Source organism: Aricia agestis, chromosome 6 (assembly GCF_905147365.1).
Source record: "Aricia agestis chromosome 6, ilAriAges1.1, whole genome shotgun sequence".
Lineage (NCBI taxonomy): Eukaryota > Metazoa > Arthropoda > Insecta > Lepidoptera > Lycaenidae > Aricia > Aricia agestis.
The window spans coordinates 20,785,211-20,840,937 of NC_056411.1; the positions used below are offsets into that span (position 1 = coordinate 20,785,211).

At 38.2% G+C, this 55,727-nt stretch overlaps 1 protein-coding gene across 1 annotated transcript; it reads right to left on the bottom strand.

Moving 5' to 3' along the window:
* Positions 1–414: 414 nt before the first annotated feature.
* Positions 415–12,332, bottom strand: LOC121727960 (odorant receptor 49b-like). Its single transcript, XM_042116044.1, has 9 exons — positions 12,200–12,332; positions 11,900–12,104; positions 11,683–11,805; positions 9,566–9,623; positions 9,468–9,532; positions 9,296–9,395; positions 9,103–9,207; positions 3,698–3,853; positions 415–465 (listed from the first exon to the last, which is right to left on the bottom strand). Exons 1-9 carry the CDS (start codon positions 12,315–12,317, stop codon positions 415–417), a joined length of 981 nt encoding a protein of 326 aa, XP_041971978.1. The 5' UTR covers positions 12,318–12,332.
* Positions 12,333–55,727: the final 43,395 nt, after the last annotated feature.

Below are 55,727 nucleotides of genomic sequence, written 5' to 3' on the forward strand. Positions count from 1 at the left end.
GATATGATTTAAATGAATATTTTTGAAGATATTACAGATTTAAAAATTGCGGGACACGTAGCTTTTGGCGGGGCGGTACCGACCAATGCGGGCCACGGCACAGAATAATAATTGTATATTACTCATATTAGTAGTACCAGCCACGGGTAGTAATGAATACGAGTATAATTAAAAACTACTGAATCGATTTTAATCATTTCTTCTGTGTTTGACATAGGCCATAATATATTTTATACCCGTGCGAAGCCGGGGCGGGTCGCTAGTAAATTGTATAATTAGACGCGGCAAGATCCTCGCCGCTTTTGATGAGAGTAGCGAGCAGAAGGTGCATAGTGCTCTGCAGCCACCTGCAGGCCAGCTGCTGCTGCGCAGCGTGCTGGAGGTGGTCGCGCTGAACGATGTGCAGTATTCGCTTCACTTCGTCTGGCGCAGGACAGCGAAGAAAGTGTACGACGACTTGATTATCTGCGAGCAGTCAGTCAATCTCATTATTTATTAATTTAATACAAATTCTCAAAATCAAACTTTTTTTTTTATTCAGAATAAATTTTTGCAAATCTTCCCTGAAAGTCTACATACTGTTACGGACATATAGTGCCATCTAGCGTCAAACCAGCGAAACTGATCAGGGGAACACAGACAACATAAATCCCCTACTCAATACTAGATGGCGTGAGGTGCGCAAGTACATACTCGAACCTTCTAGAAAAGTTAAACAGTTGTTTACGTGTTTACCTGTTTATTTGTTTACGTGTTTCCTTGTTTACGTTTATTGTGTACATTCGGGAAGGAATGTTCTCGAGCAGTCTAGGGCTCGCTTCAACCCACATAAATAGTTGCAGGAGGACGGGCCGTAAATCATTTCGATACGAGCTATCATCAAGGCGACTTCGGAGTGACAACAAGTGATCAATAGCGAGTGAACCAGTGAAACCTGCGACTTGGCTACGACCAAGGACAGTGATAGTGCTTAGTGATTGGACGTAGTGATTAGTGTTTGGACTTAGTGCTAAGTGTTGTGACCTAGTGTGTGCTTGTGTGACCTAGACTTAGTGAATAAAGTCTTCAAGAGAGTCAGCAGGTCTTTCTCTCCAAATCCTTCGAACCCTAGCACGTAACAACTGGTGTCAGAAGTGGGATTTGGAGATGCCATTGACTCCGAGAGAGGACTTTAAGGGGAGTGTCAGGACAAGGGCGCAGCGAGCTGCTGCCATTGACTCCGAGAGAGGAGTTCAAGGGGAGTGTGAGGACAAGGGCGCAGTGTTATTGACTCTGAGAGAGGACTTCGAGGGAAGTGTCAGGACAAGGGTGCAACGGGCTGCGGAGGTCACACCCACTGGGGACCAAACTCCACCCACTGCGGGCCAGGTCGGGGTGTCTAGTACTACCGGAGTGGTGCAGGTGGCGCAGGGACCAAGAGTAAAAGTACCGCCATACGACGGCACTATTTCTTGGAAAGCTTATCGTCGGCAATTTCAGACTGTTGCTACCGCCAACGAATGGACGAAAGAACAATGCCTGACCGCTCTCACTGTTGCGCTCAGAGGTCAAGCTTTGTCGGTCCTGGAAGGGAAATGGGTTTCAAGACCTGATGGAGGCACTTGAATCTAGATACGGGGAGCGACATCTGGAGCACGTGTTCCGTACCCAACTGCGTGACAGAGTCCAACGTTCAGGAGAAGGACTTCAACAATGGGTGTTGGAAATTTATACGTGGGAGAGCCATGCTTCGGCACGAATGGGCCGGCTCGGCCGGATAAATACCACGTTCTCACAGAAAACCGGCGTGAAACAGCGCTTGCGCTGTGTTTCGCCGAGTGAGTGAGTTTACAGGAGGCCCAATCCCCTAACCCCTACCCTATTCCCTTCCCTACCCTCAACTATTCCATTCCCTTCCCTTCCCTTCCCTACCCTCCCCTATTACCCTATTCCCTCTTAAAAGGCCGGCAACGCACTTGCAGCTCTTCTGATGCTGCGAGTGTCCATGGGCGACGGAAGTTGCTTTCCATCAGGTGACCCGTTTGCTCGTTTTCCCCCTTATTTCATAAAAAAATGAAAAACTCGTCAGGAAGGCATATCCGGGAGCCGCCACCAAGATGGTCGACACAAATATTGTTCAAGGATTTGTCGACGGAATCAAAGACCTGGAGGTCAGGGCTGCAGTAAGACTTGGTCACCATACCTCGCTAAAGGAAGCATTAGCGCATGCTTTGGAAGTCGAGGCTGTTCGCCATGACATACGACAGACCCATAAGATCCACAAGGTATCTGAGGAAGTCAAGGAAGTTAAGGCTCCTACGAGTACGAGGAAAAGATTTGAAGCCATGTGCTATAAGTGTAGTGAGAGGGGCCATCTTCAGCTAAACTGCCCGCAGAAGAAGACCCAGATGGCAAGGATGAAAAGGATCGAGGAACAAATGGAGGAATTGAAGAAGCAAGCGGTTTCGTGCCCTACTCGGGATCATGGGAAACGAATAGAATCCAGAAATAAGGGGCGAGTACTGGATGACGCGGAGAAAGCCCCGGTAACTGTTACCTCCCAGGCACGGAGCGGATCAAAGAGAACAAGTTATTTGGGGCACTTGGAGTATGATGCTATGAGAAAGGCTCAAGAAAGAGATGACGACCTTCGGCACATCATCACATGGAAGAAACGGGGTAACGTAAAACCAATCTGGAGTGAGGTTGCACCCACTGGCGCTGTCACTAAGGCGTACTGGGAGCAATGGGACAGTCTGATACTTCAGGACGGAATACTCTACCGGAAATGGCAGAAGGCTAACGGCAGAGAGTTCTATTTTCAGATAACTGTCCCAAGGGCGAGAGTACCAGATGTCCTCCGCGAGATACATGAGGGCGTATCAGGGAGTCAAGAGGATGCTAATAAAAGTGCGGGAACGATTCTTCTGATTGCATTGGCGAGAAGATGTGCAGGATTGGTGCCGCAAATGTACTATTTGATTGCTGTATGCTGATGTGAAGGGACTGCAGACCAGGAGTCGTAGGAACAGCGTGGCGCGTTACCATGGCAGTAACAATGATGCTCGGGACGAGCATCTCTAAGAGGGGACTATTGTTACGGACATATAGTGCCATCTAGCGTCAAACCAGCGAAACTGATCAGGTTGTTTACGTGTTTACCTGTTTATTTGTTTACGTGTTTACTTGTTTACGTTTATTGTGTACATTCGGGAAGGAATGTTCTCGAGCAGTCTAGGGCTCGCCTCAACCCACATAAATAATCGCAGGAGGACGCGCCGTAAATCAGTTCGATACGAGCTATCATCAAGGCGACTTCGGAGTGACAACAAGTGATCAATAGCGAGTGAACCAGTGAAACCTGCGACTTGGCTACGACCTAGGAGAGTGATAGTGCTTAGCGATTGGACCTAGTGATTAGTGTTTGGACTTAGTGCTAAGTGTTGTGACCTAGTGTGTGCTTGTGTGACCCAGACTTAGTGAATAAAGTCTTCAAGAGAGTCAGCAGGTCTCTCTCTCCAAATCCTTCGAACCCTAGCACGTAACAATACCAAATCTCGCTACTTTAACATACTTTAGGTTGATGCAGATTAATCGGCTCCCAGCAATTTAAATGTTCGAAATAATTTCGTATATTATGAATTATGACTTATGAGGTGCCGGGAGTCGGGATCCTCCAATCTCTATGATATATACAAAATGATGTTTTGTATCGTACCTTGACGTAGGTCTCGAGAGAGAGCGGCACGAGGCCGGCGGCGGCGGGGCTGAGGTCACGGCCGGCGCGCAGCAGCAGCAGCAGCAGCATGCGCCGCGCGCGCGCCGACAGCCCCACCCAGCGCATCGAGTACGCCGCGCTCGCCACCAGCCCACTCTGCACACACACACACATCACTCACGCTACTACACCTTTAAATTTATATTAGCAGAAACAGACAACGTCTCGATTTTTATTTTGCAAAAAAATAAACATACATTATTATCTCATTATTAGCGACAAAAATGCTACGAGTTTTTATTTATGTATGTGTGTGTTGTAATGTTTATTTGTAGGAAATAATTATAAAAGAGTGCCTTTTGTGGGAACTGGGATCACAGACTGACAGGGGGCCACGGAAGATCAGGCGGCTTGCCGCAGTCGATATCTGAGTGGCTTGCCGAACAATATGCGGTGTGTGCATTGCGAAGCTATAACCGACTAATTACCTTTTAGTTTAATTTGAAGTAGGTAAATATTAGTAGTGCGTCATCTCAATTTGCTTGTTATTCTTTTGTGTTGTTATTGTTACGGACACACAGAGCCATTTAGCGTCAAACCAGCGCAACTTATGGAAGAAACGCAGGCAGCGTCCACTATTGGATACTATTGGATACTAGATGGCGTTAGGCTTCTCGAAGTATTCCACACTTGTTTACGCCACTTGTGTACATTCGGGAAGGAATGTTCGCGTAGAGTCTAGGGCTCGCCTCGAGTCTCGACCCATTTATAATAGTCGCAGGAGGATGGGCCGATAATTCAGTTCGATACGAGCTATCATCAAGGCGACGTCGAAGTGAAAACAAGTGATCAAAAAGTGATTCTAGTGGAACCTACGACTTGGCTACGACCTATGATAGTGATAGTGCTTAGTATTTTTGGATATAGTGCTTTGTGTAACTTTGTGAATAATCAAGAGAGGCAGCAGGTCTTTCTCTCCAAATCCATCGATCTCTAGCACGTAACATTATAAACTCTGATTAAACTTTTTAATCGGGACTTAACGCGACTTATTTAAGTAGTAATGCTACTACGAGTACATACTTTTTACTTATACGGAACAATCACATTGAACTGAGTAGGGTGGTGAGTGAACTGTACACAGTGCATTTGGAATGCAGTAGGGTGTCTACTGAAGATTTTGATAAATGTGATCGTATAACGTTCCATCAAGCGTTGCGAACATACGAGTTATGTAAAGTGAGCCACGACCGCAAATCCAAATGGCCAAAGGAATGAATTACGCATTAACACCTCAGCGAATTCCTTACGAGGAAATAGTGTGTAGCGTGGAGCAGGCTATTTCACGTAATAAAGTTCCAACCGCGGATGCAGAAGTTATAAGGCAGGATATAGCGGTGATATTACGTAAGTCGAAACTGCCAAAGAGTAACATAACTACAGAAGAGCGGCTAGCACTTAAACGGTTAAGAAACAACAATGACATCTTAGTGCTAAGGGCTGATAAAGGAAACGCTACTGTAGTTATGAGTACCGAAGAATATGTGCAGAAAATAAGGAGTTTGCTGTCTAACACAAATGTATACAAACCAGTGTCATACAATCCAACGGCCAGAGTTACTCGGCGCATTCGAACTTTGATCCACGAAAACAAAGATGTCTTCACGGAGGACGAGTACAATTTTCTACGAGTACAACCCAAAGCTGTGCAACCCCCTAAGCTATATGGTCTGCCTAAAATTCACAAAAGGAACATTCCTCTGAGGCCCATTGTGAGTCAAATTGACTCTTCGACATACAACTTGGCTAAACATGTTGCTGGAGTGCTGCGACCATTAGTCTAAATGTAATAAATTAAATCTAAATGTAATAAATTATTTTTCATCTACAAAAACAAATGTTTCCTATAATTGTAAATGAATAAAAATGAAAAGATGCTAAATGCTAACTAATTAATAAAAATTATAAATATTAACTGTGAAATAGGAGTATAAAATTATTGTTACGAAAACATTTGAAAAATGTCATAATATGAATGAAACGGAACTTATGTCAATAGAGATTGACTCTGTTGAATCGAAATCAAATCGATAAAAAAGGGCGGCCATCTTAAATCGCCGGCACCACTGAAATGTCAGTACGAAATCGATAATTTCGATTGCAATTCCTTTACGAAGTGATTCGATATTTTTAAACTATCGATTAATTTTTGTTAGGTAACTTCCCTACTATTGTCAATTATAATGTGTCACGCATATCATCATAAAACGCACAAACTATAGATGGTGACCGCATCTATGCGTCAAAATCGTTTATTGCAATTTATTGTTAATTTTAATCATTCTTTGTCCTTTTCAGGATTCAAATTATATTTCATCAAAATCTGTTCAGCAATTATAAATGCACCAATAAACTATCTTAGAAAGTTGCGTTTACAAAATTACATATTTTAATCTAAATATTGATATGTCCTAAGACAGTTTTTAGAGTTGTGACTTGTGAGTTATGATATAGACAAAAATACTGTATATTTTTTAATATATTACGTCTATGAGTTATAAACGACTACGTGACGTCACAATACTTTATAAATACCGCAAAACCGGTATCAATAGTAACAACTACAAAAATGATAATATATCTGTTAAAAACCTAAAAATAAATAAAAAAAACCGGCCAAGTGCGAGTCGGACTCGCGCACCGAGGGTTCCGACAGCTTAAAGGTATTATAGACCTGAGTATTTGGTATGAATTTCAATTTAATACCTCTACGCGTTTATGAGGAAATGGGTAGTAAGTTTAAAATTATTAAAAAAATATATATTATGTGATGTAACTAAAAATTTATGGTTTTCGTAATTTTTCCTTTATCTATGCTATAAGACGTTGCTTCGTACCAAATTTCAAGATTCTGAGTTCACGGGAAGCACCCTGTAGGTTTTGATTCCCTTGCAAGTGTCGAAAATTTGCGGCATAAACGGCTGTATCTTTTGATTGCGTTGGCTTAGAAGTTTGATTTTTTCACAGCTTCAAGGGACAGTAGACCTGAGTAATTGATAGAAATTTCAGCTTCATACCTCCACGCGTTCCTGAGAAAAAGGGTCTTGACAGACGGACGCACGGACAGACGGACAACAAAGTGATCCTATAAGGGTTCCGTTTTTTCCTTTTGAGGTACGGAACCCTAAAAATGTTTTATTTCTGAGTAAATTTGAATAATTTTTTTTCAGAATGTCTACCTGATCACTGATGCCTACCACCGGTTCGGGAACTACCCCGGCGAGAAGAACCGGCGTAAGAAACTCGCACGGGTCCCACTTTCATCAAAGAATGACATTGTCATAGGACAGCTCATAGGGCCGTGGTTACAAAATCTTATATATTTAAACGAGAAATTCTTGTATAATATATATATACCTATATAATTGGAATCTCGGAATCAGCTCCAACGATTTTCATGAAATTTAGTATATTGGGGGTCTCGGGGGCGATATAGCTAGGAATCATTTTAGTATAATATAATCCAAGCAATATGCAATATGGGTGTTTGAAATTCTATTTGCCACAAGGTGCCACAATATATTATAATATAGCCTTAGAGCCTATCATTTCAAATTGCTTCACGATAATTATGCTTATTTGACACGATAGACCTTAAGGCTACCTTAAGACCCTTAAGACTAGGTGGCAAATGGAACTTCACACACCCTCATTGTAATTATGATACTTGGACAGCTGCTGCTGTCTCTTCAATGACACTACAAGATAAAGACATTATATTCTAATTTAACGCCAAAACATTATTGTTCGCCGATGTCTAGCCATAGCCGATGTCACAATGGCCCCAAAATATCTCAAATGTGGGGCCTCCAATGGTTTGTCTAAAAATTAGTCACTATTATAAACCTTTAAGACTTAACTCTATGTATTTACTAAAAAGATAAGGTACTATGACTGTTAAATTTATCGTAACATAATATAATCTAGATAATTTCAAGTGTGTTTGTGTATATTTATAAAAACGTACGTTTTCATCTAACTTCACAAGAAGGAGTAGTATATTTTTAGTATTTATGTCATAATTTTATTAAGAAGACCAAATTGTACATTTCACTTTGGTATATATTGGTATTATTTGGTAATAAATTAGTATTATTTATTTATTTATTTCGTATGTTGCATTGTTAATGTTAAATATCAAATGTTTTTAAAGAAAAAATATTATAATGTAAGTGATTTTCAGTGAGCGTTCAAATATTCACGAATACAAGCAACTTTATTAATATCAAATAAAATTTCTAATAAGAAAAAAGCCATTCATACAATTTCAAAAATACATCTATCTCTCTCACTGCCTCGAAACAAATCGACTGCTTAAATTTTGTTATTATTTGCTGAGTAGTCATTCTAAATGGTAAATTTTTCATTCTACACTACTACATAGTATAATGAATATGGTGTCGAGAGGATTGAGAAGACAGAAGGAGAAAACGAGGTATCCAGAGGTGAACCGTCAAGCAGCATTTTTACCATACGTCAAAGGCGTAACGGACAAAATTGGAACAGAGCTGAGGAAATACTCCATTAAGACTGTGTATACTCCGTTACGTAAAATATCACAAGTACTTCGGTCACCAAAGGATTCCTTACCTTTCCAAACTCCTGGGGTTTATAAAATAGATTGTAGCTGTGGTAGTTCGTACATTGGCTAAACGAAACGGACTATTGGCGAAAGAGTGAAAGAGCACATAGCCGCAGTGAAAAATCGCCAGACAAATAAATCTGCGGTAGCAGAACATCTGCTTGATATGGGGACTAATCACTGGATGGAACTACACGACCCTAAAATCCTCTCTACGGATCGTCATTACCACACGAGAGTAATACGTGAAGCCATTGAAATTAAAAAGTACAAAACTTTCAATCGTGAGGACGGATTTAAATTGTCGCCCGTGGAATCCAGTGATTAATAAGTGCAAACCGCGTGTGTCACCTGTGTCTATAAGTGTAAACCCGGATACAGTTAGTGTTGTGTGTCGCAGTGAACCTACTGACTTTCAGTGTATTGGAACACAAATATTGGACAACTTGAGGGTAGTCGTAGAACAGACCGCCCGGTGCAGACGAAGACGTCGCGCTCCTGCAGTCCCCTCGTGACCACGGCCGTTGCAACACGGCCGAAACGTCGAGAAAAAGTATGTACTCGTAGTAGCATTACTACTTAAATAAGTCGCGTTAAGTCCCGATTAAAAAGTTTAATTATAATGCAACGCGAAAGTTTAAAATGTTATTATAAACTCTGGCTGTGTTTTGTCCCTTGTATGTTTAATAAAATGTTTTAATTAAGTATTGTTTATTTATTATTATTATTTTAAAACTATAAAATTATTATGGGTATATCCTACTTCGACTTTAAGCTCATTGCCGTAGTAGCAGTAGAGGAACAGCTCGGTGAGGATGCAGGCGATGAACAGCAGCATGGACGCGAACTCCGCACTCGCCACCGAGAGCTGCGCACACGCATAGTTAGGCACACGCTAGTCACTATGCTAATAATTGTTACTCTATGTTTCTCTAAGTAGACGCCACGCCACTCACGCTGGCCATCTTGTACGCCGCCATGCACAGGATGCCGCCGCCCACTCCCACCTGTATGAAGATCGCCAGGCCGAAGATGTCCTGGAACGACGTAGCTATCCTGTTCGAAACATAAGCACGAGTCAGTCCATTAACTATAGTCAGTCAGCCTGTAGTTAGTGGAGTAACTCACTCGGTGACGGCCTGGTAGTGGCGAAAGCAGCGCACGAACTCGCGAAGCAGCGTCGCCTCGTGCTGCTCGCCCGTCGCCTCGTGCTGCTCGCCCGTCGCCTCGTGCTGCTCGCCCGCCGCCGACCGCGCGCGCTCCGGCAGCGTCCGCAAGTCCTCTCTACCACAAAACGATCATTAAAACGGACAAATTAACACATTATCAGAAATCAGTATCGTGTCACCGAAGTTTCAACTGCACGGTCGGCGTTGTACTACATAGGCATCTATACTTATCTATACTATAATATTATAATATTACTAGCTGTTACCCGCGACTTCGACCGCGTGGACTTTTATAGTTGTTTCCGTACATCTATTAAATCGTTTACGCGCAAATCAGAAAAGTAAATTGTGTAGGAACCGCACATTTTTCCGGGACAAAAAACATTCCTTGTCCCAGATTCAAATTAGTATCTCCAATCTCCATGCCAAATTTCATCAAAATAGATTAAATAGTTTAGGCGAGAATCATAAAAGTTTATTGTGCGGGAACCGTATATTTTCCGGGATAAAAAGTGTCCCTTGTCCTTTCCCGAGATTGAAAGTATTGCCCTCAGTATTGCCATATCAAATTTCATCAAAATAGATTGAGTAGTTTAGGCGAGAATCATAAAAGTTTATTGTGCGGGAACCGTACATTTTCCGGGACCAAATTAGTATTCCGTGTCCTTTCCCGAGACTCAAAGGACTCAAAGTATTTTATATCAAATTTCAGCAAAATGGGTCCAGCTGTTTACGGGTGATGTTGTGACCACGCGAAATATAACGTTCCGCGCGGCTTCGCCCGCGTAAATTAGAAATTTCACAGACAAATTAGTCCACAAAAATAGCCTTTGATCCTTCACGTGGTCTACTTCTTATCTGTGCCAAATACCAGAAAAATTGCTCCAGTAGTTCCTGAGATTAGCGCGTTCAAATAATTACCCCGTTTTTTCAATACTTTCCTCTATTTCTTCGCTCCTATTAGTCTTAGCGCGATTAAATATAGCCTATAGCCTTCCTCAATAAATAGGCTATCTAACACTGAAATAATTTTTCAAATCAGACCAGTAGTTCCTGAGATTAGCGCGTTCAAATAAACCCTTTCAAATAATTTCCTCCCGATTTATCCACACTTTCCTCTATTTCTTCGCTCCTATTAGTATTAGCGTAATAAAATATAGCCTATAGCCTTTTTAGATAAATGGGCTATCTAACACTGAAATAATTTTTGAAATCGGACCAGTAGTTCCTGAGAGTAGCGCGTTCAAACAAACAAACAAACAAAAAAACTCTTCCCAATTATAAATTTATAAGTATAGATAATAATAATACTTACCGCGCGGAAATTATAAGTATAGAACTAACAAACAAACAAACAAACAAACTCTTCCCAATATAAGTATAGATAATAATAATAATAATACTTATAATTGAGAAGAGTTTGTTTGTTTGTTTGAACGCGCTAATCTTAGGAACTACTGGTCCGATTTGAAAATTTCTTTCAGTGTTAGATATCCTATTTATCGAGGAAGCCTCTAGGCTATATTTTATTGCGCTAAGACTAATAGGAGCGAATAAATAGAGGAAAGTGTGGAAAAAACGGGAGAAATTATTTGAAATGAATGCGCTAATCTCAGGAACTACTGGTCCGATTTGACTTTCAGTGTTAGATAGCCTATTTATCGAGGAAGGCTATAGGCTATATTTTATTGCCCTAAGACTAATAGGAGCAAGGAAACAGAGGAAAATGTGGAAAAAACGGGGGGATATTATTTAAAAGGGCTTATTTGAACGCGCTCAAGAACTACTGGTCCGATTTGAAAAAATCTTTCAGTGTTAGATAGACTATTTATCGAGGAAGGCTATAGGCTATATTTTATCACGCTAAGACTAATAGGAACGAAGAAATATAGGAAAATGTGAAAAAAACTAGGGAAATTGTTTAAAAGGACTTATCTCACGAACTACTGGAGTAATTTTTCTGTTATTTGGCTCAGATAGGAAATAGACCACGTGAAGGATCATAGCCCATAGGCTATTTTTATTGACTAATTTGTCTGTAAAACATCTAATTTACGCGAGCAGAGCCGCGCGGTACGTCTAGTAATTTATATCATGCTGTAAACACTGCAATTACTTCGATGTCTGACCGAACATTGTAGTCGTACATTCATCAATCACCAGTCTTTTGCCACCTGAGAATCTCCAGCTGCGTCTTGCAGAGGTAGAGGATTGTGGCCATGAAGCCGTCCATCGTCGTGTTCGCGATGCCCACGAGCGTGATCACGTAGTGCGAGTACAGCAGGCACGGCACGAACCTGACGGGTAAACGAACACTAATAATACGAGTAATAATTCCAACGAAACGTGTCGAATCAAAGTGCACGTATCGTGCCACAGAGCAATACGAACGCGACGAGCGGTTGCGTATCGAAGCCGGTCCAGAAGGAGAACTCAACGGGCTGGCCGGCGGCGCGCGCCAGCAGGGTCAGCGCCAGCCACAGGTGGCACACCACGACCGCGCAGCCCGCGTACCCCAGCAGCAGCCGCCGCGCCGCCGCCGCCGTCCGCGCCAGCCTCGCCGCGCCGCCCGCGCTGCTACCCGCCAGCAGCGGCGCTGCTTCGGAAGTCGGAATTACACGGGACATTATCGTTTTGATTCGTTAATTGAAAATATACTTAGGCAGCAAGATAGGCAGGGAGCGACCTCACCGTCGAGGTTGCGCAGCACCTCGTCGATGCGATCGGCGTCCGCGTAGAAAACGATCTGCTTGGCGATGGAGGTGACGTGGCACAGCAGGAGGAACATCACTTTGGATAGCTTCTCCATATCGTTGCGGGCGCGGAGGGCGTAGACAGTCTCCAGCAGCAGGTAGGCGCCAGTCAGCAGCAGCACAGTGCGGCGGTAGGCGCGGTGCCAGCGGTCCGCCGCCGCGCCGCCCTCGCGCCGCCGCAGGAAGCCCGCCGCGCGAAGCACTCGCGCGTGCGGCGCGAGGCAGAGGCCCGCGCTTGACCTGAATCATTTTCAGCTTCTGTAGATTCGCTGACAAATATCAATATTTGTTCAATACCGTCGATAGGATAGGAAAAATGGTCCTGAGCCACATCACTACTTATAGTTCTATGTAACTATGAGCCTTCTTACGTGAACATTGCGTTTCCTTTCTTGTTTCGGTGCTCGTCTTTCGAAGGGACTTTGACTGTTGTCAGGCGTTTGGCGGTTTTATGAGTGTGTTCCTTTGTTCCAGCGGGGCGGGGCTGTCGTTAGCAGTTTAATTACCGGGTGAGTGGCGGCGGGGGCGGGGCGGGGCGGGGCCGCTGACATCGCTAATAACACACGCGAGCCGCCGCTGTCGAGGATCTGTCGCTAACTAAATGACAACTCTGCTACAGTCAATTAATACGGACAAGGTAACAGCGGGGCTAAAATGGTCGCTTTGGAGAATCATATTATGAATCACTAGCTATTTGACCGAGCTTTGCTCGGTATTCGATGAAAATGACATTTTCTAAAAATGATTCCTAGCTAGATCGATTTATCGCCCCCGAAACCCCCTATACAGTGTGTAACAAAAATAAGTGATAATACTTTAGGGTATGTACGTGTTCCTTGTAGAGAGTTCACTGGGCATATGGGCAAGGTGTTGTAATAAAACAGTTTCAACTTGTTATTTTATTTTATTTTCACATATGTAAATTACGAGCACATTACAGCCATGATAATTTTAGCAGAGAGAGAACACAGAGCACAGAGTGCATAGACAAAGAAAAACATTTTTTTTTTAAATATAAGTACCATAATATTCAAACCAAAACGCGGGAATTTCAAATATACTTCAACACTCTCTCCAAATTCCAACGTTTTACTTAATTAAACATTAATTAACAAAAGTTATATATATATTCAAATAATAACTTTCTTAAACAGAATACACCTGTTTACAAAGACTCTCAGCAATACATGAACTTAAGAAATAATCATACAAGATTATTGTTACAGTTTACAAATACCTAACTTATTTCTTAAGTATTGAAATTTAGTTTTACACAAAGGTTTAGTTAATATATCAGCACATTGTTCATTGGTATTTATATACTTTAAATCAATAACTTTTTCCTCATATTTTTCTTTTACAAACTTATACTTTATGTCAATATGTTTACAGCGTTTATGATAATTTTCATTTTTTATGACAGAAATTGCACTCTGATTATCTATATTTAAACTTAAAGATACCTGATTATATTCATCTATATCTAACAAAAGCTGTTTTAACCAAATGGCTTCTTTAGTAGCGCTGCAAGCAGCCATAAATTCAGCTTCTGTTGTAGATAATGCTATGGTTTGTTGACGCTGACTAGCCCAAGTTATAGCGGCACCATTTTTAATAAAAACATATCCTGTCATTGAACGTCTTGTTTCTGAATCATTTGCATAGTCTGCATCACTATAGCTTTCCACTATGTTTTGTTGTTTAGGAGTGAAGTACAGACCATATTCTTTTGTGTCTATTAGGTATTTGATAATTTTTTTAACTACTTTCCAGTGACTATCATTATAGCTATCTAAATACCTGCTCACTAAGCTAACACCGTACATAATATCTGGTCTGCTTACAATAGCCAAATGCATTAAGGAACCAACTGCCTCTCTATACGGTATTTTCTTGTTCAACTCTGTGTTATTTTTCTCAAGTTTTGTATTTATATCTACTGGTATACTGTTTCCATTTGCATTACTCATATTGAATTTACATATTATTTTCTCTATATATTTTGTTTGATGTAAGAATATATAATCTTTTCCTCTTTCAATTTCTAAACCAACAAAATTTCTAGGTTCACAAGTTTTTATTTCAAAATTTTTCTTCAAATCATCAATTACTTTATTTAATATATGTTGGTCTTGTGAGATTATTAACCCATCATCTACATAAAGGATTAAGTAAACTTTGATTCCATCTAATTCACCAGTGTATACACATTTATCTGAATGACTGTTAGTGAAACCAAATCTCTTTAATACAGAATCAAATCTTTGGTTCCAGCACCTAGGTGCTTGCTTTAACCCATATAAGGACCTTTTAAGTTTACAAACAAAGCCTTCTTTAATATTTAAACCTTTAGGTGGAGTCATATAAATGTCTTCATTTATATTTCCATAGAGAAAAGCCGTTTTAATGTCAAATTGAATCATTTTTAAATTATCTTGACAAACTTTCGAAAGCATAACTCTCAAAGAATCGTACCTGACTGTTGGTGAGAATGTCTCCGAGTAATCCACTTGATACTTCTGTGAACATCCCATAGCACACAGTCGTGACTTGTATAGTAGGCCATTATTATCTTCTTTGATTCTGAAAACCCACTTACATCCAATTGTTTTCACTTTATCAGGTTTCTTCACCAACTCCCAGGTCTCATTCTTCTCATGTGCTTTCAACTCTTCCTGTATAGACTTTTCCCATTTTTCTTTTTCAGCAGAAGACAGAGCTTTCTGGTAAGTTTGTGGTATTTCCTCTACATGTTGATCTCCACCTTGACAAAGGTAAATATTAGTATTATGTTTGTTTTTCTTTCGTGTTGTTATATTACTAAACTGATCTAATTTTACTTCTCTTTTAGGTACATACAAAGAATCATCATCAGAATAAAAGGACTCGACATCATCATCTGATAATTTTTGTAACTCACAAGTTTCTTTAGAGTTTTTAAAATCTGAACTCTCAGAACATGCAGTTTGATCAGTTAAATTATTAGTAAAATCTTTATCAGTAAGTGATACAATAGTAAATTTTCTCCTAATACTGTTTTCCAAAAATATAACATCTCTACTAATAATTATTTTCTTTGTTTTTGTATCTAATAAACGATAACCTTTAGTAGTTTCTGAATAACCAACAAATAACATTTTGCTTGCCTTAGAATCCAGTTTTTGACGTTTGACGTTAGGCACATGGACCATAACCTCACATCCGAAGATTCGTATATGCTTCAAGTTTGGCTTCTTTCCGGACCATAACTCTTCAGGTGTCACATATGAAATTGACCTTGTTGGACATCTATTTGTTATATAAGCTGCTGTAGCCACAGCTTCTGCCCAATAGATTTTCTGAAAATTGGCATTAATTAGCATACAGTGAGCTCTCTCCATAAGAGTACGATTCATGCGTTCCGCTAATCCATTCTGTTGAGGAGTATATGGATTAGAAGTTTCATGAATTATTCCTGAATTTTGCATATACTCTATGAATTGATTGCTAAAATATTCAGTACCATTGTCTGTTCTTAATCTTTTAATTTTTAAATCGAGTTGGTTTTCTACAAATACTTTAAACATTTTAAATTTACTAAATACTTCAGACTTACTTTTAAGGAAGTAGACAAATACTTTCCTTGTAAAATCATCCACAAATGTCAGGAAATATTGTGCCCCACCAAGTGACTTTACTTCCAATGGTCCACACACGTCTGAATGTACTATTTCCAAAGGCTTCTTTGCACGGGAGCCTTCTTTAGGAAACTGCAGTCTTGACATTTTTCCTTGTTGACAATACTCGCACACCATGTTCAATTTATTGTCACTTATCTTGACACCTTCTACGCAGTTAGGTAATTTGCTAAGATCAGATAAGTTGAGATGGATCATCCTTTGATGCCACAGGTAGCTGTCACTGTCTGAGCTACTGACATAAGCCATCGCAGTACTTCCGTTCAAGCAATACATATTATTTATTAACTTTCATGACAAAATTTCTTCCTTTGAGTTGTTGAGTATTTTACAGCCATTATCATGAAACTGTACAGAATGCCCCTTCTTTATAAGTTGACTCACCGAGAGAAGATTACTTGCCAATTCCGGTACATATAACACATTTGTTATTTGTATGTTTTGTGTTTTTCCATTTTTATCAATTATTGACATGTTCACTTTTCCACAACCCTTTACTGCAAGCATTTTATCATTGGCGATACGGATGCTCGTGACTGGTGCCGGTGAAAGATCATACAGCCAGTCCTGCCTCATAGTTAGGTGCATGGATGCTCCGGAGTCAATATACCAGTTATTTTCATCATTTGAAGTTGATGCTGAAAATACTGCAACATAACCATTTTCTCTTTCTTCCTTCTTATTGTGATCCTTCCTTTTTGTTTTACAGTACTTGCTAATGTGACCATATCTGTTACACTTGTAACAACGAGGACCTTTTGAGACCTCCTGTGTATTTGCTTGTCCTTTCTGCTTATATTTATTACCGGCATATAATGCCACAGACTCGGAGCTCTTTATCTCTTGTAAGAGCTTAGTCTTCACTGAATCTGCTGTAATGGATATGCCAGAACTCTCTAATGCCATAATCATCGGCTTGTACACTTCGGGCAAGCCGGCAAGAAGGAGAGTACCCAGCCACTCATCATTTACTTCAAAAGAGATGTTTCGCAGTTTACGAGTATGCGCCGCTGTCATGATCTTGTTTACGTAGTCTTCTATATCTTGACAATTGTCTAAAGTGGTTGTAAGTAAATCTTTGAGTAGACCCACACGACGAGTCAACCCTTTGTCATCGAAAGCCTTCTGTAAATTTGTCCAAACTTCCTTTGCTGTTTTTGCTTCTTGTATGTGTATATAGTTAACTGAGTCAACTAATAAAATGATTTTTGATTTTGCTTTTAGATCAAGCTTCGGATCCACAGGCTTGCCTTCATTTTCAATGCAGCACCAAAGCTCTTCATGCTGCAGATAAGTTTCAACTGCGAATCTCCAAGTATTATAATTGGCTCGTCCAACCAACTTTTCAATCAACGCCATGGAATTTGACGACATCTCTTTGTTCTTACAGCCACGTGCGCGAAAGGTTAAGTCGAAAGGTCGTATCACAATATATGACCGGCGAACTATTTTTTTTTACTTACTAATACTTTCACGAATCTGGGCCCATAACCTGTTGTAATAAAACAGTTTCAACTTGTTATTTTATTTTATTTTCACATATGTAAATTACGAGCACATTACAGCCATGATAATTTTAGCAGAGAGAGAACACAGAGCACAGAGTGCATAGACAAAGAAAAACATTTTTTTTTTAAATATAAGTACCATAATATTCAAACCAAAACGCGGGAATTTCAAATATACTTCAACACAAGGGCTTAAGTGTCACGAGTTGCCCCATATATATGTCTTTTTATAATCCTTGAATATAAAATATAATTCTCACTAAATTAGATCCTAACCTTTCTTTCTATTTTACATGTGCCCAAGAGAATACATGTGCTGTAGTCCTGTCAAATGTCAATGTCACTTAACTCCATAGATTCACAGATAATATTACACAAAATTTATTATGCGGTAAATTCAAACGAAATGAAGTATCAGGCACTTCATTTACATCTCCCCCTCTCCCCCACTTGAAATGATAAAGTTCTACTGCGTTACTATTAATGGAATGAGTTTTGTGATATGGAAAAAAATTGACTGTAACTTTTTATGACCTGTGTTAACTTTGTAAATTGAGTTGGATATTTTTTCTACAAAATTTGATATGGTCCTATCTTTAATTCATCCAATTTTTTTCGGTTTAGCCGATTTCCGTTTTCAACATAGACTGAATCTCCAACTTCAAATTCATAATGTTTTCTATTTTTGTCAAATCTTTGTTTATTATAATTGTGTGATTTTATACTATTTTCTAAGGCAAGTTTTCGGTCTTGTTCTAGATGACTCTGTAATTTATTTTGTTTCAATTCATGTAATAGAATGTCTACATTTTTCCCTTCCAGTAAATATTTTGGGGAGAAGCCTGTTACACTATGTTCAGTTTCGTTATACTTTTCCGTGCATTCGTGCGCAATAGTAGTCCAAGCGATTTTATCCTTTCTTTCATTAATCTTACAACGGATTTTATTAACCAATGTCTGGTTTAATCTCTCATTCAATCCGTTAGAAAATGGTGCATTTACTGCAGTGAACACTATAGGTATACCTTCCTTTTCTAAAAAATATTTAAATTCCCTTGAATTGATGCCTGGATATTGGTCAGATAAAATTAAATCAATTTTATAATCTTGTGTTACTTTTTGGACTAGTTTTATAAAGTCATTTGCATACTGTGTCTTGGAAGTTAAAATATAGGCGTAACGAGTGAAGTGATCTACTAGGAGGTGTAAATATGTCTTGGTTGAGCGCACTCCACCAAATCCACCTATGGTATCTATAGATACTATTTGGAACGGATAGGTGGCAGGTCCTAAGCGAGACATTAGCCCAAACCTGTATGCTGTTCTAGACTTATTCTTGATACAAACATCACAATTTTCGCATATTTTTTTTATATTATCTAATAAATATTTAGATAGTGTAGGAGCTGCTTACTCGACTACACCCTTTTTGTGCTATGATAGAATATGATTGTTGAATTAAAAGTCCTTGATATAAAATGATAATATATTGATTGAATGCTAATGCTAGTAAATGAGTGCGCGATTGATGACGGCTAGTAGCGAACTGCCCGAGAGTATGCACTTGCCGGGACTACGGGAAAATGATGTAGGATCAGCAATGTACGTGCTAGCTCGTACATGCTCCCGGGCCACAAGATGATGATGGTGATACAAGGTGATAGACAATAGGTCCTTAAACTAACTTAATGCTAATACATTATTTGTCGTCGATTGACACAAAAGAGTGAAGTACGGGCGAAGTGCCCCGACTTTGCCTGCTAGGGCCACACACTTTGTTATCACTAATAGTTTGCACTTTCTCAAGACACTGATCACTTTTTGATTGCTGAGGCATCACTATAATATTTCCGCGAGAAGTCATCTCTATTCCTTCAGCCTTCCTTTGCATTGGAGGTGCTGCTCTTACAACAAACGCTTTGCATTTCCATAGTAACAATGATCCAATAATCAATATTAACGCTGCAATGACATAAATAGCGGTATAATGATGAATGTCATGATACGAAAAGCTTTCCAGTGTTGGATCGTTCTGCTTTAAATCGTCTAGTTGCTTCTGTAAGGCATGTAACTGTTCTCTCTGTTCAGCTGACTCGTTATAATTAACTTCTGGTGATGATTCAGAGAACGACATGTTAAAAAGATGATTGATCGGAGCGATATCCCCGAAGGAAACCTGAGGGTTTACGTGTAACATACTTTGTGCGTCTTCTTTATGCGAGTGAACAGAAAAGTCCTTTGACTTAATCAAGCATCCTTGTTTGACGCTAAACAATCCTGACTATGATAATTGTGCAGAGCTTATTTCATCGTCGCAAAGTATGTTTAAGGAGCAGTAGTCACAACAGAAATAGAAATATGTATTGATCCTGTGAGTGTCGATCCACATGTTATCACACCCATCGATGCTGTATAGACAACTTTTAGTCACTTTGTTTCTTCTGCATAAACTCTCGTTACCTTTAAGTTGATATTCCGCTTTACTGACGCGACATAACATATTTTCTGAATGTTGATTGAAACAAAGGAGCAACTCCGTTTCTGTCATGGTAATGAAAGTGTCCTTCTTCAAATTAATTGCTAAATATTTCCCAATGGGAGTGATGCTTTTCATCGCGTTATTTGCTTTACGGGGGATAGGATACAATTCGTACAACTCGTACGAGTCGCTGGCTATCAACGGGATAGTTATTTCAAATAACATATAATTAATGCTTATACGCGTTCTAACTTTAAGCAAGTGATATAATTGAGTTAAATCGGTATAAAAAGGAATAGCTAGATCTTTAGATAGTAAGGATGATATTTTCTGTAATTCTAATTTAAGCTGATCTGGTGTTAATATGTGAATATTAAATTTTCCATCGTACACATTAGTGATTGTATCCAGTAAATTGTTTTGTATGTAAGTTAAATGATGTATCAAGTTACTAGTCGTTATAGATGATAGGATAAAATCAGTTATATAGGAAACATTTTGTATATTATCTTTTAAAACGCTTACAAAGCTATCGATGGCACCTATTTTCTTAAAAATAGACTTGTGTTGATTTTCCATTACAGACTCACTTCTTTTGATATAATTAAATTCTGCCTCCACTAAAGAGGTCTGATTCTTCCATAAGGAAGCTAAATGATTTTGATTCTGATGTATTATATTTATATCATGCTCGTATTTATCCGCAAAATTTTGATCTAAAATGCCAAATAAACTGTTCGCGATGTATCCTACGCCGTTAATAAGTCCCCGTCGTTGTCTGGTGCGCGCTACAAAATGTTGATTAATTAATAAGCTATTATAGTACTGCAGCTCATTAAAGGAGTGATTTAATTGTAACAAGATACTGGCGCAATATGATACAGAGCTTATCTCCGCGCACGCTTTCTCGAGATAAACAATATGCTTTTTGCACGCCGCGATGCCTTCCCAGAACGGCTTCATGTCGTAGTAGACGACCAGGCGCCAATCGTCTCTAATTACATGCATGTTACTTATTTTATCAAAGTAGAGACCTTTAGTGTTTAAAGGAGTATCATTAAAAAATGAGCCTTGGGAAGAAGCAATAAGGGTCATAAAAAATAACAAAACAGCTGATATGATAGTAGGCAAATTATAGCGTTTTCTGGTGCTCCTTTTTGGTCTCTCCTCTATTTTTTGAGCTCGTTGCTCTGATGGATTGATAGAATTCGATTGATCACTTTGAGATTCTCTAACAGGTAGAATTGATAATTTTATTACAGGACGTTTCATGTAACCGTTCTTTGTTTTTAAGGTAACGACTCGAACGTACCCGTCGCTACCTGGGTGCAGTTCCACGACTCTACCTAACGCCCATTTGCCTGCTGGCAGGTTGTTGTCGTGGATGATAACCACATCATCAATTTTAATATTTTGCAAGGACTGCTGCCATTTACTGCGCGCTGATAAATTAACTAAATATTCGTGCTGCCACCTTTTCCACACGTCGTGAAAAATCTTTTGTGTAAAGTACCACCGAGTTCTTAAATCCTGTTCAGTTTCGTAAATTGTTAAGATCGGACCGGATGAAAGAAAATGAGACGGAGTTAAATAATTTAGGTCATCCGGGTCCTCGGTCATGGGACACAGAGGCCGGGAGTTGAGACACGCCTCCAGCTGGGTACAGAGAGTATAGTACTCCTCGTACGTCAACCTTTGGTCACCTATCACTCGTTTTAGGTGGTGCTTAAAGCTCTTGACCGCCGCTTCGCAGAGACCGCTGGCCTGTGGCCATGATGGGGCATTGAAATGCCAGCTTATACCCATTTCGGCAATTTCACTATAAAATGTATCATTAAATATTTTCTGCAACTCCGCGTATTCCTGCTGAAGTACCTTGCTGGCACCTAAGAAATTTGTACCGTTATCGCTAAAGATTTTGCTAGGTGTCCCTCTGCGAGCGGACATTCGGCGTAAAGCGGCTAAAAATGTCGAGGTGGTAAGGTCTGATACGACCTCGAGATGTACGGCCTTAATTGCCATACATACAAAAACTGCAACGTAACCTTTACTGCTTTTAATTCCACGGCCTTTGCTACTCTTTATCATGATATGTCCGGTGTAATCCACCCCTACCGATTGAAAAGGTCTACAAGGGTTAACTCTAGCTGCGGGCAAGTCACCCATTAATTGCTGATGCTTGCTAGGGCTGTGTCTCCTACACGTGATACATAGCCTAAGGCGTTTTTTGGTAGCCCTATTGCCACCTATGACCCAATACTTCTTACGTATGAATGCGGACGTAAGACGAGGTCCACCGTGAAAGGTGAGCTCGTGGGCCTGGTCAATTATTAGATCTGCTAAGCGACTCTGATTGTGTATTATAATAGGATTTTTCATTTCGGGGTCTAAATTGGCATGTTTCAGCCGACCGCCTACTCTCAAAAGATTATTTTCATCTAAGAAAGGATTAAGACTTATAATTGTGCTACTAGATGAAATTTTCTTGTCATGCTTTAAATTATCAATTTCTTTGTTAAAACTTAAATATTGTATATTTCTTATGATAATGTTTTTTGCTTTGCTTAACTCTGATAATGATAGGTGCTTTGCTTTTGTTTGTTGTTTTTTGCTTGATGTAAATCTTAACATATATGCTACTATTCTAACAACCTTAGCTAGAGAACTATGTTTTATAAGTAATTGTAATATGATGCAATTGTCACGATATTCCTGTGTGACCAAGTTTACTAATGCGGAAACTTTAAGCTCTTGATCGGTAAAATATGTTTGATCTGTATGATCATGTTTAAAATTAGGAAGCCAGTTTGGACCCCGCCACCAGACAGGGTGGTCAATTAACTGAGACACATTCAGGCCACGACTTGCTGAGTCGGCTGGATTTTCTTCGGACTTAACATATCGCCAACATTCCGGTGGCATGATTGATGTGATTTCGTGAACTCTATTAGCCACGAAAACATTCCAACGAGTAGGGTTTCCATTTAACCAGCCTAAAACTATCATGGAGTCGACCCAACCGTATGTTTTTATGTCGTAACTGCTAAGACAATTTTTAACCTTATTTATTAATTTTGATAGTAAAAGTGCCCCGCACAACTCTAATCGAGGTAATGATACTGTTTTGCTACTCGGCACGAGCCTCGTCTTGCCTACTAATAATGCTATACGGGACCCTTCGGCCCGGTTGATACGACAATATACTACACCTGCGTACGCCTTTGTTGACGCATCACAGAAACCGTGTAACTCGATGCATTCGTTTTCTGTTGTACCTATCCACCGCGGTATATTTATTTTATTTATGTTACATAAATCGACCTTGATTTTAACCCACTCCGCATAAATATCGGCAGGTAGCTCGTCATCCCATTTGAGGCCTGCTAGCCATGTTTTTTGGAAAATGATTTTTAGTGTTGTCGATACGGGTGAGAGCCATCCTAGAGGGTCAAATAATTTGGAAACTTCTGAAAGTAATAACCGTTTTGTTGTTTTTCTAGAAATGTTAGAGTCGATCTTTGATTGAAAAGAAAAATTATCATGATTTGGGTTCCAACCTAACCCTAAAATTTTGCTCTGCTCTTGCTTAAAAAAGAAACCAGGAGTGGTTTCTGTATCGACATCTACTAATAATTCGGGTACACTTGACTTCCATTTGCGAAGGTGGAATCCTCCCGATTGTAACAATTTGATAAGGTCCAGCTGCAGCTGCCTCGCTACTGATAAATTATGATGACCGTGCACTAAATCGTCCATATAAAAGGAATCCATAAGAACAGACAGAGTCGCGCTGTTTAAGTAGTTTGATTTTTCGTCTGACGCTAGCCTTTTTAACGTCATCATCGCGAGGAACGGTGCGGCCTTGGTACCGTACGTCACCGTTTGTAACTGATACTCTTTGATAGGTTCGTGTGGAGCGTCTCTCCACACGATTTTTTGATACTTTTGATCATCATCATGGACCCGTATCATTCTAAACATTTTCTCGATGTCAGCAGTAAATCCGAATTGAAATTGTCTCCATTTAATGATAAGAGACTGGAGATCCTGCTGTAGATTGGGCCCGGACAGCATTAAATCATTAATACTTAAGCCCGAAGTAGTTTTACACGATGCATTGAAAACTACCCTAAAGCGTGTGCTCGTAGAGTCGTCACGCTGAATACCGTGATGAGTGTTAAAATATGATGAAATAGAATTATCTGTTGACGGTACCATATGACCTAATTCTCGATATTCCTCCATAAATTTTTTATATTCCTGATGCATGTTACAGTTTTTCTTAAATTTTTTCTCCAAAGATAAAAACTGAGCCACGGCTTTGGGTTTTGACAACCCTAGCTTGTTTTCAAAATCGTCCTCGAAGGGCAACCTAACGACATAACGACCGTCTTTTTGGCGCGTCGTAGTCTCATTATAATAATCTAAACATTTTTGATCGCTAACTGATAACTTTGAAGTTTCGGAAATATCTTCAATTTCCCAAAACTTTTCTATTTGACTTAAATCGGTTAAAACTACATTGCATTGAATAGTTTTTACGTTCCCTGTGAGAATCCAACCTAATGATGTGTTTTGGGCAATAGGCGTAAGATTATCTACCTTAAGCATACCGTCTAATAAAATAAGAGCGTATATGTCGGCTCCTAGCAACAGATCCACTGGGCGGCTTACGTTAAATTTAGGATCGGCTAACGAAATGTTCTGTAAAAATGGCCATGTTGGCTTATCGAATGAAAAACTAGGTAAATTTTTAACCAGACTCCGCATAATCAGCACGTCCGTTTCAAATTTAAAATCGTTATTTATTGCTGCACAATTAAGAGAAATAACACCCTTACAGCTGCTTTCCTTGGCTCCGACACCAGATACAACACCCTTGCATCTCTTTCGAGGCAAGTTCAGCAGTTGAGCTGCATGCTCAGTAATTAGAGATATTTGGGAACCTTGATCTATTAGAGCACGCAATTGAACGTATGTACCGTTTAATTTTTGCACGTTGATGATGGCTGTGGCTAAAAGGATTTCTGGAATCCCACGCTGTAAAGATACGTGAGAGTTGTGAGAGTTTACTTGCGCTGGCTCGTATTTCGAAACCGTCGGTTGCGCTTGCGCATAAGCTTCGTGCAAAAGAGTGTTATGCTTTTCATTGCATTGTCTGCAACGTTTAGTAGAAAAGCAAGCCTTATTGTTATGAGAATAAAGGCAGTTTTGACATATGTCATGCTGTTTGACGATTTTGCGCTTTAGGTAATGTGGCATATCGATAAAGCGCTGGCAACTAAAAAGAGCGTGATCGCTCGTGTTACATACTGGACATTTATACAATTTCACCGTTGAAGCACTTTTATCCTGGGAAAAAGATTGCGATACCTTGTTTTGCGTTGGGAAAGATTGTTTTATGTTGAAGTTTTTATGCATGTTATATTTAGAATTATGTACAAATGTATTCTTGTTAGTAGGTGTCACAAAACGATTAAACGATTTTGATGGACTATTATCATATTTACGTTTAGAGGACTCTAAAGTAGTAAACTTACTTTCTAAAAATTTCAAAAAATCTTCAAGTTTTGGTAATTCACGCGGATTTTTTACCGACGTCAAATATTCGCTATGCAACTCTGAATCTAATTTTTGCGACAAAAGATATACTAATAAAGGATCCCAGGATGCGATATCAATTTCTATGTTTTTGATAGCGTTTAAAGTTTCTAAAGCGGTATCGTGAATACGTTTAACATGATTTATTGATAAATGATGAGCTACTGGCATATTAAGTAAAATATCAACGTGAGAGTTAAAAATCATTCTTTTGTTATTGTACCTTTGATTTAAAATATTCCAACACGTAGTGTAATTATCTGAGGAAATATTAAGATGCTGGATGAGGCTCGCTGCCTCCCCCCTAACTTTAGTTTTTAAGAACTGCATTTTTTGCGCACTAGACAATGACGGGTTACTATGTATCGTCTCTGTAAATAAATCTTTAAAAGAAGTCCACTGATTATAAGTGCCATTGAAAACTGGTATTTCTATTTGAGGGGTAACCTGCTCCCTATGAGAAGTTGACCATAACTTCCGGTTGATAGCCTTGACTACGTCATTGTACTCTGTTTCTGTCTGATAATATGTTTGCTCATATTCCGAATTCCTACCCCCTAGCTCACCGTCTAACTCCCAGTGTAGAGTGTCTATTGCTGTCCAGCGAGACTGAATATTCCGGAGTAAATGATCAAATTCCCATTTTTCGGAGATTAAATCAAGAGCGATGTTTGCTATAGTGTGTCGAAAAGCCTTAAAATTACTGTTCTGACGTCTTAATAATTCGTCTGTTTTGCTGTTGGTACCGTGAGACTGAGTGCCGGGCAACGGTGATGGCTGGCGGGACGCTGCTGCGTCTGCCAGAGGTGTCGCAGGCCTAATTAGCGGGGTGGACGGGCCAGCCCTCGCCGGAGCCAGCGGCTGATAATTTGCTATGGCAGATCGAATCTGCTGAAATCTCTCTTTTGCCGTCTCGAATTGATTGTTCTTAAAATAAGTAAACGACTGGGCATACTCATACGTACTCAATTTTTTATGGTTAATTTCGATTTCTGCCCAGTATTGATCTAAGGCGTCTAATTTCGCCTGAATGTAGTCCGGCGTCTTTCGGTCGGCGCCATCCTTCTTGAAATTAGTGTATGATTGCTCTACACGCGTCACCAGCTGCTGCTGGTTCGCCAATAGTTCCTCCACACTCGACATGGTTTGAATCGAGAAATGTGGTGTAAAATTAGAAAGATCTTACTTGAAATGCTTGATTACTGCTAGATGCTACGCTGCTGTGCTGCTGTGCTGACTGCTGTTGCTGGCTGCTGATGTTCACTGATGATAGGCACTGATAGTTCTGATAGTCACTGATAAAAGTCCTCACACGCGTATGATCCTGCTTTTGACCAAAACGCGGAAGGTCACAAAGCTCGAAGGACCAAAAAAAAAGGGATGTAGGAGCTGCTTACTCGACTACACCCTTTTTGTGCTATGATAGAATATGATTGTTGAATTAAAAGTCCTTGATATAAAATGATAATATATTGATTGAATGCTAATGCTAGTAAATGAGTGCGCGATTGATGACGGCTAGTAGCGAACTGCCCGAGAGTATGCACTTGCTGGGACTACGGGAAAATTATGTAGGATCAGCAATGTACGTGCTAGCTCGTACAGATAGAAATAATGGTTTTATTTTGTTTTCAACTTGTTTTCTTCCTATGTGACAGTAGTAATAATGTACTTGTTTTATAATATCTTTACTGAACTCTTCGTTTAGTACAATCTTTTCATGTTTGCCTACCTTTTTATAATATACATTATGTTTATAAATAAGTTTATTTGTATTCTGTTTTAAATCTTCATTATTTTTTTGATCTTTTAGTATGTCTTCAATTTTAACAAAATTAACTACTTTTAAACTATTTTCTTCATTTTCACATGGTTCTAACACTGGGTTTCTACTTAAAGTATCTGCCTCTGTATTATATTTTCCTGGAGAATATATTATTTTAAAATTGAATTGCGACAAATAAAACGTTAAATCTCCCAGTTCTTCATCGGTTCTGGCCTTAATGTTTAATTTTTCTAAAGGTTTGTGATCTGAGAAAACCGTGAATGTTTTTCCTATAAGCTAGTGTTGCCAATACTTAATCGCCTCTTTTATAGCCAGACACTCAAGATATATAGCTTTTCTCCTTTTTTGGGAATCGTCTAATTTTTTTGAAAAATATGCGCAAGGTTTTTCATCACCGTTAGGTTGAATTTGTTTTAATATAGCGGCTATACCTTGTATGCTAGCATCTGTATAAATGTGTATTGGTAAGTCTGGATCAAAGATGGCTAGAATGGGTTTTGAACAAAGCAGTTTTTTTATAGTATTGAAAGATTCTTCACATTTATCTGACCAAACAAATTTTTCTCCTTTTCTTAATAAATTATGCAATGGATCTAGAATAATTGAAATATTTGGTATATATTTTCCATAGAAATTTATTTTTCCTAGAAATTGTCGGACGTTTTTTTGTGTTTTTGGAATCGGAAATTATTTTATCGCAATTAAGTTATCTTTAAGAGGCGTGACAGTGTTGTTGCTTATTATATGTCCTAGATATTTCACAGAGTCTTGTGCAAAGTTACATTTTGGGAATTTTAATTTAAAACCTTCTTTTAAGATTGCCTCCATTAATAAAGATAAGTGCTCTATGTGTTTCTCAAACGTTTCTGAAAATACTAAAATATCGTCTACATAATTTACAGTAAAATCTGACAGTTTGTGCTTTCTTATTATACTACTAAGAATTCTTTGAAAAATGGCGGGCGAAGTTTTTAGGCCTAAGGGTAAACAAGTCCATTGATAATGTGCATTCTGGGTAACAAATGTAGTTTTTTGTCTATCTTCAATCTTAAGTGGTATTGACCAGAACGCTGAATTCACATCAAATGTTGAAAAAAATTTACATTTCCTTGTTTTGACCATTAAATCCTCGATTAGAGGGAAAGGTTGCGACTGGGGAACTACTATTTTATTTAATTCTCTAAAATCTATACAAAGCCTTGATTTCCTTCCTTACTCTTTTTTTAATTCTAGTGTTACCGGAGCGGCAAAAGGGCTATATGACTCCTCAATTAAATTATGTTCTAGTAATTTTGATACCTGATGTTCAATTTCTTTCATATCCTCCATAGAGCACCTGTATGGCCTCTTGCTCTTGTACTTATCTATCAACAAATCGATATGTGCCTCATAACCTTTTACCGTGCCTATATCGAATTTGTTTTTAGCGAAAATAGAATTATATTTGCATATCAATTGATCAATAACAGATCTTTTATTATAATCTAAATGGTTTATCGAAATATCAAAATTATCGACCATTATATTTTCATTAAAGTTTATTTCATATCCCTGAGTAATAACTTGTTTTTCATTTTTATTTATCCCTACCATCACATGTCATCACCTGAACTGCCAGAAATTTGTTTTGTAATTTTAAGTTGTTTTACTTTTTTATTATTGATATTTTGCATGATCTCTAAGTTTTCATTTTGAGTTAACTTAAATTTTTGTATACAATCTAGTCCAACTAGAAAATTATAGTCGAAATTTTCTTCATCTATAACAAAAACATCGATATGTTTCTCAATTTCAAATATTTTTATTTTGAATGTTACCATTCCTATTGATTTTTTTACGCCATTAATTGTTTTTAAGCCTGCTCTTTTATTATAAGTTGGTATGTTTTTTAAAGATAATAGCCTTGAATTTATTAAAGACATTAGATCCTGAATCATAGATTCCTGATATTTCCAAAATGTCGTTTATTAGTAATTTAATTTTTATTAATGGCGGCACTACTAGTTTTTTGGGCTAATTTCATTTAGTTCAGTCTCTAATTCTGAATTGTTTACACTCCTTATCTGATCTTTTCTTAGCCTATCATTATTTTTAATTTTAAACCAACATTGGGATTCAGGGTGGTAAAGTGTACCTTTATTTTCTTTTTCACAAATCTTACATGGAGTAACTATGGGCCTTACACCTTTCTCTTTAATTTTACTGTCGGAAACTGCTATTTGTTTATCAAATGTTTTTTATATACCATGTGCTCTAAACTTCTTATACTATTGAATAAATCTTGAGATTCCTTTAAGCTATTCCTATCAATTCTATCTGCAATGAAATTCGGCAATCCGGTGGCAATCAGATCAATCAGAGTTTGTTTATCTATGGAATTATTTATTTCTAGCAGTAGTTTCTCTTTTTTTAGGGTTCCGTACCTCAAAAGGAAAAAACGGAACCCTTATAGGATCACTTTGTTGTCCGTCTGTCCGTCCGTCCGTCTGTCAAGACCCTTTTTCTCAGGAACGCTTGGAGGTATGAAGCTGAAATTTATATCAATTACTCAGGTCTACTGTCCCTTGAAGCTGTGAAAAAATCAAACTTCTAAGCCAACGCAATCAAAAGATACAGCCGTTTATGCCGCAAATTTTCGACACTTGCAAGGGAATCAAAACCTACAGGGTGCTTCCCGTGAACTCAGAATCTTGAAATTTGGTACGAAGCAACGTCTTATAGCATAGATAAAGGAAAAATTACGAAAACCATAAATTTTTAGTTACATCACATAATATATATTTTTTTAATAATTTTAAACTTACTACCCATTTCCACGGACGTAAAAAAAATACGGACGGATCGCCATTAAGAAATGAGTGAAGCACCCTTAATAAGCCCAGGCGATCATATGTACACATCTTGCACAAACACTCGCACTGTAATAAGCCGATCGTACCGCCATTACGCAATTAGACTGCATCGCGGTGACACATCTTTGTCATTCATAAATAAAAATAAAAATGCCATCTTGTGTTGTAAAATGGTGCAAGAACAATACAACCTTACACAAAAAACATCAAGGAATAATATTTCATAGGTAAGATAACATATTTTTAAAGTATTTTGATAAAATAATGTAAATATTAATTCAACTTCAACAGGTCAGTAATGTCCATAACAAAGTGGGGAAATTTTCCCCAAACCGGGGAAAATTTTAAATTATTTTTAAATAATCAAATAATTAATTTTATTGTCTTTTATTAGTGTCATGTAAGTATTTAGCATACTATTGACCAGTAATTAGGCAGGAATACAATAATAGGGGTGTAGACAGTAAACGAAATCTAATACAAATTATTGTTTTTTTGAGAGTTTGTATTATAGAATTACCGAAAATGGACATATTTTACTTAATAACTTTATAATATTTTTTATATTTAATAAGTGATTTTTTTAATTGAAATAAGAGTGTATTTATTTTTTATACATATTTTTAGGTGTATCAAAATACTTATGTACTATCAGAGAAGTTGATTCCTATGCAAATCGGGGACATAAGTAGTTTGGTTGCGTTACGTCAAACCCAGCCGACAGATCACAATTAACATTGAATTGACATAAGTATTCGACCAAATCATAGAGTATACATTATAGCAAGCTATAGAGTGCTTCTAACAAGGTATGAACTGTAAGCACGAGTGTGAACATATTTTCCTATAAGCGTCAAACGATGGCGCATGGAACATCACTAGACTTGCGTTATACGTTTGACAAGTATCTATAGAACTTCTGCTTACGATCGGCACAACGGAGAACAAGCGATGCGCGCGCTCTATAGCTTGCTAATGTATACTCTAAGGACCAAATACGTTGGTCTGTCAGTTGCATAGGAATCAACTTCCTTGATGGTACATCTGTAAAAAAATATATTTCCTAAAAATAGTCTACACCCCTATTAATTTCTTAATTTACAAAAGTGGATATAACTGTTGTTTTACGACCTCGGTGGCTCAGTGGGTGGGCTGTCGGTGGCTCAAGCCGGGGTCGCGGGTTCGAATCTTGCCGACGGAACAAAAAGTTTTCAAAGTTCCTGGGTCATGGGTGTGTATTAAATATGTGTATCATATAATAAAAATCTTAAATATATGTATAGTATAACAGTATTAAATATATTTCCGTTGTCTGGTACCCGTAACACAAGTCCTTCAGGTACTTAGCACGGGGTCAGACTGACGTGGTGTGAAGCGTCCATAGATAAAATTGTTGTCTTAGATTTCCTTCAGTAGTAGGGGAGGGAAGGTGCTATTGGTGTAGTCACCCGAGCGTCATTGAGACCTAGTAGGAATGAAAATATTGAATGGACCTCTAGACCAGGAATAAATTTAACACCATGTTAGGTGATTTGATTTGACGTTAGCGCATGGTAGAACTCTCGATAGCTCTAACAGGCCGTTAACTGATTTAACAAGCCATTATTTATTTAACATTACTTGATTGTTTGAAGATACGGGGTACGGGACTTAAGTATCTTATATCTTTTCGTATACAGGTTTGTTATATAGGTTTCGGGGGCGATAAATCTGTCTAGCTAGGAATTATTTTTAGAAAATGACATTTTATTCGTGTTTTATCGAATATCGAGCAAAGCTCGGTCAAATAGCTAGTAATAATTTTATTATTGTAAATGTTTGTACATAATCATTATTACTAATAATGTTATGTAAATAATATACTTCTCTGTACGTAATATGTGTTTTTTTTCTATCTATAGTGTCATAAAAATAATATTTTCATTATGACATCTTTAACAACCGCTTACATTTCTGAAGCGAAAAAAACATAAAAATATGTTTAAGTATAAAAAATACATTTAACTTGTCTGAGTTTACAAAATTTAAAAGTAGGGAAATTTATGATTTATATGGCAACCCTCATATCACGCACACGTCCTACACGGGCGGCCATAACTAGGCTTCACTCGTGATTAGAGAAGGTTACGTCCGTACTTTTTTTACGTCCGTGCCCATTTCCTCATAAACGCGTAGAGGTATTAAATTGAAATTCATACCAAATACTCAGGTCTATAATACCTTTAAGCTGTCGGAACCCTCGGTGCGCGAGTCCGACTCGCACTTGGCCGGTTTTTAATGCATACTCCAGTAATGAGCCCTGTCTGTACTTAAATAACATTGCATACCTGATTGGAGACCAACCCTTATCTGCATATGTCTCACAAAAATTTAGTTTCCAAATATCCCAACCTGAATTTATTGTATGTTTAATAAGCATTGAACTATACCAGTCTTTAGAGGAATCTTCTAAAAATAACCTAAAAATTTCAATTTTCTTGACATCTTCTTCTATGCCTACACGTGCACATTCCGTTTCAAAAATAGTCATCCACTGGGAAACATTAGTAATCTTGCTGTTGAATTTTTCTATAACAAAATTTTCGGCCATTTTTCCTACATTGAAAGATCTTGATGACTTTTTTATATCCGCGAAGCTTTCTATCATTTTCGTTAATGATTCCTCAGAGATTCCTGTTGTAGAGGTGAGTGGTGTTTCTTTTTCTTCCAAAAGGTAGTCCATAAATTGCCTATTTCCATCTTCATCACAATAAATCGCCTTCATCTCTGAATTCATAGAGATCCATACCTGCCGTTTGTCATGTCGTTTTTGTAAGGTAGTCTTTACTTTTTGAAAGATTTTGGTCTGTTTTATTACATCATGTAATTTTATAGGCTGTAATTTATCTGGGAACAGAAAGGTACGACCATCCAAATCGGTGATTGACGTTACACAAATAATATTTGTCTTCGCATCTTCACCAGCCCTGACCATGAATTCGAATTTCAATTTGTCCATTATTATTGGGAATCAGCTGTAGAAATGTTGTTTTATAATGTCTTTTTATAATCCTTGTATAACAGTAAAACAACAACTAGAACTGAATTGCTCTGAAAAGAGATTTTTTTCATATTTCAAGTCATGAATAGTCATGAGTGTAGTTATTTTTATGATTCTTAAATGTTAGAGGAAGTCCTGAGTAGTCATGAGTCTAGTTATTTTCTGATTGTTTGAAGTGTTGATTCTTCACGATTATGTTGCTTTAAAAATGATTGTAAAATTCAGTGATCATTGTAAAATTCTTAGTTAAATTTAATTTAGTTTGTCATATTTTTACTAGCTCTAAATATCTTGGTTTGAATTAAATTGTAATTATTTGATTAATGACCAATCAGAGCAGAGGGCGTGTGCGCCTTGAGTGGGGTCGAGGCGCCATCTTTACTTTAGAGTGATTGACAGTCTGGGGAGCACATTCGAGTGTGAGCAGTCGATCGAGTTGGATCGTGGCTAGTTCTGGTATTGTGCTAACTAAAGTAAGATCGGTGCCCCGAACTCACTGCTCGTTTTGGAATTTGTGTTATGATTATAGAATTCTAGTAAATTGTGTGAAAGCGTTATAATAGTGTTTATAATAAATTTGTGAATACAAGTGACAATTATTTTATTTATTTATTTATTTAAACACTTCATGCAAATATTTACATAGGCGGGCTTAATGCCTAGTGGCTTTCTCTACCAGCCAACCTCAGGGTGATGATGAGAATGTTGAATAGGCGCATTATTGTGTTTTGTGCCCGCATTTACCCAAAATGACGCCCACTAGAATTCCTAACGCTAGCGGCAGAGATGACCAGGACAATGATTCTCCGACATCAGAAGTGGGATCGGTGCAGGCACAAAATATAAGCGAAGCAACGGAAGCAACTGACGGATGGCGAGCCTTGTTTGAAGCGCAACAAACTAGCATGAGGCTACTCGTAGAGGCCCTAACTAACCCACCGAACTTGGAAGATAGGAACATAACTCTTCCTGAATTTCGACCTGAAGATTCAGACACTGACGCCCGGGCATGGCTGGCAACAGCTGACATTTGATTGGCGAATCAAAACCTGCAGGGAAGTAAACTAATTCTTGTACTTAGTAAGGCTATGAGAGGTTCAGCAGCAAATTGGCTTTCTCAAATAGCTTTTCCTAGTATGAAATGGGTAGATTTTAGATAAATTTTTCTTTCTCGTTTTGATACACTCGATACATGTGCCGCGACAGTCCTGAAAATGCTTACTGGCAAGCCTCATGAAGGCGAGTGCCTTGCCGCATATGCAAGAAATGATAGTATCATTAATACTAGGACACATGGGACAAATCGAGCCACGTTTACATCGATGCATTTTTTCCGAGGAAATTACTACCCGCATTAAAATGCAACGTGAGCTTATGGCTTATTCATATCGCAAGCGCAGTTATCAAGAGACAGGGAAGACCGCTACTAGTTCAATGCCAGAGATTAAACGGCCTAAGTTTAGTTCTATTTCAACAAAATGTTATTCTTGTGGAAAACTTGGTCATAAATCTTTTAAATGTTCCAGCCGACCACGTGACAAGCAACCAACGACTACGACTCCTGAACGCTCTAACACGGCCGTCGCGACGCGGCCACTTGTAACCTGTTTTAGATGTGGTGTTGAGGGTCATGTAGCTTCACGATGCATTAAGACATCTGTAAATGCTAACGTGCCCGCCACTGCATCTGGCGTTGTTAAACGAGTGGACGTATGTGGTGTGAAACCTGTCACCGAGACACTTACGCAATTTGATGCTGATGATGCACGGCCTTCAACATCACACGAGGACGTGTGATACGTCAGGACGGCCGTGTCGGAGGAAGTCATGAGTCTGGTTGTTTTCTGATTACTGAATTTTAGAGGAAGTCATGAATAGTCATGAGTGTAGATAGATAGATAGATAGATAGATTCTTTATTGCTCACATTAACTAAATAATACAATAATGTCACCAAAACTAAACATAACAAAAAACATAAATGTGGGCAAGGGCGCCCTTATCGCTATGAGCGATCTCTTCCAGGCAACCCTACGAGAGAGGAAAATTTAAACGAAAAGTAGTAGGTATGCGGGGTAAAGAATACGTCAGCTAAATTAATAAAAAATAAATAATAATAAAATAAAAATGACAAGAATATTAAATAAATATAGTTTACAATTGGATATCAATCTGAGCAAAAAACGCTATAAGTAATGTAATGATTGTTAAAATAAATATATTTTATAGACTTACATTCTACTTGTAATATTACATACTTATTATATAATATTCTAAATAAATAAAGACATTTATACCCATTATAAAATTAAACAAACAGTTAATATCAGCAATTACTAGCAAGAGACCTTACTCCTCAGATGGATATGTAGCTTTGATTTAAAAGAAGCTAGTGACTGCGACTCGCGAATCTCTAGTGGCAGATCATTCCACAAGTAAGTGGCCTTCACGGCGAAAGAATCCGCAAAATATCCCGACTTTGTAAAAGGTGCTAATAGTTTATTATTATGGACAGATCGTAACACACGCTTATGGTCTGCACTACTATACTGAAAGCGATCCTTAAGGTAGGGGGGAGAGCGGGGATCATTAAGGATATTATATAATAGGACCAGGACATGCTCCTCCCGGCGGAGTCTGATGGGCAACCACCCGAGTTTCTGGCGAAATTCAGTGACGTGGTCGAACTTGCGCAGTCCATATACGAATCTGATGCAGATGTTTTGTAATCTTTCGAGTTTATTGAGTTGTGCTTCGTTGAGATCTATTAAACAAACATCTGCATAGTCGAGGATAGGTAGAAGTAAAGTCTGCGCAAGCTCGATTTTAGTCTTTACAGGGAGTAAATTTTTCAAGCGATTTAGTGAGCCCACCGCCGCAAAAAACTTTCGACTGGTTTCAGAAATGTGATGTGACCATTTTAAAGTGGAGTCGAAGTATACACCCAAGTTTTTTGCCACATTACTACAAGGTAAGGCTACATTGTTAAAGGTAATACTAGGCAGAGTATCATAATTAGGCCGGTTTATTTGTTTCGAACTACCAATAACAATAATTTGAGTCTTTTTGGGGTTGACTATCAGACCATGGCCCTGGCTCCAACGAAGTATAGTTGCAAGATTCATATTGATAGCTGCAATTGCAGACTTCAAATCATTTGCAGGTGCATGGGTGTAGATTTGAAGATCGTCTGCATAGAGGTGGAAGAAGCAGGTGAGGAGCGGAGTGAGGAAATTAATAAAAAGGGAGAAAAGGAGAGGGGATAGGACACCACCCTGAGGAACGCCAGCTGCAATATCACAGTAACCAGATATTCGATCATTAATTCGTATACATTGCTGCCTACCAACAAGATAGCTACGAAACCACTCCATCACAGGATCCGAGAATTGAAGCGCACCTAGCATAGCAATGAGGATGTCGTAGTCCACGGTATTAAAAGCATTACTGAAATCTAGCAATGCTAGAACAGTAAGTTGCTGGTTAGACATGGCAAAGCGTATGTCATCAGTCACCTTGGTTAAAGCAGTCACAGTACTATGTCCCGGACGAAAACCAGATTGGAAAGGACTAAGCAAACCATTGTAATTTATGAAAGAATTTAATTGCTGGTAAACAAGGCGCTCGAGTACCTTCGATAGGAACGGGAGAATGGAAATGGGTCGGAAGTCAGAGGGTAAGGTTGGACATTTGATTTTGGGAATAGGAATAACTGCAGCTTTGCGCCAGCAACTGGGAAATGTGCTGGAACTAAGAGAGAAATTAAAAATATGACAGAGGACGGGGAGTGCAACGGGTAAACTGAGAATGATCATTTTTCGGCTTATGCCATCAACGCCCTCGGCGTTCGATTTAATGCTTGCTATGGATTTCTCAACTTCCTGGATAGTAACGGGCTTAAAAGCGAAAGGAGAAAGCGGAGGGTCAGGTGAAGGAGAATGTAAAATATCATTTAGGGACTGCTGTTTGACGGAGGCCGGAATAGGACAGGTAGAAGTGAGGTGACGATTCAAGCCATCAAGGTCAAGGTTCGGCGAGGGAGAGGACTTTGCTTTTCCGATACCCAGGGAGTTGAGAAATGACCATACTTTCGCTGGATCGCCGTTACTAACCGATGAGTGAATATGGCGACGCTGTGCATCCCTGCACAGGCGGCTGCATCTATTACGGAGCTGTTTGTATTTGTCACGATTTTGATCGGTAGGGTTATTTTTAAATTTAGCTGTGGCAGCATTTCTTTTGGCCATAATGCCCTTAATCTCATCTGACAGCCACGGTGCAGGAAGGTGTTTTAATTTCACAGGACGTAGAGGAGCATGTAAATCAAAAACCTGCATTAAGAGAGAGTTGAAGCCATCCATTTTCTCGTCCACAGTGGATGCATTATATACCACATCCCAATCTATAGCTCTAAGATCCTCAATAAATTTTACAGTATCAATTGAACTATAGTTGCGTTGCATTATAATACGGGGCTTGGGTTTAGGATAACGGATTTTATAGGAGAGGAATATGAGGTCATGGTAGGAGAAGGCTTCGGCGCTAAATTGCCCATGTGTGCTAACATGATCAGGAGAGGATACAATCATGAGATCGAGTAGGGAAGGTGCACAATTTGGAAAAAAATGCGTTGGATTAAGGGGGAGGATATGAAGATCAAGGGAGTTAATTATGGATCGGAGTTTGGAGGCACGGGTTGAGTGTAGTTTATCTGTATTCACTAAACAAGTGTTAAAGTCGCCCATAACAATTGTGTGATTGACAGAGGTGACATACTTTTCCAAAAGGACTTCAAAATTGTGGAAATAGTCTATTTGCAGTGAGGGGCTATAGAACACACCAAGCAGTAATTTTAAGTGACCGAATAAAACTTCTATCAATAAGTGTTCAGAGGATTCCGAATAATCAGAAGGAGATTTGTCAATGATGGTAAAGTTTAGATGTTGTCTAAGGTATATGGCAACACCACCGCCACCTTTACCAGTTCTATCATTGCGGATGAGGACAAAACCAGGTAAAGAGTAGGAAGTTGAAGGGAGACACGGCTTCAGGAAGGATTCGGATATAAGTATAGCATGGACATTCAGGTTGTTGGAAAAGGTAGCAAGGAGGTCAGGATAATGTGCTGGGATGCTCTGTGCGTTGATGTGTACAGCGTTAAAGTTTCGGGGGAACGATGCGAATGTTGTCTCCAGAGAGACATCAAGAGATTGTGAGAGACTGTGAAAGCTCTCATCTGAGGAATGTGACAAGGATGTAAGCGAGTGAAAGTCCGATCCATCATCCGGAAGGTCATCGTTGCTAATACTCGCTGGCATAAACTCCAAATATAACCACTAATAAAATAATAGATACTTACTAATAATAATAATTACTTTCCTATATAAACTTAAAAATATAAATTATGAACTATGTGTAAGGCAATTAATTAATTATAAATTAATATTATGAGTGTAGTTATTTTTATGATTCTAAAATGTTAGAGGAAGTCCTGAGTAGTCATGAGTCTAGTTATTTTCTGATTGTTTGAAGTGTTGATTCTTCACGATTATGTTGCTTTAAAAATGATTGTAAAATTCAGTGATCATTGTAAAATTCTTAGTTAAATTTAATTTAGTTTGTCATATTTTTACTAGCTCTAAATATCTTGGTTTGAATTAAATTGTAATTATTTGATTAATGACCAATCAGAGCAGAGGGCGTGTGCGCCTTGAGTGGGGTCGAGGCGCCATCTTTACTTTAGAGTGATTGACAGTCTGGGGAGCACATTCGAGTGTGAGCAGTCGATCGAGTTGGATCGTGGCTAGTTCTGGTGTTGTGCTAACTAAAGTAAGATCGGTGCCCCGAACTCACTGCTCGTTTTGGAATTTGTGTTATGATTATAGAATTCTAGTAAATTGTGTGAAAGCGTTATAATAGTGTTTATAATAAATTTGTGAATACAAGTGACAATTATTGTGTTTTGTGCCCGCATTTACCCAAAATGACGCCCACTAGAATTCCTAACGCTAGCGGCAGAGATGACCAGGACAATGATTCTCCGACATCAGAAGTGGGATCGGTGCAGGCACAAAATATAAGCGAAGCAACGGAAGCAACTGACGGATGGCGAGCCTTGTTTGAAGCGCAACAAACTAGCATGAGGCTACTCGTAGAGGCCCTAACTAACCCACCGAACTTGGAAGATAGGAACATAACTCTTCCTGAATTTCGACCTGAAGATTCAGACACTGACGCCCGGGCATGGCTGGCAACAGCTGACATTTGTTTGGCGAATCAAAACCTGCAGGGAAGTAAACTAATTCTTGTACTTAGTAAGGCTATGAGAGGTTCAGCAGCAAATTGGCTTTCTCAAATAGCTTTTCCTAGGATGAAATGGGTAGATTTTAGAGAAATTTTTCTTTCTCGTTTTGATACACTCGATACATGTGCCGCGACAGTCCTGAAAATGCTTACTGGCAAGCCTCATGAAGGCGAGTGCCTTGCCGCATATGCAAGAAATGATAGTATCATTAATACTAGGACACATGGGACAAATCGAGCCACATTTACATCGATGCATTTTTTCCGAGGAAATTACTACCCGCATTAAAATGCAACGTGAGCTTATGGCTTATTCATATCGCAAGCGCAGTTATCAAGAGACAGGGAAGACCGCTACTAGTTCAATGCCAGAGATTAAACGGCCTAAGTTTAGTTCTATTTCAACAAAATGTTATTCTTGTGGAAAACTTGGTCATAAATCTTTTAAATGTTCCAGCCGACCACGTGACAAGCAACCAACGACTACGACTCCTGAACGCTCTAACACGGCCGTCGCGACGCGACCACTTGTAACCCGTTTTAGATGTGGTGTTGAGGGTCATGTAGCTTCACGATGCATTAAGACATCTGTAAATGCTAACGTGCCCGCCACTGCATCTGGCGTTGTTAAACGAGTGGACGTATGTGGTGTGAAACCTGTCACCGGGACACTTACGCAATTTGATGCTGATGATGCACGGCCTTCAACATCACACGAGGACGTGTGATACGTCAGGACGGCCGTGTCGGAGGAAGTCATGAGTCTGGTTGTTTTCTGATTACTGAATTTTAGAGGAAGTCATGAATAGTCATGTGTAGTTATTTTTATGATTCCTAAATGTTAGAGGAAGTCCTGAGTAGTCATGAGTCTAGTTATTTTCTGATTGTTTGAAGTGTTGATTCTTCACGATTATGTTGCTTTAAAAATTATTGTAAAATTCAGTGATCATTGTAAAATTCTTAGTTAAATTTAATTTAGTTTGTCATATTTTTACTAGCTCTAAATATCTTGGTTTGAATTAAATTGTAATTATTTGATTAATGACCAATCAGAGCAGAGGGCGTGTGCGCCTTGAGTGGGGTCGAGGCGCCATCTTTACTTTAGAGTGATTGACAGTCTGGGGAGCACATTCGAGTGTGAGCAGTCGATCGAGTTGGATCGTGGCTAGTTCTGGTGTTGTGCTAACTAAAGTAAGATCGGTGCCCCGAACTCACTGCTCGTTTTGGAATTTGTGTTATGATTATAGAATTCTAGTAAATTGTGTGAAAGCGTTATAATAGTGTTTATAATAAATTTGTGAATACAAGTGACAATTATTGTGTTTTGTGCCCGCATTTACCCAAAATGACGCCCACTAGAATTCCTAACGCTAGCGGCAGAGATCACCAGGACAATGATTCTCCGACATCAGAAGTGGGATCGGTGCAGGCACAAAATATAAGCGAAGCAACGGAAGCAACTGACGGATGGCGAGCCTTGTTTGAAGCGCAACAAACTAGCATGAGGCTACTCGTAGAGGCCCTAACTAATTTATTTGATTGATTGATTGATATAGGGCATGAGATATATCCATTGGTGCAAGAAATTTTCATGTAATCGCCAGTTTTTAAAATAGTCAAAATTTTCAACACGCAATGTATAATGCGTGCAGTTAATGCGCGATAATATCGCCCGCCGCCGATGAATGAAACCCCGGGCCGAGCCGGCCCCCCCGCGCCGCCCGCGCCGCCCGCGCCGAATACCGCGCGCGCGGCTCTGCGCTAGTCATGAGTTAAGACAAAACAGCTGATCGTGGTGTGCCCTATACCCTAGCCCGTAGGTAGTGAATAAACCACCAATATTGTAATGATTATTAAATTACAATAGTTTTCACGATTTAACAAAATGTTACAATTTATTAATTACCGTTTCTCAGGTTTTTACTCAAAAATACTCAGTTTTTACTTCCGACCAAAAAGGAAAAGAAATCATAATTCACATCCGATCATCATCCGATTTACACATCTGTAAAAATACATACACAGTTACCTACTGCACCTATCAATACCTATCAATGGAAAACATACGTGATAACATGTTCACTGACCTGTGATCAGCTGTCTGCTTTTATGAAATGCAGTTCGAACTGTGCTCCATGATCCATCTAACTCGATGTAGATTGCAGAGTTATTCAACACTTAACAAAAGTAATTACAGGAGACATTCCAATTCTTTAAACACTTTTTATTGCACTGTTTAAACCACACTATCGTCTATCGACGACGATGTTCACCTGTTCCTTAAAGCATCGCACATTCATCGGACGTATCTTGTCACGGCCCGTTATTAATTACAAACATAAAAAAAATAGTTAACAATACACAAAACAAGCAATATGACAACATCTAAACGTAAAATTAAAAAACCGGCCAAGTGCGAGTCGGACTCGCGCACCGAGGGTTCCGACAGCTTAAAGGTATTATAGACCTGAGTATTTGGTATGAATTTCAATTTAATACCTCTACGCGTTTATGAGGAAATGGGCACGGACGTAAAAAAAGTACGGACGTAACCTTCTCTAATCACGAGTGAAGCCTAGTTATGGCCGCCCGTGTAGGACGTGTGCGTGATATGAGGGTTGCCATATAAATCATAAATTTCCCTACTTTTAAATTTTGTAAACTCAGACAAGTTAAATGTATTTTTTATACTTAAACATATTTTTATGTTTTTTTCGCTTCAGAAATGTAAGCGGTTGTTAAAGATGTCATAATGAAAATATTATTTTTATGACACTATAGATAGAAAAAAAACACATATTACGTACAGAGAAGTATATTATTTACATAACATTATTAGTAATAATGATTATGTACAAACATTTACAATAATAAAATTATTACTAGCTATTTGACCGAGCTTTGCTCGATATTCGATAAAACACGAATAAAATGTCATTTTCTAAAAATAATTCCTAGCTAGACAGATTTATCGCCCCCGAAACCTATATAACAAACCTGTATACGAAAAGATATAAGATACTTAAGTCCCGTACCCCGTATCTTCAAACAATCAAGTAATGTTAAATAAATAATGGCTTGTTAAATCAGTTAACGGCCTGTTAGAGCTATCGAGAGTTCTACCATGCGCTAACGTCAAATCAAATCACCTAACATGGTGTTAAATTTATTCCTGGTCTAGAGGTCCATTCAATATTTTCATTCCTACTAGGTCTCAATGACGCTCGGGTGACTACACCAATAGCACCTTCCCTCCCCTACTACTGAAGGAAATCTAAGACAACAATTTTATCTATGGACGCTTCACACCACGTCAGTCTGACCCCGTGCTAAGTACCTGAAGGACTTGTGTTACGGGTACCAGACAACGGAAATATATTTAATACTGTTATACTATACATATATTTAAGATTTTTATTATATGATACACATATTTAATACACACCCATGACCCAGGAACTTTGAAAACTTTTTGTTCCGTCGGCAAGATTCGAACCCGCGACCCCGGCTTGAGCCACCGACAGCCCACCCACTGAGCCACCGAGGTCGTAAAACAACAGTTATATCCACTTTTGTAAATTAAGAAATTAATAGGGGTGTAGACTATTTTTAGGAAATATATTTTTTTACAGATGTACCATCAAGGAAGTTGATTCCTATGCAACTGACAGACCAACGTATTTGGTCCTTAGAGTATACATTAGCAAGCTATAGAGCGCGCGCATCGCTTGTTCTCCGTTGTGCCGATCGTAAGCAGAAGTTCTATAGATACTTGTCAAACGTATAACGCAAGTCTAGTGATGTTCCATGCGCCATCGTTTGACGCTTATAGGAAAATATGTTCACACTCGTGCTTACAGTTCATACCTTGTTAGAAGCACTCTATAGCTTGCTATAATGTATACTCTATGATTTGGTCGAATACTTATGTCAATTCAATGTTAATTGTGATCTGTCGGCTGGGTTTGACGTAACGCAACCAAACTACTTATGTCCCCGATTTGCATAGGAATCAACTTCTCTGATAGTACATAAGTATTTTGATACACCTAAAAATATGTATAAAAAATAAATACACTCTTATTTCAATTAAAAAAATCACTTATTAAATATAAAAAATATTATAAAGTTATTAAGTAAAATATGTCCATTTTCGGTAATTCTATAATACAAACTCTCAAAAAAACAATAATTTGTATTAGATTTCGTTTACTGTCTACACCCCTATTATTGTATTCCTGCCTAATTACTGGTCAATAGTATGCTAAATACTTACATGACACTAATAAAAGACAATAAAATTAATTATTTGATTATTTAAAAATAATTTAAAATTTTCCCCGGTTTGGGGAAAATTTCCCCACTTTGTTATGGACATTACTGACCTGTTGAAGTTGAATTAATATTTACATTATTTTATCAAAATACTTTAAAAATATGTTATCTTACCTATGAAATATTATTCCTTGATGTTTTTTGTGTAAGGTTGTATTGTTCTTGCACCATTTTACAACACAAGATGGCATTTTTATTTTTATTTATGAATGACAAAGATGTGTCACCGCGATGCAGTCTAATTGCGTAATGGCGGTACGATCGGCTTATTACAGTGCGAGTGTTTGTGCAAGATGTGTACATATGATCGCCTGGGCTTATTAAGGGTGCTTCACTCATTTCTTAATGGCGATCCGTCCGTATTTTTTTTACGTCCGTGGAAATGGGTAGTAAGTTTAAAATTATTAAAAAAATATATATTATGTGATGTAACTAAAAATTTATGGTTTTCGTAATTTTTCCTTTATCTATGCTATAAGACGTTGCTTCGTACCAAATTTCAAGATTCTGAGTTCACGGGAAGCACCCTGTAGGTTTTGATTCCCTTGCAAGTGTCGAAAATTTGCGGCATAAACGGCTGTATCTTTTGATTGCGTTGGCTTAGAAGTTTGATTTTTTCACAGCTTCAAGGGACAGTAGACCTGAGTAATTGATATAAATTTCAGCTTCATACCTCCAAGCGTTCCTGAGAAAAAGGGTCTTGACAGACGGACGGACGGACAGACGGACAACAAAGTGATCCTATAAGGGTTCCGTTTTTTCCTTTTGAGGTACGGAACCCTAAAAACTTAAACAAAAACGTCACAGTACCTACACCAGCACGGCGCGTGTTAGACAGCCGACTGAACAAAATTGAAGAAAAAACTTTGTAAAATAATAGGGATGTATCCCTGTGCAATGTGAATATTTTGAGTAATCGATAATTTTTTATCGATAAATCGTATTAATTGTTTTACATACGAGTACGTATTGATTACTGTCAAACTAAAAATAAACAAATACCTACTCAATATTAAGAAAAGCGACAATAATTAAAAGTTATTTAATTAATTAGGTAAGTATTATTAAAGTATTTTCATTGGTACGTAGACGCTTATACGCGCATACGTAGACGCGCATAACGCGTACCACGGTATAACAATCACTTTATCACGGTAATGTAGGTATCGAATTTAAAAAATGAGATGAGATCTACTAAATAATAGTTATAATTTTTATTATTTAATGGTAATTTAAATATCGACTAAATAGTATTGAATTTATAGGGTACAACACTTAGATTGTCCTTGAAATGGATTAGCGACACGTGCGTCGTGCACCTGCAGAGCGGCACGCTTTGTCGGCGCCGCGATCAAAGCAAGCCGCCCGCGCCGTTCGGTGTCTTTTGACTACTTCCGAAAGTCGATACACGACGAACGTTATTTCAAAAATTAAAATAGATTTTTTAATTTAGTAGCCATTTGAGCATTGAGGTAATAGGTTGTTAGAGTTGTTAGGAGATAAGTTTGATTTTTTAACAATTACTTCAAGTATCAAAACGTGGTAGTATTGTGTAAAGTGTTAATAATTGATTATTATTTCAGTTGTAATAAAATACTTTGTGGTGTGATACATTTCAGTGTTTTTGACGTTCTTGGTGGTGACTGGTCTTATTGCTTGGTGTTAAGGACTATTTTCAAAATGCATAAAGAAGTAAGAACACTAATTGAACTCAACATTTTTCACGTAAGTTAATTGCCAGTTTTATGTATGAGGTTTTTTCGTGTATCATCTGTTATTTCGATTGATAAGTGACGATTGCGGATAAACAGTTCATCCGCATAGGTTTCGTTACTTACGATGAACTTTTTAACTAGTCTAATAATCTTAGAAGTTTGCCATACTGTCGTAAGTTGTTACACATGCACAGACAGTTACTTACAGTTTTCTACATGAGCTACCATTAAACTCTTAACACTGCAAGTAGCTTAGATGAGAGGTCAGAGGTCAGATTTCTAAGTTCCACGTGATGGTGACCTTCATGGGTTTGAAATTGAAAAGACACCACATACATTAGGGTTTCTGTGTGTTCTGTCGTAACTCGTAGTGTATCGTCATTCGTCGCATACGACCTTTCGACTTAGCGTGCGTAGGCCGGAGCTAACAGCTGATTAACGCGGTCAACGTTCTCGGGTTCGTACTCGGAACACGAGAACGTTGACTGCGCGCTTGCAAATGCTTATTGGGGTAAAAATAATAAAATTAAAAAAAATATTTTAAAATATTTTTCTTTGTGATTTATTATCATGTTTAAAGGGTTTTAATTATAAAAAAATAAAGAATAAAAAATAAAAAGAAATAAAAAATAAATTAAAAAAAAATACATATTCGTAATCAGAAAATGTAGTATAATCATACCCCAAAGTTATCGGAAGTGGTCTTATTACACCCTGTATATACAGGGTGTAATAAGACCACTTCCGATAACTTTGGGGTATGATTATACTACATTTTCTGATTACGAATATGTATTTTTTTTTAATTTTTTTTTTTATTTTTTTAATTTTTTATTCTTTATTTTTTTATAATTAAAACCCTTTAAACATGATAATAAACCACATAGAAAAATATTTTAAAATATTTTTTTTAATTTTATTATTTTTACCCCAATAAGCATTTGCAAGCGCGCGGTCAACGTTCTCGTGTTCCGAGTACATACCCGAGAACGTTGACCGCGTTAATCAGCTGTTAGCTCCGCCCTACGCACGCTAAGTCGAAAGGTCGTATGCGACGAATGACGATACACTACGAGTTACGACTTACGACAGAACACACAGAAACCCTAATGTATGTCTTTTCAATTTCAAACCCATGAAGGTCACCATGACGTGGAACTTAGAACTCTGACCTCTGACCTCTCATCTAAGCTACTTGCAGTGTTAAGAGTTTAATGGTAGCTCATGTAGAAAACTGTAAGTAACTACTAACTGTCTGTGCATGTGTAACAACTTACGACAGTATGGCAAACTTCTAAGATTATTAGACTAGTTAAAAAGTTCATCGTAAGTAACGAAACCTATGCGGATGAACTGTTTATCCGCAATCGTTACTTATCAATCGAAATAACAGACGATACACGAAAAAACCTCAAACATAAAACTGGCAATTAACTTACGTGAAAAATGTTGAGTTCAAGTGTTCTTACTTCTTTATGCATTTTGAAAATAGTCCTTAACACCAAGCAATAAGACCAGTCACTACCAAGAACGTCAAAAAAACTTCTCGTTAACGAAATGTATCACACCACAAAGTATTTTATTACAACTGAAATAATAATCAATTATTAACACTTTACACAATACTACCACGTTTTGATACTTGAAGTAATTGTTAAAAAATCAAACTTATCTCCTAACAACTCTAACAACCTATTACCTCAATGCTCAAATGGCTACTAAATTAAAAAATCTATTTTAATTTTTGAAATAATGTTCGTCGTGTATCGACTTTCGGAAGTAGTCAAAGGACACCGACCGGCGGCTTGCTTTGATCGCGGCGCCGACAAAGCGCGCCGCTGTGCAGGTGCCCGACGCACGTGTCGCTAATCCATTTCAAGGACAATCTAAGTGTTGTACCCTATAAATTCAATACTATTTAGTCGATATTTAAATTACCATTAAATAATAAAAATTATAACTATTATTTAGTAGATCTCATCTCATTTTTTTAAATTCGATACCTACATTACCGTGATAAAGTGATTGTTATACCGTGGTACGCGTTATGCGCGTCTAAAATACTTTAATACCTAATTAATTAAATAACTTTTAATTATTGTCGCTTTTCTTAATATTGAGTAGGTATTTGTTTATTTTTAGTTTGACAGTAATCAATACGTACTCGTATGTAAAACAATTAATACGATTTATCGATAAAAAAATTATCGATTACTCAAAATATTCACATTGCACAGGGATACATCCCTATTATTTTACAAAGTTTTTTCTTCAATTTTGTTCAGTCGGCTGTCTAACACGCGCCGTGCTGGTGTAGGTACTGTGACGTTTTTGTTTAAGTTTTGTAATTTTACGTTTAGATGTTGTCATATTATTGCTTGTTTTGTGTATTGTTAACTATTTTTTTTTATGTTTGTAATTAATAACGGGCCGTGACAAGATACGTCCGATGAATGTGCGATGCTTTAAGGAACAGGTGAACATCGTCGTCGATAGACGATAGTGCGGTTTAAACAGTGGAATAAAAAGTGTTTAAAGAATTGGAATGTCTCCTGTAATTACTTTTGTTAAGTGTTGAATAACTCTGCAATCTACATCGAGTTAGATGGATCATGGAGCACAGTTCGAACTGCATTTCATAAAAGCAGACAGCTGATCACAGGTCAGTGAACATGTTATCACGTATGTTTTCCATTGATAGGTATTGATAGGTGCAGTAGGTAACTGTGTATGTATTTTTACAGATGTGTAAATCGGATGATGATCGGATGTGAATTATGATTTCTTTTCCTTTTTGGCCGGAAGTAAAAACTGAGTATTTTTGAGTAAAAACCTGAGAAACGGTAATTAATAAATTGTAACATTTTGTTAAATCGTGTAAATTATTGTAATTTATCATTACAATATTGGTGGTTTATTCACTAGGTACCTACGGGCTAGGGTATAGGGCACACCACGATCAGCTGTTTTGTCTTAACTCATGACTAGCGCAGAGCCGCGCGCGCGGTATTCGGCGCGGGCGGCGCGGGGGGGCCGGCTCGGCCCGGGGTTTCATTCATCGGCGGCGGGCGATATTATCGCGCATTAACTGCACGCATTATACATTGCGTGTTGAAAATTTTGACTATTTTAAAAACTGGCGATTACATGAAAATTTCTTGCACCAATGGATATATCTCATGCCCTATAATAACCCCACGAAGTTATCGGAAGCGGTCTTTTGACACCCTGTATACAGGGTGTAACAAAAACAAGTGATAATAATTTAGGGTGTGTACGTGTTCCCTGTAGAGAGTTCCCTTATCTAGTTAAGGATAATGATAATGAAATAGTACTTTTTGCTGATGACACTTCACTTATTTTTAAAGTGAAGAGACAACAGTCTAATTACGACGAGGTAAACTGTACTCTTTCAAAAATAGTACATTGGTTTAATGTTAATAATTTACTTTTGAATTCTACGAAAACTAAATGTTTAAAGTTTACTTTGCCCAATGTACGGCAAGTTCAAACCAATGTACTATTGAATGATGAGAAAATGAATTTGGTGGACACTACTGTATTTTTAGGTATTACACTAGATAGTAAATTACAGTGGGGTCCTCATATTGCTAAACTCGCAGATAGACTCAGTTCTGCAGCATATGCAGTCAGAAAGATTAGGGAAATTTCTGACGAAGACACTGCACGATTAGTATACTTTAGCTATTTTCACAGTAGAATGTCATATGGTATCCTTTTATGGGGAAACGCTGCCGATATTAATACTATATTTGTGCTGCAGAAGCGAGCTATACGTTCGATTTACAAAATGTCTACATTTGAATCTTTGAGAGAAAAGTTTAAAGAAATTGGTATTCTGACAGTAGCTTCTCAATACATTTTAGATAATGTAATACATGTTAGAAAAAATATATGTAAATTTAAAGCCAAAGGTGACATTCATTGTAGAAACACCAGAAATAAGTACAAGCTAGATTTGCCAGTGATCAGACTTAGTAAAGTCAGTAAATCTTTTAAAGGTCAATGTATACGCCTTTTCAATAAAATCCCAGAAAACGTTAAAAATCTTTCCATTAATAAATTTAAGAAAGTAGTCAAAGAGCGTTTGTGTGCCAAAGCCTATTATAAGGTCAATGATTTCATAAATGATGGCACATCTTGGGAGTAGGATGGCTGCTTACAAGGCTACTTCTACATTATTGTACATGACTTACTATGTATGTATGTTGACATTGTATAATTTTAAGTTACACCATTGTAAATTTTATTTTAAAAGATTAATTTTTTTTACCTCACTTTTTTTTGGTAAAAAAAGTGGGCCCCGTGCGAGTTTCTTACGCCGGTTCTTCTCGCCGGGATAGTTCCCGAACCGGTGGTAGGCACCGTAGCTAATATTAACATTCTGAAAGTATTTTCTTAAAATCTACTCAGAAATAAAACATTTTTTTATTTTATTTTAGAGTTCACTGTGAAAGTAGCAGCGCTGAAAGACCAAAAATTTTTTTCACTTTTGTATGGGGAAACTCGTGACGCTCGGGCCCTTGCCCATACAAAAGTGAAAAAAAATTTTGGTCTTTCAGCGCTGCTACTTTCACAGTGAAATCTCTACAGGGAACACGTACACACCCTAAATTATTATCACTTGTTTTTGTTACACCCTGTATATATATATATATATATATATATATATATATATATACAGAGTGTAACTAAAACTAGTGATAATACTTTAGGGTGTGTACATGTTCCTTGTAGAGAGTTCACTGTGAAAGTAGCAGCGCTGAAAGACCAAAATTTTTTTTCACTTTTGTATGGGGAAACTCGTGACGCTCGGGCGTCCCACCCATACAAAAGTGAAAAAATTTTTTCGTCTTTCAGACCTGCTACTTTCACAGTGAACTCTCTACAAGGAACACGTACACACCCTAAAGTATTATCACTAATTTTTGTTACACACTGTATATATATATATATATATATATATATATATATATATATATATATATATATATATATATATATATATATATATATATATATACAAGAATTGCTCGTTTAAAGATATAAGATAATAATATGTTTTTTTTTAAAATCGCAAAATGATCACTCTGCTTGCAATTCATGTCTAGTACTTAATTTCTTCCTTCTTCCTTTGCTGAAATGAATGAGAGGAATTGCAAAATGTGGCCATTTAAGCCCCGCTGGTAACCGCTTATGACGAGAAATTAAGAGATTTAAAAGTTAGATATTGTCTTATAATAATAGGGAAAATGGGATATTTTTAACCAACTTCCAAAAAGGTGGAGGTTATTATGTTCGTCTGTTTATTGCTTTTGTATGTTCAACGATCACTTCGCCATTTGTGGACCAATTTTCAAGAATTTTTCGCTATTGAATTGGGTTTAATCCAAAGGTACCATGTTCATAAAAAAGGTGACTTGATGGTGGGATCCTTAAGTTATCGAGAAAATTTCTCGCAATTTATACCAAAAACTCATTTATCTGGATGATATTGTGATTTCGATTCATAATCTGAAGTATTTCAAATGGAAAGTGATAGTTATTTTGAATAAATATTAAATACTAGCTGTTGCCCGTGACTTCGTCCGCGTGGACTTTAGTTTATAGTGGTTCCCGTATTTTTTTATTGAATCGTTTACGCGCAAATCAGAAAAGTATATTGTGTGGGAAGCTGGCAACTGCACATTTTTCCGGGACAAAAAACATTCCTTGTCCTAGATTCAAATTTATGTTTGTGATGTATGTGTATATTATTATTGAGTAAATAGTATTAGTGGTGTAATTGTGTGTAACCCTGTGTGACCGAATGTGCCCGTTTGTAACCGTGTGTGACCAGCTGGATCCGATTTCATACTAAGCAATAAGCATAGTTGTTTGTAATGAACTGTATTTAGGAGTGGCCAGGTGTGGCTGCTGCAGTCGAATGTGTGAGTGTAACCGTGTGTTACCTAGTGTGATCGAGTGTAACCAATTGTAGCCGAGAGTAACTGAGTGTAGGTTTACTTGTTATGTGGTTTGGTAGGGCGTTTGGATGAGTTGTTGGTTTGTGAGTGGGATGGGGGATTACATGGGAGCTTTGAGGAAGGTTTGCACTCATATCATACATATATATACATACTTACGTATACACAAACATATACATGCCTAATATTTGATGGTTTTGGTGGTGGTGTCGGGTTGATGATGTTTAATGCATTGTTTGGAATTGAGGAGGGTTGTTGGTTTATGTCGGGTTGGTTCTGATGGGATGGTTAGGGTATCGGGTAGTAGGATGTTTATTATGGTTGCTATGGATATAATAATTGATAGATATAAATACGTATATATATAAGTACATATCTCAATAATTTACGATGTATTTTACAATTATTTACGATTGTTTCCTGCGTTGCTTCTTGATTCTTCTGTGGAAGCTTGGCTAGGTTGGTCTTCATCGGGTTCATCCGGTGGAATGGTGGAGCTGGCTATTGTTCTTACTGCAATGCTTAGGTTGGTATTAATTGCTGTGAACTTATAGATGCTTATGAGTTATTAGAATTGTAGCTTTTCGTTGATTCTAGAGGTATTATGGGTTGTTTTACCTGTTTTAGGAGGTTTAAGGTGGTTGTTGCATTGTTGTTGGTTAGTGCTGACTTGGTTTTGGGTTGCTTCCGAGATAAATGGTGTGAATTGTGTTGTTTTACCTGGTTTTTCCATGTTGTGGGATGGTTGCTGGTTCTTATTCTTCTGGAGTGTTTTGGAGGTTCTTGTGGCGAAGTTGTTTACCTGTTTGAAGAGGTTTGACTGTCCCTGTTTTATCTATAGAATCCGTAGGTGGTTGTGTGTTTGGGGTTGATTGTTTTCAATGTTGGTAATTGAAGCATTCAGTTCACTTGTTGATACTGAGAGGGGGGGGGGGGGGGGCGGGCGGGACTCCTGGTGATCGGGTACTATATACGGTGATGTGTATTAGTGGCGATATGTTCTCGATGTGGGTGTTTTGTACCCTCTCATCTGTCACGAGTTGTCAGACCGTTTCCCATTTTCAAATTTTATTTTTTAATGACTACTTTATTAATGTTTGAAGAAATTACCGTAGAAGCTATGTGTAATTTGCATATGTTTATACATAATTTCAGCAAGCAAGCTATTAGTGCCTTGAGCGCATTCAATTCTACATTTGTTATAATAGTATTAAATCAGTGATTAAAGTATAAGTGTCTGCTTTGGATGGTTTTAGGGTAAGACGTCCATTTTGGGCGCTTGACAGACGAGAGAGTAGGGTTTTTTATTGTTAAATTTTGTTGTGGTGATGTGTGAGGATGGTGAATGGTCGAGTATTGTTATATGCAAATGATAGGTGATAGTGAAGCAGATTCAGATACTAGGTTAAGGAAGGAGTTAACAAAGCGTGTTTACATATATTACAAAATGTACAATTATTCTTAGTAGCTATTAGTTAATATTTATTTTAGTTTACAGATATCACAATTGTTCTTAGTCATTCATAGTTGGTAATTCTTAGTAGTTCATAGTTGTTTATAGTCAAAAGAATAGTTATGTACAGTTTGATGGTTATGTATTATACTTACAATCTATATTATTCATAGTAATTCTTAGTATTTTTTTTTAAATTGTACAATTTTGTTGTTGTTCTTACATATTAGTCAATGTGCAATTTCTTAATAGTATAGTTATGTATGTTAGTTATCCACATTGTGATTTACCCATTTGTTTAAATCACAATATGGACAACCATATATAGATACTATATACAATTTCCCTCTAGTTTATCTACAATTTATTCTTGTTTAATAACAATTTATTCTTGTTTATTTGCTATTAGAAGTTTAGATACAATTTGTTATTTTATGTACAGTTTTGTTGTTGTTCTTACGTGCTAGTCGATGTGCAATTTCTTCATAGTATAGATATGTATATTAGCTATCCATACTGTGACTTACCCATTTGTGTAAATCACAATATGGACAACCATATATAGTTACTATGTACCACTTTGTTGTTGTTCTTACATACTAGTCAATGTGAAATTTCTTCATATTATAGCACTAGTTATCCAAATTGCAATTTACACATTTGTATACAATGTTTGTTATTCTTGCTTATTAGTTAATTATAAATATACAATTTGTTCTTACACACTATATATATATATATATATATATATATATATATATATATATATATATATATATATATATGATTTACACAAATGGGTACTATGAAGAAATTGCACATTGACTAGTATGTAAGAACAACAACAAAATTGTACATAAAATAACAAATTGTATATAAACTTCTAAATAGCAAATAAACAAGAATAAATTGTACATAGACTAGAGGGAAATTGTATATAGTATCTATATTGTTACGGTACATGGTATACGGACACGTGGTGCCATCTAGCGACAAACCAGCGAAGCTTACCGAGGGAGCACAGGCAACATAAATCCCCTACTCAATAGTAGATGGCATGAGGTGCGCAAGTACATACTCGAACGTTCTAGAAAGGTCCAATGTTTGTTTACGTGTTTACCGCTTATTTGTTTGCGTGTTTACGTGATTTAATTTAGACCTTATGACTGAGTCCATAAGGTCTAAATTAAATTCAACTTACTGCACTTATCGTAAGGACGGCAGTTTTATTGTCGTACATGCTCGAGCCTCCCAGAAAGTTCCTACGGTTGTTTATTTGTTTACGTGAATCGGGAACTTTCTGGAATTCGTCTCGCCATATAAAAAGTCGCAGGCAGGCCCGGCGAGTCAGTTCGTTTCGAGCTATCATCAAGGCGATTTCGGAGTGACAACAAGTGATTAATAGTGAGTGAACCAGTGAAACCTGCGACTTGGCTACGACCTAGGACAGTGATAGTGCTTAGTGATTGGACCTAGTGATTAGTGTTTGGACTTAGTGCTAAGTGTTGTGACCTAGTGTTTAGTGCAGTGTTAATAAAGTCTTCAAGCGAGTCACCAGGTCTTTCTCTCCAAATCCTCGAACCCTAGCACGTAACAAATGGTGTCAGAAGTGGGATTTGGAGATGCCATTGACTCCGAGAGAGGACTTCAAGGGGAGTGTCAGGACAAGGGCGCAGCGAGCTGCTGCCATTGACTCCGAGAGGGGAGTTGCGGAGGCCACACCCACTGGGTACCAAGCTCCGCCCACTGAGGGACAGGTCCCACTCACTGGCCCCGCCCACCTGGCTCCGCCCACTGACCACGCCCACCAGGTTCCACCCACTTTGGGTGAAGCCACGCCCGCTGGCTCCGCCCACCGGGACACGCCCACTGGCCACGCCCACTGGCTCCCCCCCACCAGGCCCCGCCCATTCAGGCCACGCCCACTGGCCCCGCCCACTGGGCCCCGCCTGCTCAGGCCCCGTCGTCTAGCTCCATCTATCCTGCTACGCCCGTAGTTTCTACGGCCCCTCAAATGGCTCTTCAATTGGAAAGCATAATTGAGTTAATTCAGACTTTGCAGGAGTCTCAAAAAGCTGAAAGTCAGGCGTTGAAAGATTCTCAAAGGGCAATGATGGAGGCACAAGACCGCAAGCTTGGCGCTTTGATGGAGTCACAAGAATGCAAGCTCGGCGCTTTGCAAGAATTTCAGAAGGCTGAAATCAGAGCGATTCGAAAATCACAAGAGCAGCAAAAAGACCTCCAAGAAAAAGCACTTGGAGCTATAAGGGATGTTAGTGACACGGTGACTAAGCTTCGTAAAGATGTCGACGTAATGGACGAACGCGTTACCGGGTTAGGAGTGGATGTGGAAAATGTAAAAACCGGCCTCACTGAACTTCAGAAGAAAGTAGTGCGCCTGGAAACCACAGGAGTCGCGACGTCTAGTGGAGCTTCCGTAGTGGTACAAGGACCAAGAGTTAAAGTGCCACCATACGACGGTACTACTTCTTGGAACGCTTATCGTCAGCAATTCCAGACGGTTGCTTCTGCCAACGGATGGACTGACGAACAATGCCTGACCGCTCTCACTGTCGCGCTCAGAGGGCAAGCCTTGTCAGTCCTGGAAGCACATACAGGAAATGGGTTCAAAGACCTGATGGAGGCCCTTGAATCCAGATACGGGGAGCGACACCTGGAGCACGTGTTCCGTGCTCAACTTCGTGACAGAGTCCAACGCTCAGGAGAGGGA

Coding starts and splice junctions, on each gene's coding strand:
- LOC121727960 (XM_042116044.1), bottom strand. CDS start 12,317: ATGGAGAAGCTATCCAAAGTGATGTTCCTCCTGCTGTGCCACGTCACC. Junction 11,806..11,899: donor GATACGCAACCGCTCGTCGC/GTTCGTATTGCT, acceptor TTTACCCGTCAG/GTTCGTGCCGTGCCTGCTGT. Junction 466..3,697: donor CTCTCGAGACCTACGTCAAG/GTACGATACAAA, acceptor GACTGCTCGCAG/ATAATCAAGTCGTCGTACAC.